The following is a 58,701-nucleotide window of genomic DNA, read 5'->3' on the forward strand; positions in this document are numbered from 1 at the left end:
AAAGTTGTGGTGTCATGAAAATTTGCTACTTTTAAAACATATGTACAAGTGCTTAACATATATATACAGGTACCAGTGCAGATAAAAACATTTATCTATATTAGTTACATGTATGTTATCTATAGTAGTAAATGTATAAATAAGTACTTGGTTACAATGGTAGGAATAAAATGTTTTAGACAATATATTCCAACCATGGAAAATATTCCAACCAGCTCAGCCATGGAAAATTGAACCCCCTTGTAAATTGAAAATTGTTTACCAACTGGTTCCTGAATTTCATAGAAAACTGATCCCCCACTATAGACTAGATTTTCTAATAATAGTTCAACTGACCTGTTACAATTTGTAATTTTTTTTACAGATTGGTAAATAATCAAAGAAAATGATCATGGAAGAGTACCCACATCAGACTGCTTGACATGGCAAAATGTACAAGGTAAGTTTTTTACTCCACATGTAAGCTTGAAGGTAAAGCTCACTAACACCTGTAGCCATGATATTCACATGCATTTTGACGTAAATAAAACTCGTTTAAATCATTTCCACAAACAGAAAACTCTTTGCTGATATTTATGTCTTTTACGTTATAGGTTGCACTTTTTAAGTAAACCCAGCCTCTTTTTGGGAGAAATTTTATATTCATACATATTTTGTTTTGTTTTGTTTATGAACTGGTTCCGAAATATACATCTTTATGCTTCATTTCATAGAGACTCAACCTGAGAATGTTTCTAGTATAAATACACATAGTTAGAGGCTAAATTGATTTCTGAGGACGACCCTTAGTCAGGCCTTTAGAGAATGGAGGAGTAGTAAAGATTTTAAACTCTGAGAAGGTTAAGGCATATACATGTTGAAAATATGCTGCACAGCCCTATGTTTTGACCTTTGAAAAAAATGGTTTTGCATATAAACTTTCATTCTATGATACATTTTTTACAAACTTCATAATAAAAGTGTAACGTTTTCAGCTGTAACAGGAGTTCTGAAGGGAAATTGAGTTGTCTATAAAAGACTCATTATTAACAGAAATACAACCTTTATGGGCAAACTGAATCTTTGCACCCTTGATTAAACAATTTTTGAAGTATCTCTGTACATGATAATGTAAATTGTGGACAAGTTGTCTCCCTTCAGACATATATTTAAAAAACTATGGTATATTAATTCATTGTGATTTGTGAGTTTTGTGAATTTCATTGGTAAAGATAATTCACAAATAAAACTGTTGAAAAAATACAAATCTTTAATAATTTTATATGCCTACGTATGTAAAATATATGTAAAAAAATTAAAATGTTTTTGAAAATACCAAAAAATGCACTGTCATGACTGTACTTAAAAAAAGTTGATAGTATTTCAATATACAAGTAATTTTTTGATGGTTTAGGACATTAATCTGGCTGTTCACCTTTGAATTGAATTGCATCTTTTCATGTCGATGCATTTTATATATATCTTATACAGTATTAGTTTTGCTAATTGTTGAAGGCCATACTGTTACCTATAGTTATTTAAATCTACTTCATTTGGTCTTTGGTAGATAGATGTCTCACTTGCGATCATACTATACATGACTGTATCTTGAATTCTAATTTTTATACAAATTCAATATGAAAAATCCATATACTAAGGATATTAACAAGGTGAAGAATTACTCATTGAGTACTTGTTACCTTTACCCAGTGATATTGAGTACTGTCTCAAAATATATCTACAAAATGGAACACAAAATCTTACCCATTTTATGTATTGTGGGTCGTCATCTTATGGATGTAAAACACTCAACGTTATTGTCTAGATAAAGTCACAGGCATTTTATACCATAATTAGAACCTCAACTTCTATTTAAACAATGATTTAAATTTTAATCTATAACTTTTTTGTTTTTTTGGGGTAGTCACTTTCTCTACTTTGTTACATAGCTTATAGTCCTACAGACAAAAATATTTGTTTTGACAGTATAGATGTGTTTGAATGGCTAAGACACATTTAGCCAAAAGTGTAAGCCTAAGAAAGCAGCACTAGTGCATAGCCCATCTCTTTTTTATAGAAGGTTTTAATAACAATATAAAGCACAAACATTTGAAACATATTTAAAATTGGATTAATCAAAGATTTCTACTTAATTACCCGAAAGATGTTCTCAATAATAACCAATTTCATTTATACTGATGTTTGTTTCTTTCACTAATGAAGGTTTTTTTCTGGAGATTATTTTAATCCTCTCAGAACAATCAGAACTAAGTCATACCATTATAAGGCTGCACAAATTTTATATATATATAAACCTCCCTGAAGACAGTGACAACCACTGATTTGGAAGATGGCTTCCAATCAGTGGTTGTCACTGAAAAAAGAACAGCTGAAGGCCGACAAACATGTATTTTGGTTTTTAACTTGATTTCTAAAAGGAAAAAATACGTTATTGAGTTTGGGATGTACGGCCGACTGGCATCCCGTCCGGTGGTTAACAGCTGCCAAATAGTGTCTGTGCATTAACTCATGAACCTTTCAACCAAAGCTTTTCAAATTTAAATATGTTGTTACTGATGAAAACATGGAGGACGAGTTCATATTCAATATTGATGATTTTCACTTGCACTGTTCAGGAGTTATGGTTCTTGAAAGATTGAAAAACGATCTTTCCAGTTGTGTCTGTTCTTTAACTCATAAACACTATACCAAAGCTTATCGTCTTTTAATTTATTGTTACTGATGACAAAATGGAGGTCAAGTTCAATATTGACAATTGTCACTTTTGCTGTTCATGAGTTATAGTTCTTTTGATATTTAAAATGCCAGGACACAAATAGATGTTAAAAAATCTGGTTTCAATGCTATGGCTCTGACAGCCTCTTGTTGAATTTGTGCCTGGTTTTCAAGCAGGGTTGGCGAAAACCTGGGTTTTATGAGTATTGCCCAGCCCATTGGGAAATACTGGGAAAACCCGGGTTTTAGTGGGTAATACTGGGCAATACTGGGTAATATTAAATACTTGTCTGAATTTTATAGAGTATTCAGTGATCAAACACAAATGTTATATATTCAAGATATATATAACCTTTTTTGTTTGTCGGGATTGATAAAACTGTAAATATAAAGCAAAAATAGTTTTTTTTTAAATAATGGGAATACTAATATTTTAAGTCAGAAAAATGAACATATTCACTCACAAACGGACGGAACATTGCCTAAAATTTTTATATCAGCTTTATACCAGACTGAGTCATGGATTTAAAAATGGGAACTATTTTCCCCTTGTATTTATTGTGTTGACTGGAAAGTCTGAGGAAATTACAATCCTGCTGGACCTAACCCCAGAAAAGAGGAGGGAAGTCATAACATCCAAATATTGCAAAAGCGCAAATGTCATATGTAAAAAGAGCTAATGTCCTTTAAAAAAAGCGCAAATGTCCTATGTTTTGAAGCACAAGTGTCCAAATAAAAAAGCGCAAATATCCTACACCAAGACTTTACTATTTTGTGTTAAAATAAGCTTAAAAAAATCATATTGCCCAGTAATGCCAAGTATTCCCCATTTCTGAGAGTATTGCCCAGCCCGGGAATTCCTGGGCGGGTAATACTTTGCCAACCCTGTTTTCAAGTTGGTTCAAAATTAGATATAGAAGGTTCTCTGATAAAAAATGTGTTTTAATGTACTTATATTTTGGATTATAGGTCCCATTATTAAATTGGTCCACACTTTGGTCAAAAGGATTCGTTAAAAATTAAACTTTGTTTGATTTCATCTAACATTAAATACTTGGGGTTCTTTGATATACTCAATCTTACCATATATTTTGATTTTGGATATTGGACCATGATCATGATGATAGGTAAATGTTATCTTACTTTGTCCATTGCATGTCTTTGTACGTACTTATAATTGTATACTGACCTACTAGACTCATGGAAGGCATGCTTGAATCTGAGTAAAGATTCCATGTGTGATCATTCAGTCTAAGGTTAACTGTATCATATATCAGGGAGTACCTGTAGTATCCACATGTTGTTTGTTTAGATATTAAGTCTAAGGTTAACTGTATCATATAACAGGGAGTACCTGTAGTATCCACATGTTGTTTGTTTAGATATTAAGAGTGCATTTGTTTCTAACCCGAAATTTTGTCATCGATGACTATCGTTTAGTAAACGTTAAGCTGCTAGAAACAAATACATCGTTTAATAAACTTTATCGACCCCACGTAGTCAGACAGAAATAGATTACACTCACGCACTGTAAACAAACAGGTAAAAGTGCGGGAAATAAATAACCAGGACTTTGTGAAAACAACACGTGCTCGTAATTATCTAAACGACAGATGCAGAAACAAATTTATCGTTTACACGTCTCAACGATAAACGATCAACGACAACGCGACTATTTTGCGCATACATCGTTTATGTGAACGATGTCAACGTTGACCAAAAAATGTAAGAAACAAATGGATTAAACGACTACGTGCGTAATCGTTTACATCGTTTAGGTTAGAAACAAATGCGCTCTAAGTCTAAGGTTAACTGTATCATATATCAGGGAGTACCTGTAGTATCCACATGTTGTTTGTTTAGATATTAAGTCTAAGGTTAACTGTATCATATAACAGGGAGTACCTGTAGTATCCACATGTTGTTTGTTTAGATATTAAGTAATTGTAATCACCTTAGGGTAGTTACTAGATGTGAAATGATATGTTATATCTTGAAGTATTTAGACTGTTAAAAAATGATGCTTTAATCACATGGTTATCCTGATAAGATACAAAATATCTCATTACATTTAATTAGATAAGAAGATAATTGTGTAATCTGTATGTAATTACTTTGCTGTTTGTCTGTTTCTGTGGCATGGTTATTTTTTAGAAAGTGTTAATTTTGGGTTAAAAATATTATGATAGAAAATATGAGAATGATTCACTACAGTAGAAGCTGTGTATGATCTATGATTTATTTGACTTTTTCAGCTGATATGATGCTATGAGACCAAACCATGCATTTGTATATAAGTTATTATTACAAGTGGTCAGTTTTATTGTCTCGTCTTGACGGAGTCAAAAAGCGAGACATAGGTATGCTGTTTCCGGTGTTGGCGACGGCGGCGATGGCGTCAACAATGTATTAGTTTGTGATTAGGTCTAGTTTATGGTGATCCACAAGTGGTAGGTCAATCATATTTGGTATGCAGTTGTAAAAGCATTGACACATCTCATTTCCATGGAGATTATTTGGCCCTGCCCCCTCAGTCATGGTCTATTGACTTCGAAACTTTTGCCTTTTTTACATGTATAAGTTTGTAATAAGGTCAGTTTATGGTGAACCCCCCCCCCCCCCCTCAGTCACATGCAGTCATAGACTTTGAAAATTATCTTAGTTTACATGAATTAGTTTGTGATTAGATCAGTTTAAGATGAACTGCTAATGTTAAATCAATGGTATTTGGTACGCAAATTTATTTACATTTTCAATTATTGTTTCCATGGAGATTATATGACCCTACCCCCTCTTCATGCTTCATTGACTTTGAAACTTTTTCATAGTTTACAAGTTAATTTTTGTATTTAGGTTTGGGAACGACTTATAATAAGTCAATGGTAGTTTAAATGCAGTTGTATTAGCATTTGCACATCTCATTTACATGGAGATTGTAACTCAGTCATGGTTCATTGACTTTGAATATTTGCATAACTTGGGTAAGATATTTAAGTATTGCTATTTTGATTTCAACATTTGCATAATGAAAATTACAAAAAGGCGAGATATATCTCTGTGATAACAGTTTATGTTAATTTTATTAGGAACTGTTTTTCAAAAACTCTGGGTTCAATACCAGAATTGATTAAGTGTATATTTGGTAAATGTTAGAAAAAAAATAATTTGAGACTGACTGATACCCTAACTAATTAGTTTGAAGGCAATTGTTTGAAACGTATTAATTTGCTTATATAATAGTCTTTGGCAAAGTTTCCATTAGTAGGTAACCTTGCAATTGACTGGTTGTCTTTTGCTTTTCATTAAACAGAACAAATGTAATGTCACACAGGTTCATTCCCATTGTATCCTTTGTGCAATCACATATATGCTCCTTTTCTCCATTTAGGATCTAAACCAAATTTTCCAGATATGATTGGCTGAATGTCTTGAAGGTTATCAAAAATATAATGTCATTCCATCATGGATATTCCAGAGAAATACTTCAATTCTTGATTTTAAAATGCCAACTCCTCTGAAACTCCAATTCAAAGCCATTTCAGAAGTGATTAATATTGGTGTAGACCCGTTATAAATTCTCCTGATTTTGTCTTGATCAGATGCCAGATGGCAGTGATATTACTTGGGTTTCCATTAAACATGTTAAACCCTTTGGAAACTTTTTTTGTTTGCAACTATCTTTAATGCAATGTAGTCTCAGAGTCGTAATATATGGATGGTCATTTATAAAAGTGTATTAGATTTGCACGGTGAGTGATATTGTTAATATGAGTAACTAGCAACACCCACTACTATAAATATGAACAGTTTGTTGTATTGTTTTTTTTAGCATGTGAAGTAATTTAGATTTATTTTGGTGAAAGTAAAAATGTGTTTTCGAGAAATTTTTATTAATTCATGATGTTTCTTTAACCATCCTGATTTCTCAAACACTATTACCTGATTTACCAATTATAAGTTGAAGATAAACGGAAGTAATTTGGTTAGTTTGTTGATATGATGCACCCTTCAATAAATACAGATTATTGGAACATTTCCCAGTTACTGTTACAGATGTATCAATATATGTGAATCATTGATGTGTGTGCATAAACAAATGGTTCTAGGTTAGCATTTTGTACTCTTTACTCAAAAACAAGTTAGAGGATAACTTTTTACTCTAAACAGGAGGAAATTAAGGAGTAACACATTCTGTTCATGTAAGATTTGTTTAATTATTTTGAATCATGTGACTATCTTGTTTGGATGATTTTGATCAATGTTAGATTACTGTGAGACACTGTATCTGAGTACAGAAGGTGTAAGTGGTTATATCACAGATAGATTTATAATATTACATTATCTCATTTTATTGGCTGCCACTTGTCAGTAATCACGGCAAGTAATATACATAAGAAAAGGACTGGGTTGTGTGTATTGATCAAAAATGTTCTAAAGGGGTAGATGGAGGGGACTTATCAAAATTAAAATGGGCTGTATAGAATCAGGAAAAAGGTACTTATAAACACATTTTTTTGTCGAAAATAAAAGAGGTGGTCCCCCTTTTTGGCAGAACTGTTAAGTTTAAGATTATTTTGTTTAATTCATAATAAACTGTATTGTTATTGGACAAAAATCACACACATTGCAAGAAGGGAAAGGAAGTGCTAATTGTTACAGTCAGTGTGGGATCCAGATATTTTAAGAAGTGGGGCCCACTGATTGCCTAGGAGGGGGCCTAGTCAGTCATTCTTCAGTAATTCACTATATAATCAACCAAATTTTCCCCAAGTCTGCCTGTGACAGTGATGTTTATCTAGACTGCTACAAAAGTTTTAAAATTAAGATATGTCTGCTTATCTGATCTTGACAGCATTAAGTTTTCATAAAACATAGTATTCCAAAAGGTGGAAAAACTTAAGACAATTCACAATTGCTTATTAAAAGTTATGCTGTTATCCTTTTCTTCATTTTCATGGTTCAAGATCTACTGAAGTCAACCTTAAGATTTTATGATAAGGTCAGTTTCATCATATTAAGGATATCCTATAACCGACTATCTGAACACCAGATGAAACTTGTAGCACACATGAAGATCTGTTGTATCTATTGTATTGCAATACCAATCTGAATAACAGACAAAATCTGCGTAACATGATAGCAGAAACTGTTGTCAATGGTTTGATTGACAATAAAGAACAAAAATCATATTTCATCTTTTGGTAAAGGGTGTGAATTTTGAAAGAGTGCATACAGTTATAACTTTGTCCATGAGTTCATCAATCTGTTTGCCGGTAAGCAAACAGTACCGGGTAAGTCATGCCCTATTTTATCTTTCATGGATAGATATATATATCCAGGAAATGATCAAAAATTAATAATCCAAAAAAGTGTCTTAATCAGCAGTATTTATTGAGCTCTTTCTTTTATTCTATAAATATTAGCGCAAAGGCAGATAGAAAGTTCAACAGCCCCTTCTATATAATTTTGCTATTTTATTTTTGGAATAGGTATAATAAAATTAATGGTGAACAGAACTTCAGTAGCATTCATTTATATAAAGTCTTTAACCATATGTTTAAACATAAATATATAACACTTGGATTCCTACTAAACAATTAACAGAAAATATTTTTTTTTTTATTACTACAATTTATATTTTTGTATGTTTGGCACCGACCTATAATGGTTTGGCAGAGACTTTATTTAATGAACTATAAGGGAAGCAGTCTGATCTTGATGTTATCTTGTAAACACAGATCAGCTGATCTAATACACACTGGCAGGAAGTTCAAGTTGTGTACACAAATTATACAATTATTTGGAATAGTCTGAAACTTTAAACAAAGGTAAAATTTGATACTCTTGATGTTAGAATGTATGTTGTTTGTTAATAGAATGTTGTAATTTAGATGTTACATATTTCAAATAGAATATAAATGATGTAAGTAATAATTTTAACAATCCAAGGAATTTGATCTGCTAGTATTCACTTTTGACACTTGAACATTATTTTTAGTAATTGCATATTTTACCTCAAAGTTTTAAAGATCTTATTAACTGAATAAGTACCTCAGTCAAGGAAATTATGTTCATGTCCTGGGTCTTAAGGATTTTGTTGGCTATTCCTTTATGAGTACATTTAATTCTACAATGAATACACATGTATATTAGATTTGATCATTTCCACTTCAGACTAAGAAAGAAAGTTGTATATATATCAATAGTCATGAAACAGAATTTTAGAAGATGTTATTTTACTAGATATATAAAGTAACAAAATAACTAGATATATAAAGTAACCAAATAACTAGATATATAAAGTAACCAAATAACTAGATATATAAAGTAACAAGATAACTAGATATAGAAAGTAACAAGATAACTAGATATAGAAAGTAACAAGATAACTAGATATAGAAAGTAAACTATGAAAGGGACAAATCTAGAATGAATGTTAATGTGTATGTCCCAGCTTTAGTTAGTTAATTCTGAAATAAAATAGGTGTCTTTATGTCCTACCTAGAGCCATTATGGTTTTCGATCGGTGTGTCTGTTAGTTCGTTCGTTTGTTTGTTTGTCCATCTGTCTGTCCCACTTCAGTTTTGGTCAAGGTAGCTTTTGATAAAGTTGAAGTCCAATCAACTTGAAACTGAGAGCACACATTCTATATGATATGATCTTTCTAATTTAATTCCAAATTAGAGTTCTGACCCCAATTTCACAGTCCACTAAACTAGAAAATGTAGTGTGAGTCGGGCATTCTTGTACTATGGACACTTTCTTGTTTATCATATCTTCATGGACACTTTCTTGTTTATCATATCTTCACATGCTTTTTGTATATTTGACTTTCATATTAATGACAGATCTTTGATAGTCTTTATTATTTTAATTCACAACTTTTCTAGACTCAGACTCTTGTATGGTGATATAGAGTGCTATTTCCTATGGCAGAGAAAAACTGCAGTCATAGTCATTTAAGTTTAGAATCAAACGCACCTGCAAGTTGTGGGGTTTAAAATAACTACCATATTGGCTTGTCATACTGTAGATGAACCAAACTGCCACTGACCAAACAGCACACTTGTACATTGACCCAGGACTTCCAATAAAGAGAGAAAAAGAATGGTCAAAAAGGAAAAAGGGAACCCAGTTTCCAGAAATAAAATAACTGAACAAAAATGCACAAATTTTATGTCACAAGAAGGGGAGATAACCACGCATACCATGGGATCTGCTATTGCATTTTTGAAACTTTGTGTAAAAGTTCCTTCAGCAACCATTGAAATTATCAGTACTATTTGACTCATTTATCTGAAGGCAGTAAAGATTTTCTAGTAATCAACAAGTTTTCTGTTACTTGATAAGTTTTTATCAGTAAATAAACTTCTTCTCTGACAATACAGTAGCCATGTTTGATATCACTGGAAAAAAGTACTTAATCTTGTACCATGAGGAAACTTCAAACCAGGAAATTCTAATGTTAAATTCAGAAAAATCCATTTAAGAAATATTAAATGGAAAAAAATAGACTGTTCTATTAAGATAATAAGAGTGACAAATCGATTTAAATAACCAGTTGCTAATGTTAGCAAGACCACGAGTATGAACCTCTAATTTTAACAACACTCATTCTTTTTATCAGCAATCTTCGTTTGCTAGAGAGGGGAAGGGTGGTGAAAAAGTTAAAATTTTATGCTTAGGGCAGTTTAAATGGAATAATCTTGAAGGAATCTTTTAATAGTTATTTATACTTCAATTATTGTAAATTCAGAAATTATTGCTAAAAATTCGACAGGATTGTAATCCAAATAAATTCTTTATATGAATTACAGTGACTTGACTGTTAGTGTTGCTATCCACCAATTGCAACTCATTCAAAATTTTGACCAAATTGCAATTTGTTTTATAAAATCAAATTGTTCAACTGGTCAGAATATTGAACAAATTGTTCAGTCAAAATGTGAAAGTGCAAGGTGATAAAATAAAATATACTTACAATCCTATAAGACTTTAACTCCACTTTATTGATGGTATTACTAAATCAGTCTATCAATCTGTATAGTTATATTATAGCCATTACCATACTAAAGGTGAACTGTTTTATTTTTAATTGCTATAAAAATGTCCAAACTAAGCTTTTATATAGTTTTTCTTTCGAAAAGTATTCTATATTCATAAGAATCACACATTATGTGAATAAAAACATTTCATATTCAGTAAAATATTTGTGAAATTGCAATATGTTTGTAGGAAGGGGAGATAATCTTTTTTGGTTTCAAAAAATCTTTATTCAAAAGAATAGTATTTTAGGTTATCTCCACAAGGAAACTTATCAATAGCATATTGTTATTTCACACATATTTTACTGAATATATGATGTATTATTTTAAATGATATATGATTCTTATAAATATAAAATCCTTTTTATTTTTAATTGCTATAAAAATGTCCAAACTAAGCTTTTATATAGTTTTTCTTTTGAAAAGGATTTTATATTTATAAGAATCATATATCATTTAAAATAATACATCATATATTCAGTAAAATATGTGTGAAATAACAATATGCTATTGATAAGTTTCCTTGTGGAGATAACCTAAAATACTATTCTTTTGAATAAAGATTTTTTGAAACCAAAAAAGATTATCTCCCCTTCCTACAAACATATTGCAATTTCACAAATATTTTACTGAATATGAAATGTTTTTATTCACATAATGTGTGATTCTTATGAATATAGAATACTTTTCGAAAGAAAAACTATATAAAAGCTTAGTTTGGACATTTTTATAGCAATTAAAAATAAAACAGTTCACCTTTAGTATGGTAATGGCTATAATATAACTATACAGATTGATAGACTGATTTAAAAATACCATCAATAAAGTGGAGTTAAAGTCTTATAGGATTGTAAGTATGTTTTATTTTATCACCTTGCACTTTCAGTCTTGACTGTGGTTTTCTACAGCAGTTGGTTCAAATTTCTGACCAGTTGAACAATTTGGTTTAATAAAACAAATTGCAATTTGGTCAAAATTTTGAATGAATTGCAATTGGTGGATAGCAACACTTACAGTCAAGTCACTGTAATTAGGATTTTTCTCAATATCGCAAAAATAAAATTAGCCAAAATGACAAGATCACAATAATAAATGCAAGTAATAATTTCTGAATTTACAGTAAGTTAAAATTTGGGACAAAGATATTTCTTCGTGGATTATAGAACTTGAAATAGACAAGACAGTGTTATATGTGGGGGTATAAGTGATCTTCATTAACGAAGGCAAAATGATTTGCCAGTGTAAATATTAGAAATATTTGATGGATGGTAGATTAACTGAGAGTTGTAATGATAGAAACCTTTTTGTTGGTTATAGATCATTTCATACTTTACTGACTTGGAAATGATTAGTTTTTCATTCCATGTAGCCCAAACTTAATCAAAAGTATACCCAGTTAATTGTTGCAATCTTTCTATTATAAATCATATATGTCATATAAACCAATTTAATGGAAAAATGTTTAATAAGTTTGCATTTTTAGTTTAAGTGCAAATTGTGGTAAAATTTCAGCCTAAATCAGCTGTTTTTATTGAGAAACCAATACATGCTAAAGAAGACATTGTTCAAAGATAGATAATGTAATTTTATCTTTTCAATGTTGGTAAAGTATAGTGTTTCAGTCAAGGTTATATCAATACCACAACAGCAGGGAAGAATTACAAAAAAAGTTTTATATTTCAATGTTACATTTATTTTGATATACATCTTCATTCTCAGGACAACTGTTTTTCCAGGGCATATTTAATCAATTATGTTCAAATGTTGATTGACTTATTTAAAGAGTTGAACTATGTGATGATCGCTTTCGATATATTTATGAATTTCAGGCATTTTCTCCCAAAAAATATCATGACATTTTACTAGTAGAGAACTCTGATTTGATGGGATATCATAGTAATGATTCCAGAAGTTATGATAAAAGAGTTCTATTTGTTAAGAGGAGGGAGGAACTCTTGATTGAATTTGAATGGAGAGGTTAACTTCAGTGCAGATATAACATTTATAACTGATGTTAAAATTAAGAGTAAGACACCCAATATGTTATAGTTGCCAAATTAAAAAGTGTTGGGTATTTGTAGATACACCATAGGAGGGACTAAATTTCATGAGAAAGCTCGTCTTTTTAATTGAATGAAAAACATATTAATGTTAGAGCTATCACCAACATTGCAAAGATACAGTTACATTGTCTGTCTTTGAAAAATGTTTATCAAGGAAAGTACTTAATTTAAATGTAAAAATCACTATATTAAAGAATTTAGATCACAGCATCAGAGAATAAACTTGAATTTGATCATATAGTCTTGGTTTCAAGAAACCTCATTAAGAGTTGAAGACCTTGCAAGGTCAAGGTCATAGTTGCTAGCTTGACCTCATTTTCATTGTTCATTCTACCACATCTTCTTATTTTAATATTGACCTCATTTTAATGGTTCAATGATCAATGTTTGGTTTTGGTAACTAGGTCTGATTATCTGACGCTTTTATCCGATCTTATGGAATGACTGTAAGGTGAACATGTCATCTGACCTTGACCTCATTTACGAGGATCATTGATAATGAAAAGTTTATGGAATTCCTTGTAGTAAAACCTCTATACTCCTGACTTTAAACATTATACAGTAATGTAGGCAAGACATTTCAGGGTGACCATTCTTTTTGTTATACTTTCCTGCTTTTTCATTTCCCTTTCTTTTTAATCATTTCCACCAGAAATTTAATTGTCAGCCATCATCAGCATCAACTAATCATTTGTATATATTATCCATTACTTTCTCCTTCTTTTGAATGTTGTTTAGGTTCTCTGGTCCTTTTTTAATAATTTGTTATATTTTGCAATATTATGTCATGTAATGACTTAAATTATAGGTTATTATATATTGATATTTTATATTATTCCATCTTTAGCAAACATCAGCTGATTCTGTCTAGATAATATGCCTCCTACATATTATTTTAATTCCAAATGAAAACAGCTGATTATAAGCGCCAAAGCGTTGGTATTGAGTTGATATTGATTCTGTCACTTATAATTATTAAACCTGTCTGAAATATTGTGTCTTTAAGTAAATTGTGGCATTTCTTTAGCTGTTATACCTTATACATGCAGTAGTGAATTATAATTTTGCATTATTTGCATAAAGCATTTTTGCCCATGGGTATTTTTAACATAAACTTTTTTTTATTAATGGGGGCATTTACCCCTATATTAACCATCCTTTATTTATTAGCACATATAATCAATAACAATTAAGTTATAACCAATAATATTATATTATAATTAAATTATATGGTGTTTGTAATTGAATTTTCCTACTGTATTTGACATGGCTAACTTTCCATAATTGATAAGGGATTCCCAGAATGGATTCTCAAATAGCACCATAATGTCCAGACAAGGGTGGGCTAATTGTACACTTTATTAATTGATATTTCTTGTACTTTTACCAGGGGACATTTACAGCAGAACACTGTCATTCTATATTTACTATAATTTTTGGATTAACAAAAAATAACAAGGCTTAGGTAACATATAGTTCTAAAGTGGTATTGATTCCATCACAAATAATTATGAAATATTATGTCTCTGGGTAGAATAGATAGATATGCAGAAGTCTTTCATGTAGGATTAATTTCTCTCGGTCTTTTACTTTGTCATCCTGAAATAGCTTTTAAACTTTCATTTCTTCTGCCTGCAACGGAGGATTTATTGTATGCAAAATATGCAGGATGCTTTCATGTTTCTTATAAATGACTATACACTAGGTCTGAATTCGATTAATCACTTAGTAGGCCTTTAATATATCAGGGAGTCCTTAGCTATTGATATTAAAGAGAACTTAAACTAATTTATATATGGAGTTTTCCTTAAATGAAGTAGACGAGAGAACTTACTTACTTGAACTGACTTATTGAGGGAGTTTTCCTTAAATGAGTAGATGGGATGAAACAAACACAATGACAAGTTTGATTCAGAAACTTTATTATAAGGAAATTTGTTTAATCATACAATCAGAATTATTTAAACAATAATTAGCCATACGTTACTTAAACCAGTTTATAACAACATAACCATTTCTGAACATGCTACCATTTCTGATTGAACTTTCATGCCTCATTAGTTGAACTTTTACAAATGTAATTACGTCTGTGATCATTCCAGGAACTCTTGACCTCCAATCAGAGGACAATTTTATAGAACTGTAATTACAGCTTCTAGTCAGACTGAAGATCAGCATCCTCCATCAGAAACCATTTATTATGAGTTAATGAGACAATGTGAGACTTAGGAGTCACATCTAACTTAATAACAGGCTTGAGAACACCACAAATCAGAAGCCAATTATTAGAGAATATCAGACCTATGTGACTTCTGATCTCTAATTAACATGGAGGACATTTAATTAACCGGTTTATGTTACATATGATAGAACACCTGATAATCAGACATTGATTTGTTCCTGGATCTGTGTTTATATTGAGTCATCAGGTTATTGTCCACATTCTCCATGGAAACATAATTTTACCTGCTGTAAGATAAAAATGCAAGATTATTAAGAATGGAATATGATTTATATAATTTTGCAACAAAAGATCTTACAAAAAAAAATATTTGAATTTCATAAACTTTTAAAAACACGAAAAAAAACTAATTACTAATAAACATTTACAGTTTACAAAAATATTATGCTTTTTATTTACATTTGTATTAACAAAAAATTACCATTACATATTTGTATAAACAAAAAATTACCATATACACAATTATTTTTTTTTTAAATAAGAATATAGGAAATAATCATACCCATGATGATAATTCCAAAGAAAAGTTTTGACATCTGAGTGGGAGAATGGTGATGGAATATCCCCTGCAGACTGATTTAATCTTACATCAATTATAAGGCTTAAGGTATCCTTTTACGTAATTATTGATTAGAAATCCTTAAAAAAGTGCAGTGTTTTCCTTCATCAATTGTGACTCAGTCTGAGGTCATTCTTCCTGTCAACTGGTAAAACATGAGCCACTTAACATTTCTTAACAATTCTTTTCACAGCTATATTGATTATTTCAAAGGGGAACAGACACTGTATTAGGATAGGCATATGGACATTTTGATCTCTAACGCTAAAATGCAACCTAGATTTTTGGGAAACCCTGAAATCATGTTTGTTCATTATGCCATTTATTAATATTTTATTGAAACCTATGAAATCAATATAATGTTTATTTACTGAGGATAATTACTATTTGATCCTCCACAGAATTGTTATCTCAGATCTGCAGTGTTTTCTTCCCTGAACAGTTGGTCTGACCAGTATTAAGCATGTACACATGCAAGCACCTGCTTTGTGTACCTGTATCAGCTGATTGACTCATCCATGGTCAATAATTGATGATAATGAAGCCATGTCAGTATTTTGTATTTTGTGTTGTTTTATGGAGGATATTGGTCATTACTCACCAGTGGGAGAAACGATCCATTTAAAGTTGATTCAGATGTAAATCAATATCAACATCCAAGAAATTCCATATAGTCTTTGATTTTACTTTGGAAAGGATGCTTCTACAATATGGAATCTAATGTTGCTTTCAAGAATTATTTTGAAGGAAATTGAAAATGCTTATGGACAAAAGATATAATTTATTGACTGAATAACACTTTTTATCATGTTTATTCTTTTGAAAGTACAAAATAGTGTGTTTTGTGATGGAAAAGTGTATTAGAATTCCTGAAATATTAAAGATCATGTTAACAAATATTGATATCAATGGATGAAAACATGAGGATATGAGCAGATTGTGAAATGAGAATTTGAAAACAATTGGGGAACCAGTTAATTGTTTTATGGCCTATGTGGAGATGTTAGAACAACTTTGGGTTATACTTTTGTGTAAGACTGACAGATCACCAACAATTAGTAAATCTACCAGGTATAACAGGTAAGATTCAAGTAACCTCATGGTTCGGGAAGATTGTATAATTTATCAGTTAGTCCATTTCAAAACCATTGTATGAAAATCAAATTAGTTCTCTTATAATCTTGACTGTAATTACTTCATTTGTGAACCTTTTATTTTATGAAATTCATACAAATTCCCCATCTTAATCTTGACTATGTGTTGACTGCAACGACAAGTTTTTTAAAACTTCCTTGACTACCCATGATGGTCTTACATGGTTGGCATATTGACTGGTGTTTTGTTTTGAATGTTACATGTATTTAACCCCTGCATTATCGTGATACACACCTTGTGTTATATTGTATTGAGTCTGTCTACAGATCAATTATCAGTGTGTATGTTATAACAAAAAGGTTGATAACCTACAAGGCATTGTTTTTGTGGTGGTGCCAGCATCACTTGTGAAGGGAAACAGGTCTAAGATTTGTGTGTAACCAGACATGTAAACCATGAAGATTGTGAAAACAAATAAATTGGCTAAACATTGGCCATACATGTGACCCTTCCCTCCTGTCCAGTATCACCAGTATGGTGAAGATACATTGAGAATTGAGATCAATGCTAAGTCTTTACCTGACTTATAAATTGACAACAAGTACCTGTTACAGTCTTGGATGAATTAACTACAGTGTTCAGTTCAAAGAAAAGGTGATACAAGCAAATATTGAGTAGGTTTCTAATCCAGTATAAATGAAAAGATGTGTAGGGTTTTGGTCAATTATATTGAAGAAGCACTGTATCTCTGGTCATACCAGATTATATCCCTGAAAAGTGAGACTTTCTGGTAAGATGGGAAGGAGGTGTATTCACTAAAGGAAAGCTTAATACATGTACTAAAATTTATGATAACAGAGATGATTTTTCATTTCCTATCGTTAATTATCCATTTTTTGCTCACCTGGCCCAAAGGGCCAAGTGAGCTTTTCCAATCACTTTGCGTCCGGCGTCTGTCATCCGTCGGCGTTAACTTTTACAAAAATCTTCTCCTCTGAAACTACTGGGCCAAATTAAACCAAACTTGGCCACAATCATCATTGGGGTATCTAGTTTAAAAAATGTGTTCGGTGAACCGGCATACCAACCAAGATGGCCATCATGGCTAAAAATAGAACATAAGGGTAAAATGCAGTTTTTGGCTTATAACTCAAAAACCAAAGCATTTAGAGCAAATCTGACTGGGGTAAATTTGTTTATCAGGTCAAGATTTATCTGTCTTGAAATTTTCAAATGAATCCGACAACCTGTTGTTGGGTTGCTGCCCCTGAATTGGTAATTTTAAGGAAATTTTGCTTCGTTTGGTTATTATCTTGAATATTATTATAGATAAAGATAAACTGTAAACAGCAATAATGTTCAGCAAAGTAAGATTTACAAATAAGTCAACATGACTGAAATGGTCAATTGACCCCCTAAGGAGTTATTGTCCTTTATAGTCAATATTTAACAATTTTCATAAAATTTGTAAATTTTTACTAACATTTTCCACTGAAACTACTGGGCCAAGTTCATTATAGATAGAGATAATTGTAAGCAGCAAGAATGTTCAGTAAAGTAAGATGTACAAACACATCACCATGACCAAAACACAATTTTGTCATGAATCCATCTGCTTCCTTTGTTTAATATTCACATAGACCAAGGTGAGCGACACAGGCTCTTTAGAGCCTCTAGTTAGATGTTGACGTTCCCTTGTCACTGTCAGTACTCACCTCAGAAACTAACAAAACCTTTTTTAAATAGACTTATTAAGAAGGGATATAGTTACAATACTGTTGTCAGGTCATTAAAGATTGCATATTTTGGCGTTAATATTGATTCACTTATAGGGTCTTTGCATCGGAACTAAACACTTTTATTAAAAAAGCAGTTGTTGGTATGACACGCGTTATGTTCTTCTCATATATGTTATGATGGTATGATACTAAACCTTAACGGGAAGGATTGTGCCTGATATTCATATGATGAAATCATAATCTTTCAATCAGTTTAATTGAAGTCTGGAGTTGGCATGTCAGTTAACTGCTAGTAGTCTGTTGTTATTTATGTATTATTGTCATTTTGTTTATTTTCTTTGGTTACATCTTCTGACATCAGACTCTGACTTCTCTTGAACTGAATTTTAATGTGCGTATTGTTATGCGTTTACTTTTCTACATTGGCTAGAGGTATAGGGGGAGGGTTGAGATCTCATAAACATGTTTAACCCCGCTGCATTTTTGCGCCTGTCCCAAGTCAGGAGCCTCTGGCCTTTATTAGTCTTGTATTATTTTAATTTTAGTTTCTTGTGTACAATTTGGAGTTTAGTATGGCGTTCATTATCACTGAACTAGTATATATTTGTTTAGGCGCCAGCTGAAGGACGCCTCCGGGTGCGGGAATTTCTTGCTACATTGAAGACCTGTTGGTGACCTTCTGCTGTTGTTTTTTCTATGGTCGGGTTGTTGTCTCTTTGACACATTCCCCATTTCCATTCTCAAGTTTACCCTTGAGCAGGATAAGGGAAAAATGGGATAACAAGAGTGACCCAAGAATTTTCAAAGGGGGAACAACATTCCCAATAACTGAATATCATATATGCTGAACAGAAGCAAGGTGTTAATATTTTTAGACAATATTACCCTATGCTATTCATGACTTTTTGGCGATCAAAGGGTGCCTTCCACACTACATCCCCCTGAATCTGCCACTGGATAGTTTTACTTTACTTACTTTTAAGTCTCAACTCACTGAAATAATTATGCCTTCCTTACAATATTATGAAGCTCATACATTTTTTAACATGCCTAAATCACCGTGCATTTAGTTTGACTTTGTAAATAAATGGCATCTTTGTAACCATTGTGGTCACAACAGAAGTAGAGAAGAAATGGTGTGTCTGTAAAACAGCTAATTACTCAAAATACTTCTCTTAGATAATTATATATTGATTTTGAAGCAAATGTTAAAATGATTTCCTGGCAATGTATTAATATGATTACCCCAGTTTGTGATTAACAACACATGTGCTACCATGCCCTATTGCTAATATATACATTCATTTGCTGGAATGCTCACAGAAATTATTTCTTGATTTTTTGAGAAAATTCACAAGGTTTTTTACAACTCTTCTGATTAAATAATTTCTCACTATCTATATAATGGTATAACAATTATTTTGTTATATTTGGAATCTTAATTACAATTTACAACAGAATCAGATTGGTTTTCTTAGATGAAAGTGGAAGATGTATTTATGTTTTTGGATTACATTATATAATGAGATTTAGTTTTATTGGTACAAGTAATCACAAGGTGAATAATTGTTGGATGACCAATTCTCTTCCTTCTTTGACTAATATCATTAAAGATTAATTATCAATGGATTATAGAAATAATTTCGATGATTTAGATGGATTTATATAAATATAAAAATGATGAATGGATTATACTTTGTACTTTGTGATTGATCAAAAACTTTTGGGGTACAGAATTTGAAATCCTTATGGAGTTTGATAACTGATCTGAATTATAATGCTACAAAACATGTTAAAATCTGAAGAGCATTACGGATGTAAAACAATTACAGTACAAAGGAAAACACTTAACCTAGTAAAACTTGATCAAAGTATGAATGAAGGGTTGATGAGGTAAAATGTTCGTATTTTGCAGCCATTTTTAAATGGTTTCTATACACAACATTTTAAACATGTTACAGTTAATGTTTTAGTAGCTTTGTGAATGTTTTTTCTCTCTCAAAAAGTTTATTTGAGATGAAACTTTAAAAATGGATGTGTTACATGTGTTAGATATTCACTTCAACATGTGTTAAATTGGATATTTAGTGTGATGTTAATAATGACAGAAGAAGGGTATGTATTCACATAGTTTTTATTCACCTTATTTTGAATTTGCTACATTTATACTCAATTTTTGATCCAGGGTTCAAGGAAAGGGAGTGTAATTGGTTGTTATAGTACAAATAGGGTGGAATTATTGAAAGCAATGCCTGAAATTGTTTTTTATGCCCAACCTACGATAGTCGAAGGGCATTATGTTTTCTGGTCTGTGCATATGTAAGTTCGTCCTTCAGTCCGTCCATTCATTTGTCCATCTGTCTGTCTCGCTTCAGGTTGAAAATTTTGGTCAAGGTAGTTTTTGATGAAGTTGAAGTCCAGTCAACTAGAAACTTAGAACACATGTTCATTAAACATTGTAGAAATGATAGCATGAGTGGGGCATCCGTGTACTATTGACACATTCTTGTTTCAATTAAAAGAGGGTAGGGGATGGAGCTTCACAATCAACATGATCTCTGCCACAACCTGAATCCACCGCTGATCCTGTCTTAAATCCTTGATTACTTATATGGATTTTTTTTGGAAGATAGAGTATTTGTAAACAGATTGATGTAAAGAAAATTTAACTTCAGCACAGAATACATTAATATATATATGTAACACTTCGAAACCTGTCCTCCCCCCCCCCCCCCTCCCCAAACGTGTCCACATCGACATCACTGAACTGCAAAACATGTCTGGTTGTAAAACAGCGCCAAAGCTTGTCATTTGTATAAACGCTGAAAAGTGTCCATTTAAAAAAAAAAAAAACCAAACGTGTCCAATCCCCGTCTATTTTTTTTTTTACTTGAATTAACATTTGTGTCAGTATTTTAAATATTAAATATTATATCAGACACCTTGTGTAGGGAGAATGTCCCATTCTTTACACGTTTCTTACTGAAGTCATAAAAAACTCGGGGTTTTACTAAAAAGAAAAATTAAAATCCCAACTAGTGTTAATCCCGAATCACCGTTTGAATTAAGGTCCAATCTTAAATTCCTGGTATAATAAAAGAACTTATCTACAGTAGAATTAAAAAAATGTGGTATGATTGCAAATGACACAGAAATTAAAAGCTACTAGTATAGGTCATACTGCATTCAACAATGAGAAAAGTTCTTACGGCATAGTCAGCTATAAAAAGCCCCCAAATGACAAATGTGTTTATTGCTAACATGATATCTTTCAAATAATGCATTAAATATTTGGCACTGGACATTATGTCTCTTGTTCGTGTGTCTTTAGTAATGTTCGAAACCTTAAATTTATTGAAAAACCTGATAACCAGTTTATGATTTTAAGAGCTTTTAAAATATCAGAACTGTTGAAAGAAAGGAAGTCAATTCTACTGAAAAAAAGTACAATATTTGGATTAATATAAAAGACATCAATGGAGTTTACTAGTACAAAAAAATTAATTACATATTAAACAATTAATTCATCAGTACAAGAACTATATGTATGTTCGCTCTAAATGAGCATGAAACACTTGCAACTGGACAATAATCAATTTCAGCTAAAAGTCAATTTATATGTTACAGATTAAATTTGCAATATTTTTTTATGCTAATTAGTAACAATTGGCATTGAACAAACTAATGCTAATAAATGACCACTTCGCCAACTGTGTCCCCCATTACAGAATTGCTGTACATGTTATTAATTTGGGACATGCATGTATAAGCGCTAAAAGATGTGAGACGTTCTGGCGTGTAATATGGGCACATTTTGGTGAATAACAATTATTGGACACGTTTGGGGGTTTACGGTTATGAAATTGGACACGAATATTGAATATTATGGAGGGATTCCGACACGTTTGGGGGAATCTGACACATTTGGGGGAAAGGACACAGTTGGGAGTGTTACATATATAAACTGGTATGGAATGATATAGATGAAAAGACTTCATTTTGAACCCTCTGTAGACAAAATAGTTATTGAATACATGAATAGTGAGTTTCAAAAGCATGTCATGCTACATGTATAATGACTGACTCATGACAATAATTGCCAGAACTAATTAACATGATTAAGCAGTACTTAGGCCCATTTATGTTATTAGGAGTATGTAATGGTTTTAGTTATGTAAACTTGTTTGATTTCTTGTTAATATTTTACTAACACTATTATGTTCTATGCTATATATTTACTACATGTTCATTCATTAGTGTTAGACCAAACTACTGCTTATTTTTTTTGTGGGTACCAACTTTCTTGCATTCAGGAATAATTGTAATTTTAAGGATTCTTGATTTTATGCTTTTTACAAATTTTGCATTCAACCAAAAAAGACATTTGCAATTCATTGAAAATTTAAATTCATGGTTCACTTGTACCTCTAAATTGACCAAAAAATAATGTATCCAACGAATAATAGTAAATCGTATAGTACATGTATGTAACTTGGGAGTCTTTTGAGTTCATATCATGTAAAATATGTCATCCTTTTGAGTAGAAAAACTCATTTATTGTAAAATATAAAAAGCTATCAATGGACAAAAGCTACCATTTAAAATGAACTATATATTGTATTTTGAATTTTTGGAAATAAGATGGAATCTAGATGAAATATTAACTGGGCAATATACTTACACAAGCATCCTTTAAAGGTTAGATGTATACAATAGGAAGATAATTAGATCTTACTTGAAAATGATGAATACCGAGCTAAATAGTGTAGAAATGCAATGCTCTTGAAGCTGAAGTACATGGGAACATGTTGACCTCCCATCAAACATGATTTTTTATGTATTCAGAACCATTACTTTTCTTACAGAGCATAACTGAACGATGTGGGGTATTAAGTTGCTTCAAACTATTTAATAAATAGTCCAAATACTCAAAAACCATAAATTTCTGTTTCTTTAATATATTGTGGAGTAATTTAGAAGAAAGATGATATTGTTTATGTGAATCGGCAGTAATTGTTGTAAACTTGTTAGCCGATAGGAAGATTGCCAAGCAATCAACAGCTGTGTTTCATGTTATTGTCTTACTAAACTCTTGAGATTCTCAGACATCTGGCAGGTCCATATTGTCAGGTCATAGGCGTGGACAATCGTGAGACATTGTTCAATATAGGATTTCTGGAACAAATTGTATGTCAAGACATAATTTTTGTTGAAACATTTCTCTAATCTAAGGGAGGGGTTGATGCTCTGTTTCATTGTTATCACAGAAAATTGGTGGAAAAATTTATCAAGAAATCATCATCTTGAAAAATCTCCATATATTTGGAATTAGGAATAAGAAGAATAATATTAATTTGTAATAATATATTATATAGTATTATGTATCTTTCTCACTCCTGTTCTATATGTTTTGTAACCTTGTTTTTGTATACCCCCTGATCACTCTTTTACCAGGCTTCCTCAGTGGATGATCCAGACATTTTTATAAGGGGGCCCACTGAGTCACTGACTGCCTAAGATGGGACCTGCTCTGGTCATGCTCCAGAGATTCCCTACATAATCAACCATATTTTCCCCAAAATGTACCCTAAACAATACCTTTGGTTCAATTTCACTTGTTGCTGAATCTGTTACGAAAATAATACGCATGAGATTCCCCGATCTGTTTATTGTAATTTAAATAGTAAACCTTTGTGTCAACCTGGATCATTATTTACTAAATTTATTCTATGTCACACTGTTGAAATGTACCTGTTTAACTCTGTTTAAAGCAATTGACATTTTGTTTAATTAAACATAAGTGGCAACAACCTGTCCAGATTAGTCATATATTATCTGTACAATCTATACTGGGATCAATTTAGGGTTAGCAAAGTGAAAAAATGGATAATTCCAATAATTAGTTACACTTCAAAACTTAATGAATGATAGTGATAATGTATAATGGAATTCTTATGTTATGTGTTTCTAATGAATATCAACATACAAGGTCCAGATATTATTAAGTAATCAATTTTAAAATTTACAAACTTTCATGTTTTTTTTTCTAATGGTGGTCATACTGTATAGCAACTGATTTTCACAGATACTTTATATCGCATTAAGTTCCTTCTAGGACATTTTGTGGCCATTTAATTTAGCTATTTTAAAATTTACTTCATGTAGTTAAAAAAGGAAATATCCTAGTTTTGAATGTTTGGGCCGATTTATATTTGCATTATTTTCTACTTGCGATAGTAGCAAAAATAAATCGCTCGCAAAAATTATTTGGTTTACAATAACCGTCTGTTCACAACATAATTAAAATGAGAATTTCATTTTAGTCAAATTTCTCATTGATTCACTATTTAGTTCAAAGTATTTATATATAAATGGGAATTTCATATATGTCCAATTTCTCATTGTATCATTGTTTCAATGGGAATTACATTCATGTACATGTCCCAATTTCTCATTGTATAATTATTTCGTTCACAGCATGAATGGGAATTGCATTTCATGTCTTAATTTCTCATGGCATCAGTGGTTCGTTTCCAGTATGAATGAGAAGTTCATTTCATTTCCTAATTTCTCATTAACAGATCATAATGAAACAAAGCAGTGGCAATCTATTAAAGCATCATTTTGAAAGCTCAATGTGTGACTGTCTATGCCTGTGATCATCGTAGAAACTATCTTTCATTACTTCAATAAATGTCCAAAAACATAATGTTATAATAATCAACACTGTTGTGACAATCTCTTGTATTAACCTGAATATTATATGTATATATATGTTTTTATTAGCTTTATACATTGATGACAAATTCAGTTGACCAAGTTCACATACTCCAACTCGAGTTTAATTGAACATATGATATGAATCAAGCAACTGAAAAACAATCAATGAAATGAGGTAATTGATAAATAAAAATTAAATATGAATATTCTAATTCTAATTCTTGCCAGTTTTATCTGGTTTAAAAATTTCTGTCACTTAAAGCATGTTTCCTCATTTGGTTGTACATTGTACTTGTTTGCATAATTTGTATAAGAATAAGAATAAGAATATTTATTATTCCAATCAAGGGCCCTTGATGGGCAGCATAACATGTACACATAAAACAATACATCATGATTTGTAACAGAAAAACATTTTTATAAACTAATATTCTATATTCTTATGTTAGTAAAAAGTTTTGCCAGTAGGTGATTCCATGTCAGACACTCTTTGGGATTTTCAAGTATTTTTTCCTGTGGATGAGGCTCGGAAAAGTACCGTAAATTGAGTCTAATCTATGATTTAAAATCAAAAAGGCATATAAAATACTTCATTATCATCAGCTTCACTTTCTTCAAAACTGCTGTTTGAGTTTTGTTTTATTTTGGATGCATTTTCATGCATTTTTTTTATGCCCTTACTATAACATGCCATAAAATGCCATAGTGAATTTCAACAAAATTTTGAATGAATTGTTTGGCCCTTACTTATTCCATGGTGTAAATATAATTAATGTTGTTGTTACCCTGGCCTTAGTTTAGAAAGCCAATGCTATAGTGGTATTGCTATCTTTTTCTGATATAAATTTAACATTTACTTATTGAATAAAGACGTTTTGGGTTTATTAAGATATTACATACGATATTCACTTATTGAATAAAGACGTTTTGGGTTTATTAAGATATTACATACGATATTCACTTATTGAATAAAGACGTTTTGGGTTTATTAAGATATTACATACGATATTCACTTATTGAATAAAGATGTTTTGGATTTATTTAGATATTACATATGATATTCACTTATTGAATAAAGACGTCTTGGATTTATTTAGATATTACTGTCTATATTTGGTTTGAGGGTATATGTCGTTGATATTATTATACACCTTCTAAACAATACACACCTGACACAGGGTCAGGTATTATCTAATGTAGTTTAAATTAATTCACAAAAACCAGGCTTTGGTTGAGCGACTTGTCACATACAGAGTTACTTATTTAATAATTGGATTAAATTAAGCTGCTTTTTCATAGTTAAAAGTTAATAGGACTTGACTTAAATTATTAAAATTATTAACCTTAATAATTTGTATAGAGTTTTTACAACAGGTTATATTTAATGTTTTGGTACAGTTTGGCCTTAGGTACAGTGATGATACATAAATTAGACAATCGATCAGACACAAATATTTGTGGAACTTTTTTTGGGATATATTAATGATTTGATAATATTAATTATCATTGGAGCATATAACAAACTTATCTGAAGTGATAACATTTTGTGAATTATCCTTTTGGCATTACAAACCAGACCAAGTTAGTGGTATAATGATTAGCAAAGTGTGATAATATTCATATTGTTCACACTTGCTTAGTTTTGAAGAAAATATTTTTAGTCAGCACAATCTGTGTGTTTTCTAGACTGATCAATAATTATGTGAAAAGCTGATTATTTAATAAAGTAATGATTGGATGAGTGTTTTACAAGGGACGTTTAGGCCCCCAGGGGACGTAATACCGTGACAGGTCAGAATGCATGTTTACCTGTACATCTAATGGTATCTGTGGTGTTGTATTTATTGTTTTTAATACCTCGATTTGCATTGTGTTGATGGTTTAATGTATTATTAATAATTTTATGGAGTACCGGAAGATTATGTTATTGTCCTGACCGGGATCATAGTGCACCAGCTTACACACATATGAATCATGTTGAGGGTGAACGAGGATACTATAGGAAATAAATACACAAAATGTGTTACATGTTATGATACAGATAATTCAGTATTTATATTTATTTTGAATGACTTGATGTATTGATTCAGTGTAAGAGAGCAGTGTTGGATGTATATACACAATGATTATTAATGGGTATGTTAATGATATAACTAATTACAATGTTAACATATTTCAAATTGCTGACATAAATTGCTTTAGTATGCCAACGACTTTTCAGTATATAATTGCACATCAGAATGATGTATGATTTCATCACTAACTACTGGAAGAGAATGTATCATTTTGTTTAAGTTGGGCCTATTTCCTTTTTCAAATGTAAGCAACAAATAGTGCTTAAATTAAACAAATTAGAGTATAATGTTTATATTATTATGTTTTTTTGTGGAAATATGTTTTATTAATATAAACCAAGTCGTTAGAAAGATGAGGAAAGTAAGAAGTCTAGTAATAGCTCTCAGTTCACTATCGTTTGGTATTCCTTTCTTCGAAACAGCAGACTTTTTATGTTATTTTTTTTTTAATTTGCTACATGTTTATGTTAAATTGTTGAAAAATGCTTTGCCATGTGACAGTTTTTTTTTCCATTCAGTTGATGTGTTTGAGCTTTTCATTAGGTTGCTATATGATAAAGGACTTTCCAATTTGAATTTTCCTTGGAGTTGAGTATTTTTGTTATTTGACTTTTTGCCTACAGTCCTTGGTAATATATTTTGACACACGAGATCTATGAAGTAAGGTATCAAAGTGTTGTCTGCCTAATTAATTCCTATATCAATCATGACACAAGAACAAGAAATATGTCATGAAACAACACTACATCACATGACCATCTACTCCTTCCTTATGTTAGATGATCTTAGATGACAGATTTGTAAAAATCATTTATACAATATTTTTGTCACTACAACAACATCATGTCCAGTACAGGTAGTACTTGTGATTTGTTCTAAGGACATTGATACTAAACATGTTCACTCTTGTTTTTAGTTAACATTCAATGTAAATTAATTTAAAAGCTGTAATAAACAGCAACCTTATGACACAAGTTTTATAAAATGAACATCTATAGGTCACCACAGGGTGTTTTTACTATTAACAGACAAGAGAATAGACCAGGAGACAATCTCTGACATTCCTGACATTCAAGAGCATCTTTGTTAACCCCCTGTTTCTGGGTGTTTGTATTACTCAACCAGTCAATCATAGGTATATGTGTAGAATTTTGTTATGCCCCAACCTCTAGACTAAGGGAGTATCAAGGTTTTCCCTTTTACATCCCAAAATTGGTTTCCATTCTCTAAACTTCAGTTTGCCTCAACCAAATGTTATGAATCTTGTACACAATGCTTATTTCCACCAAACACACATCAAATTTGTGTAGCTTCACTTTCACCAGTCAAGGTATGGTCCTTTATAAATGGAAAAACCTCTTGTCTTTGCAGTATATTTACAAGCGGGGGCATCTGTATCCCATCGACTTATTCTTCTTTTATTGACTGTTGCAAGACAATGGAATTTGCATGCTGAAATCCTGTAAATAACGGTCTGAAAAAAGTTATGAGTCTTTTACCATCAGATATCAAAGTTTAAATATTTCTGATGTTTTCAGATTACCCCATATGTTTGCATCTTGTCTTTGATAAACTGGCTGATAGCATGTTTACTTTGTTACAGTGTTATAGGTTTTAACATTTACCACGTAATTTGACATTTTATCAGCATAGTATTAAACATTATGTGATTTGTTATCTTTGGTAAGACTGTAGGAAGTGGAGTTTTACAGGAAGACATTTGGACAGATCTACACATTGTATAATGATTAATGGGAATAATGTGTGTGGTCATAATGGAGGTCATTGGACTGTAGAGAAAACTGTTATAAACAGTATATAGTTCTCTCCTCTCAACATCTTTGAGACCTTCCCTTGTTTTGGGTTAACATACTGTATCCTAGGCCTAGGACTGTTTGTGCTTAAAACTCAGCCGTCTTGACCTACCTGCCTTCAATACTTTTGACTCTTAAGCATAAGGTCCTTCACATTTTGATGCTTAAAATCATCATCTTTGGCCTACCTGCTCTTTAAAGAAATGAAATTAAATTTTTGAACAATAAAGTCTTTTTTTCATTAGTAAAAGTTATTGAACTAAAAATCAAATGTATTTTGCCTAAAATAATAATTTTTGTGACATTACTAAAACCTTGTAAGGATTGAGGTTTGATTGTATTAACATACTTCAATAAAGTACCACATTAAGTTATATGGCTTCCCCATTAATAAGTTTTTCACAGTTTAGTATGCTTCTGCTTTACGCTGTGTTTTTATTTGACTATACAGCTTGAAATAACAATTTAACGTTTATTAAGTTTTATAACACCTAACAGTATTTTAATATCTTGATTTGAATTTTATTTTGGTTTAACATGCTTATTAATTCTTTTATGCCAGCAGATATGATAATAACACAAGAGGATGTATGTAGTCAGCCATGTTAACTATGTTTGATGTCCAGAATATATACAGCACCCCTCAGATGCCCCGTAAGCATCCATGCTTACAGCCTCGCAGAATGACCTTGATTGACCTCAGGTAGTACTCTGGTGTGAGGCATCCAGTTGTACTAACAGCATGAAATTGAATTAAATCGGATATTAATTTTAGAATGGCTATGTCAATTATGCCTTAGATCATATTTTTAGCATGCTTATGGGTATTATTTTATGCTATGTGGTGTTAAACAGAAGCCAATCTATCATTATTAATTTTGTGATACAGATTCATCATGTACTTATAGCATGGACTTATACTTGTTGAATCTAGGTGTGAAAATGTTGATTAACTAGTGTGATTCTTCTTTAAATTTTAATCATCTTTGAAGGCAATCTTTTTTTATTTTTTCCCAATTTGACTTATTTGGAATTATAGAACTTAAATTCTGAAGTTCCTTTGATTTGAGTGAATAACCTAGTGTGTATGACTTTTTGTATATATTTGTTTTGAATGGTAAAATCCTTGTTATTTGGAAAATGGCATTGAATAATCCAGGAGACGAAGACCATGTAAAAGCATGTTGAAATATCTACAATTAAGACCCAATTGTATACCATACATATGTGACCATGCAAAAGATACTGTGGCCGTTAATATAAAACACTTGTATCTAAAACTGACATGGTAAAAGTTACCCATATTGCCTGCAAAGACTAGGTCAAAAGAATTTCAATGACATCACTCCCATTTCATATACTGCTCACTTCTTTGTTTATTTGTAAGATTTACATTATGACATCACTTGTAACTTTTTTTTTTCTCAAAAAGTACCACTTGATTCTTTGAAATTAAATTGTTATAAGTGTCACCTATACTCTCTAAACAATTGAAGTAAAGGGTTAATCTCCAATTAAATATGACATGTGATATTATATCAATACAAAACTCATCAGAAATAAGTATAAAATCTAGTTAAATCTGAAATGTGAAAATGCAGCAGACAAATGGTCACGACCTTTAAATTTCATACACATGAAGTTTCACATCCGATTTTATCATAATTACTTGTACAAAATACCAGTGCATGGTTATTTCAGTGTATGTCAGGGTTAATTTACCATTTTATCTGTGTACAGCTACACAGATATATATTAAAGCTATGTATGGCTAAATTCAAGCTGTGCTCTGAGGATAAAACGTAATTCAGTATAAAGTACATTTATTTGAGAGTAAATCTGCCCTTTTTTTACTGATTTATTGTTTTTTGTGTAATACATGATAAACAACAGGTAAACATGTTGTTTACCGTAAATAGACCAGTAATGAAATATTGTGATTATCTGGAGTTTAAATGTTTTACAGTCATTACAGTATATAAGGTCTGTTCTTATTGCTTAGTTGTTCTAATACCACGATTCCTGTCTTAAACTATAAGAATGTATAACCAGAGTTCTCAAAAACTTTTTATCCTTTAGTGGTCATTTTGGCCAACACAACTACAAATCTGGCTGTGCCAGTTAACATATGATGGTCCTGTTTTTTCAGTTTAATTTTTGCTATTGATTATCTTCATAAGTATTAACCAAATTTAGCCAATAACATTTTGTTGTATATAAACCATAGATATAAATTCTGATTAGAGGTATAATAAATACCAGAAAGCATAAAAAAGAATAAAACCACCACAAACTTTCAATTGGACATCAGGACCACCATTACACTCCAAATTTACAGACCTGCCTGATATTTGTTGGTCAGGACCAATAGGACTGCCACTTTTCCAAAACAACGTATTATAAATCTGGTCAGAACATAAGCTGTAAAAAAAAGTTATGAAATTGGAAAGGGTGGGTGAAAGATTGATAAAAAGTTTTGACAGTCGCTGCAGAAAGGCTTCATGCAGGGATAATTTTTATGTAGCAAGAAAGATTGATGTTATTTTCTGTTAGTTTTATTGTGTCTATAAATTTACATCTAAACACTTAAAACACTTAAATAAATGTGATTGTTTGCAATTGGAAGATTTCTTTTCCCATATTAGCAATTTTCCTGGTTTTTCTTGAGTTTGTTGTCTGATCTTTGCCTTGTCCTTTACATGAATTGCTATTCTTACACCTATAGCAAAGTAATTTATTGGACAGATTTTTTCCTTTTACAAAGCATTAAATCTGCATCCTGACTGTTTGTATGTAGACCTTCAAATGTGTCCTAAAGTTGTGATGTGTGAATTATTATACACCACTCTCTTTGTTATAAAGCTTCATTTAAAGTTGTATGTTAAATCTAGTGTAAAATATGCATGTCAATAAACGTTTGTTGTGCAGAAGTAAAGGCAGGTGATAAACTTTGAAGGCTGTTTAAAGTTAAAAGTACATTTTATGTTCTTACAAATTGGCTTTTGAAGCAAGTAATGTAAAATGTCAGATTTGAAAGCACATTGAATGTTTTTTAAGATAGTGGGAGTGAATTTATTTGCATTTTCTAATTTCTTAGGGGGATTTCCCATCTAATGCGTATTGTATAAAGCATGTAGATGATACTCCTTGACTGTCCAAGGATTTCTTAACAAATAGTTTTTATACGACCGCAAATTTTGAAAAAATTTTCGTCGTATATTGCTATCACGTTGGCGTCTGCGTCGTCGTCGTCGTCGTCGTCGTCGTCGTCGTCGTCGTCGTCGTCGTCGTCGTCCGTCGTCCGAATACTTTTAGTTTTCGCACTCTAACTTTAGTAAAAGTGAATAGAAATCTATGAAATTTTAACACAAGGTTTATGACCATAAAAGGAAGGTTGGTATTGATTTTGGGAGTTTTGGTCCCAACATTTTAGGAATAAGGGGCCAAAAAGGGCCCAAATAAGCATTTTCTTGGTTTTCGCACCATAACTTTAGTTTAAGTTAATAGAAATCTATGAAATTTTGACACAAGGTTTATGACCACAAAAGAAAGATTGGGATTGATTTTGGGAGTTTTGTTTTCAATAGTTTAGGAATAAGGGGCCAATAAAGGGCCCAAATAAGCATTTTTCTTGGTTTTTGCACAATAACCTTAGGTTAAGTAAATGGAAATCTATGAAATTTAAACACAATGTTTATGACCACAAAAGGAAGGTTGGTATTGATTTTGGGAGTTTAGGACCCAACGGATTAGGAATTAGGGGCCAAAAAGGGACCCAAATAAGCATTTTTCTTGGTTTTCGCACTATTATGTTAGTATAAGTAAATACAAATCTATGAAATTTAAACACAAGGCTTATGACCATAAAAGGAAGGTTGGTATTGATTTTGGGAGTTTTGGTCCCAACAGTTTAGGAAAAAGGGGCCCAAAGGGTCCAAAATTAAACTTTGTTTGATTTCATCAAAATTGAATAATTGGGGTTCTTTGATATGCCGAATCTAACTGTATATGTAGATTCTCAACTTTTGGTCCCGTTTTCAAATTGGTCTACATTAAGGTCCAAAGGGTCCAAAATTAAACTTAGTTTGATTTTGACAAAAAATGAATCAGATGGGTTCTTTGATATGTTGAATCTAAAAATGTACTTAGATTCTTGATTATTGAAGTTTTTTTGGTCCAGTTTTCAAATTGGTCTACATTAAGGTCCAAAGGGTCCAAAATTAAACTTTGTTTGATTTCATCAAAAATTGAATCCTTGGGGTTCTTTGATATGCCAAATCTAACTGTGTATGTAGATTCTTCATTTTTGGTCCTGTTTTCAAATTTCAAATTCTACATTAAAGTCCAAAGGGTCCAAAATTAAACTAAGTTTGATTTTAACAAAAATTGAATTCTTGGGCCTCTTTGATATGCTGAATCTAAACATGTACTTAGATTTTTGATTATGGGCCCAGTTTTCAAGTTGGTCCGAATCAGGATCTAAAATTATTATATTAAGTATTGTGCAATAGCAAGTCTTTTCAATTGCACAGTATTGTGCAATGGCAAGAAATATCTAATTGCACAATATTGTGATATAGCAAATTTTTTTTTAATTAGAGTTATCTTTCTTTGTCCAGAATAGTAAGCAAGAAATATCCTATTTGTGCAATAGCAAGAATTTGTTTTAATTGGAGTTATCTTTCTTTGTCCAGAATCAACTTAAATCTTTGTTATATACAATATACAATGTATATACACTTTTTACTACCAACTGATAAATTTAAATAATCTTTACCATTCAGTGATAACAAGCAGTTTTTTTACATCTTAATATTTTATGATGTATTTAAATGAGTAGTTATTGTTGCAAACTCCATTAGAAATTTGAATTGATATCAGTTTTGAAAAAGGGAAACGGGGATGTGAAAAAAAAAGGGGGGGGTGTTAAATTTTTCTCATTTCAGATTTCATAAATAAAAAGAAAATTTCTTCAAACATTTTTTTGAGAGGATTAATATTCAACAGCATAGTGATTTGCTCAAAGGCAAAAAAAACCTTTTAAGTTCATTAGACCACATTCATTCTGTGTCAGAAACCTATGCTGTGTCAACTATTTAATTTTAGATTTAAAAAGTTTGAAGAAGAAATCTTTAATTGATTTGTAAAATCTTGGCATTTGTTTTGTGTAAAAAAAAACCATGTAATGTCAAAAATTTGATCACAATCCAAATTCAGAGCTGTATCATGCTTGAATGTTTTGTCCATACTTGCCCCAACTGTTCAGGGTTCGACCTCTGCGGTCGTATAAAGCTGCGCCCTGCGGAGCACCTGGTTAAGATAGCGCCAGATGGACGACTAGGCAGTTTGCAGCTAAAAATTTTTAGTTTCCAGCTTGGAGTTTGTAAAATTTTATGAGGATTCTATAGAAAATAAGTTTACATCATCAGAGTAAATCGCTTTGAAACTTGTAAAAAAAACCCAAGCATATGAAAGCCTAATTGAGGTTTATAGGAAAGCTCTGACAATGTAAACTGCTCTTTGGTAGGTTTATTGCCTTTTTGACATATTCTCCATTTTCATTCTCAATTTTATTATATTCTATAGAATCCTAGAAAATGAGTAAGCAAAGTTCAGGTTTGCCTTATGGCCAGCAGAGATAGAACACTGACAAACATTTCCTCTGACTGTTTATATAGTGTAACATTTTATTTACAGAAATGTAAGAGTTGATGAAGATGATGAACCATACAGGAAAAGTAGTACAGCCACCATTAGATCTGAAGGAACGGGAACAGTTTACTACAACAAGGTACCAGTAGAAATATTTTATTGTTGCCTTTGTTTTGTATTTTTATGACTTGTCACATAAAATAATGGTAAATGAAGCATACATATATGTATAACTTTAGAAAAAAAAATTATGTAAGTTGTATTTACTTTTATATTACAATGTTAAACTCAGCAATTCCATGAATTTTGAAGAATGGTATAAATGACTTAATTTGTAATTTTTACTTTGTAAATTATACCAACATTGTTATTAAAGATCAAAAAGTGATAAACTGACTATCTATGATGTTTCATCTTGAAAGAGTATCTCAGCTACATTTCATTTCAGGGCTACTGTACCACCCTTTAATAAGATTGTAGCCAAGAAACTCCCTCTAGGTTTCAAAACCATAGATAATCTATAAAATTCTGTGCCAAAATTTTGATATTCTTAATATACTAGTAAGTAAAAGGTGTTACTTGTATATGTTTGTAAAAAAAAACATTGGATATTACAGACAGGAAGGTGAATGAAACATGATGGAAAATAAATCAGAAATTTAAAAAATTGATAGAATTTTGTTTGCATTATATCCAGTGGCAAATGTTTCATGTGTCTTCAGTACATAAACAATTAATACTCATCAAATAAGTAGATAATGCAAACTCGATGAATACAGAAATTATATAAATAGTTAATATTTTTACAGCATGGTGGTATCTTACAGTTGTACGACAGTTCAGACAACAGTAGTCTGGATTCACACAGGTCATCAATGATGAAAGTCAGGAGACTCTCTAGGTAAGAACAATAATAGGACTACTCCCCCACTCCCCCACCCCTCCAACACCCCACCCTAGTCAACATGGTGGTATCTTACAGTTGTATGACAGTTCAGACAACAGTAGTCTGGATTCACACAGGTCATCAATGATGAAAGTCCGGAGGCTTTCTAGGTAAGTACAATAATAGGACTACTCCCCCACCCCTCCAACACCCCACCCTAGTCAGCATGGTGGTATCTTACAGTTGTACGACAGTTCAGACAACAGTAGTCTGGATTCACACAGGTCATCAATGATGAAAGTCAGGAGACTCTCTAGGTAAGAACAATAATAGGACTACTCCCCACCCCTCTAACACCCCACCAACACCCCACCCCTGTCAACATGGTGGTATCTTACAGTTGTATGACAGTTCAGACAACAGTAGTCTCGTTTCACACAGGTCATCAATGATGAAAGTCAGGAGACTTTCTAGGTAAGGATCACTCCCCCCATCCACCATCCCCACCCCAGGTCATCTTTAAAAACAAATAGAAAGCTCAGAATCAACTGTAGTTAAACAAATCTGAGTTAATCTTACAAATGTTAGCATCACTTAGTGACAAATACAACCTGTCATGAGATATCTGAATTAGGACATGAAATTAATTTGTTGAAAAAAGAGGTTACTAGTTGAATTACTACTAGTACTTAAATTTCCCTGATTAATAGAAACCAATATAAAAATCTACAAGAAAAAGATATTAATTAGGTTGACTGGTTTATAGCATGGTTGTAGAGGATTTCCAATATTTCTACCACCTTATGTGAGTTTAAAGTCCCTAAACTACAATAAATTGTTTTTGGACCTGGTATTGCTAGGATCTTAAAGAGACTACATAATCTAGATTCAGATTAGTCCCTGAAAAGCAGGAAAACGTTGTTTTAGCATAGGTTTTCAAAATTTACATGGGTCTGATTGGAGGCAAAAAATCTAACATAGCTGCCATACATCCTAAGCGAATACCATTTGCTTTTTATATGGATACTACCATAAAAAGTTTGATTAGAACACTAACCTCTGTAAATGGCTGACAATATCTTATCATTGATCTTAATATTTATGGTGTTAGGAAGATTTCCCCGGAGTTAGCGTGCATGCTCTATATACTGACCTCAGAACAATCAATGTCTGGGATTGGTACTATGTAATAAATGGTATTTCTTGTCAGTGTTATATAGAACTCTTATCTTAAATGAGCTTTTTACAGTAAAAAGTTTTTCAACCATTCTAAGGATTGAATACACTAAGTAAAAAATAGACCAAAAAGGAAATAAAGATCCATTTGTTACATGAGTTGGTCCTTTATGTCAGGGTACTTTTAGGGAAGCATAGGATTTCATTTGAAGTTGACATTTATTCTTACAAATATTTGAAATGAAGTTATGGTTTTTTTTTGTCAAGTACAATATTTTGTAAAAGTAAACTTGTATGCTAATTAAGTGAAAGATCTAGTTGATCTATATTAGTAAAGTTATTTGAACCATGACTTCCAGTTTATAATATTGATTATTATCATTTTAATGTTATGTAACTATATAACTACTTTAAAACATGAATTTTAATGTGATTTTAGTATATAAATATATATCAATGTAGTCATTATCTAATATACCTTTTATGATAACAATGAAACATTTGTGTTTCAGCACATTTGATGTGACTTCCAGATTTCCTAAGCTACAAGAATGTGCACATTTCCATTATGATTATGTTGAACTCGGCAAAATAAAGGTAAGATATTTCAAAAAATAGTTTTGAGCTGGAAATTGATTATTCATTAATTATATGCCCCGCATAGGATAGTAGTGGGGCATAATGTTAACCAGTCTGTGCTTCCTTTAGTCTGTTCGTCTGTCCTGTATCAGGTTAAAGTTTTTGTTAAAAGTTATTTTATTATGAAGTTGGGGTCATATCTTCTTGAAACTGTGTACACAAGTTTCTTGTGATAAACTCTTTTAGATATATGCTACATTAGGGTTTTGACCAAGATTTGGGGGTTCACTAAACATTGTAAATGTTCTACATGTACACCATGTTGGAATCACATCAACTCGAAACTTATTTCACTTGTTTACTACAATGATGTGTTAAATTTTTAAATAAATACCAAATAATGTTGGTTTTTTTTACCCAAATATCTGTGTATAGAGAACTCGGCATTTCTAAGTGTTTTGGGAACCTTGGGAACAACTCACATGCAGATAGTTCAATGCAAAAGGAGAAAAATTCTTTCCCTTTCCACGCACACTCTTTTTCTGTTCAAAATTACTGCTCTTTATCCCACCCAAATTTGCAGAACCTTTTTCTTTATGCATTGTTCAATATGTTTTCTCTCAAGTAGCATAATGTTAAAAATTATAACAAAAAAGATCAAAGATTTTTTTCAGAAAATAGCAATAATCAATTACAGTATTTAATTGAGACAATTAAGCATAAGCTGAATGAAGCTTGTTTCCAAATCCTAACTGACATTCTATTATCAATGTAATTTTTATGAATATTCTTTGATGTATGTTATCCAAAGATTCTGAGTAAGGTAATAATTGGGTTAGGGAATTATCTGTTATTTGTATAATTTAATTGTCTAAATGTTCTGATAAATATTTTGCAATCCGTATATTGTTTGATTAGAAAAATAAATTACTTCATGTTTTAAGATCAATACTATATCTAAATGTCATTGCCTTAATCCATATTTAATTATTCTGATATGAAAGCCCCCATATTTCTGAGTGATTAAGCTTCAGAGAAAAGTTAGAATTGATCCCTATTAGTGCATCACATTTAAAACAATTTTAAAATAAAAACCCAAGGTAATAATTTATTTCCTAATAATTGCATTTGATATATCAGTAATGATGTTAATTGGGTTAATTTAATAAACAAATTATTTATTTATTATTTATTGGATATATGTATTGAGTTCAAAAATCTAAGTTACATTTATTCAAAATCAATATTATTTTTTTTTATAAATCAAAATAATTGTACAGTTATATTCTTAATTACTTTTAGTTTTAAAATTGGAAGCTTGGTAATTTTACACAGTTTGGTCAACCCCACAAAACTACATAGCCATCAATCCTAAAATATTACACATGAAAAATATCATTATTCACTAGAAACTTGGTATAATGCCTTTTGTTTTTTGTTGTACACACCTTAGCTACCAGCTATTGTTAATTCAGAAATTATTGCTATTTTTATTTTAATGTGAAAAATGTGACAGTATCAGGTTCTCAATGTTAGTTCATAGACTTAATTTCATGATTTTTCATTGTAACATTTTTTTGTTGCAAAATCACGAATCAGATGCCACATTTTTAACGATAATCTATGGTTCACAAAATTGATGTATACTTCGGTCATTATATTTATAAAATTATGAATAATAAATATGCATGAAATATTTTACAGTGGGCAATAAGCAGACAAAAAAAATATATCAATTCTGAATCAGCTTTAGATCTGAACACTTTATTTTTTAACAGGTCTGTTTATGTGATGAAGAACAAGAGAACTATCGACACAATGGAGAAGATTATATGGAGAGAACATTTCTTATCAAAGTATTCTCTAACCAAACGTCGTGGAATGTCCGTCGTACCTATAAAAACTTTCGTCTGCTGGACAGACAGTTACATAAATGTATATTTGATAGGAAGTTTAGTCAGCTTGTGGACCTCAGTCAGCAGGAGGAAGGGTCTAGAACATACGAGGTAAGATTTTAACATTGTATATATAAAAAAGATGATGTGGTATGATTGCCAATGAGACAGCTCTTCACAAGAGACCAAATGATACAGAAATTAACAACTGTAGGTCACTGAACGGCCCTTAACATTGAGCAAAGCCTGTAGTTCTCTATAGATCATTGAGAGAGGATATGAGATTGAACCCTGGTCAATTGAAAACAAAGACTTGAAAATAAGAATTTACCCTTTCTCTACTTCTCTGGCATTTATGAGTCAGGTCAAGAATAGTAGGCTTGAAATCAGAATAATGAGTCATGAAAGAATGACATGTCTTCTTGCAGACTTTTGTCTTGTGAACTAGCACATTACAAACATGTCGAGTACAAAATAGGGATTCTAATATGACGTTCTTCTTAAGCTTAAGGTACAAAGCCATGTTCTAATTCAAATAGAACATGGGCTGCACGTGATTGACGTCACAATTGAAATTGCAACGTCAGATGAATTTTGAACAACGCCAGAGATCAAAATAGACATTTTTGTTCATGTTGCTCGCTAGGAAATTAAATAAAAACATTCTAAAAGTAAGTTTAAATGTTTCTGTTCTTTTTTTATTGATAAACTGCTGATTTTCTATAATGTTTTTGGTCCATGAAATCAAAATGGCGACATTCCGAGCGTCTACTATAGGTCCGCTTCGAAGTGAAAAAGTTCAACTATTCCTATTAGAATCGAAATAATTCTATCCTGCCATTCTCTATGCTCATTTTAACATGGGTAGGCATTATATTTGTAAACATTTAATACCTCGCTAACGCTCGGTATTAAGATATTAACAAATATAATGCCTACCCATGTTAAAATGAGCATAGAGCATGGCAGGATAGAATTATTTCTTAATCTTCTTCATATCAATTTCTTCATTACAATTTCTATTCCCAATATGCATGCAACATTTGTATTCCTTATTAAACCCCCCACCTTAATACATTTTTTTTATTTAACAAAAACTTAAAATTTAAAATGCAGGATTTTGTTATCACATGAACACTCTTTTGAGTATGATAAACTATGATAAATTATGAATTTAAAGAAAAGAAAAGGTTTCTTAAGCTTCCTATATATAGAAAATAGGTAGTATGCAACACTTGGAACTTTTTATCATTAACATCACTATATTTCTTTTTCAGGAGATGGAGACAGAACTCAGTAGTTACTTACAGAGATTTTCTAACATTGCCAATAGTATGTTAAATTGTGGTACCATTCTTAACTGGTTTGAGGTGAGTTCAACATGGGGTTTGCTTTCTAAAAAAAATAATTAGAATAGATATACTTGAAGAAACAACTAAATTTTATGCAGTTAGAATATAATACTGTTTTCTAGAGATCTTTCACTGTTGTTGCTATCATCAAAATTGATTGAAAATTGATGATATAGAAAAACAAACACAATTAAAATTATAACAAGATTGGGTTAAAACATTTAAAAAAAATTGTGTATTATTACAAATGGATTGTAGAAACTGTAAATTCAGAAATCATACTATCAAACTTTAAATGCAACTTTTTATTTTCGCTTAACTTGTCTTCAATCAAAAACAGTATTATGACCATTTTATTATAGATATTTATTTACATGCTGTTTTAAAACCGAAAAAAAAACAATGAAACAGTGAAAATCATGTGTAACATCACTGAATTTGAATTGTATGTAATATTCTGTTGATAGTTGGATAACCGTGGTAACAGACTACTTGCCATAGATGACTCTGGAATAAATACTCCAGCAATAGCTGCAGCACATTCTGTGAAGAGATATACTGCTCAGGCTGTGGATGAAATCTCTCTAGAGGTAAATTTGTTGTTTGTGCACTGCATAAAAGTTATTCTACAATTGGCAAAATGATCACTAAAAAGACCAGCAACTCTCTTGACCAATCTTATTACAGGGTAGTAAATTGTCACTTGTAAACATTTCAAATAACTTTCGATTTTTATAGATAAGGTTGTAAGATTTATAGAAGGGACCTGAACCCCTGAGTGGACTATTTTAAATTAGTTCATCTACAATGCCAATACATAAATAGGAATGTTGAAATGTTAAAGTGAGGCTTGTAATAATACTATTTGCCAGATAGGAAAAAATATAGTTTTCTTCTTGTGTGGGAAAGAACTATTACAAAGATGTGAAACTATTAACCCTTTCAACACTAGTTATCTAAAAATTAAAAAAAGTACTAATTCAAGATGTAGACTGGATATAATGTATATTTTGCTAATCAAACTTATGAATACCATTAAATGTTTCTCCTATGTTTAGGTTGGAGATATAGTATCTGTGATAGATATGCCTGCTACTGAGGATACAATATGGTGGAGAGGAAAACGTGGATTTGAGGTAATACTTTGATACTTTATCTTTGTTGTCACTGGAATTTATATTGTTTTATAGATACATTACACATATTGTTAGTAGTTTTAAATGAAAAAATATTGAATATGAATAAGTAAAATATGTGGGATAAGAATGAGACAGAAACCTATCAATCAAAGGATAAAAAAAATCTATTTAAAGGTCACAGTATGATCAGATGCCCATACATGTTGGCCAAAAGAGGTCATTACTAAAACTCAAGCAATACCATATCAGATAGTCTAATTCTAAAAAATATGAAACTCATTACAGTTACAAAGAACATTTATAATTATGTAAATGTTTAAAGAATTAGTTTATTACACATTTATACTATTTTCTAGGTTGGATTTTTCCCAAGTGAATGTGTTGAGTTGATAGGAGACAAAGTTCCATCATCAGTAGAAAACAGAATTCCACTCAATAGTAGGCGACCCTGTATGCATGGTTTGATAACTAACATATTAATTGCCTTCTTGTGTGTTGATTGCAGTATGAACTAAACTGTGTGTTTCTAAAATATGGAAAAAATATATATACAATACTCTTGTTTCTGTGATTTTTGTGTGAGTAGGTTGAGCTGTCTTCAAGTGAAATACAAAGGAGTTGTGTTATACTTTAAAGGGGGATGAAGGGGAGGGAGTTTTCTACATATCAGTTATTCTTTGTCTATCAGTTATTCTTTGTCTCTCTGTTCGTTATATTGCGATCTAGAGGATATATTTAACTTATTATTTTCAAAAATGATTAGTTTTATTTCAAGAACAAGTATAAAAAGTAGTCAATTGCATAATTTTTACTTTTCTTTTATTGAATTCTGTGAACAGTTACAATTTGTTATGTAAAAAATAAATTAAAAAAAGAAGATATTGGGTATATGTCAGTGAAGGTCAATTAAGTGCAATGTCCAAATTTCATAAAAATAAAATTGATATTCTTGAAGATGACATTTTTAAATAATCTTAATTGGAAATATTGGCATCTGTATAAATGACTATATTGTCAAGCTGTTGTATTTAACTAATATGCAGGGTATTAGTTTTATGATTGGTTTTGGTGCAGTTTATGATTGATTGTTTATTAAATCTGTATGACTCTATTGATTATGTGTGAATCATGATATTTTGATGTATCAGTATGACTAACTGCATCCAATAAACTTATAATACAACATCTTTTTTATATGTTCAAACTAGTCTAATGTCATGTTTAATATAAAAGGTTGATTAGCTTTTGCATGAAATATTTAGTAAATATTCCCTAGGACTTTAAAAAAAGAAGAAAATATAGATATTAGTAATAGCTTGAATGACAGTTTAACATGACTGCAAGAAGCATGGGTCCCATTAAATTATTTTAATAATAGTAAGTTAGAATAATTAGACAGTAGTCAACTATGTTAAGACCATACCTGTTTGCTGTGTGAAACATAACTAAAGGGGGTTATGTACTGGGAAGTAATATAACATAGATTTTATTCTACACTGAAGCATATTATGTCAAATGATTTTAATAGATATTGAGTATTTGAATAAGTACAGAGTTGAAAATCATGCTTTTGCATTATGTATTTATCATAAACCTCGTAAATTCTGTAAAAAAATATTATCAAATAACTAATTTGTATATTAGATTTAATGATTAGAAGAATTTCTTACTGAATATTTCTATCCTTATATTGCAGTGGTCAGAAAGCATGGAAAGTTCTTGTCCTTCCTTCGAATGTTCTTCACTACAAGACCAGCCAGGAACCAGTTGAAACAGACAGGGATTGTGAAGGAACGGGTGTTTGGTTGTGATCTTGGAGAACATTTACTGAACTCTGGACATGATGGTAAATTAATAATATATATTTTGAAAATAAGATGTTTGGTAAATTTGTATTAATTTTATCATCATATATTGACTACCTCATTTAAAAAAAAGAAGTTTTTTTTCACATAGAAAGAATATAGTGTTTTAATTCATGACACAAAGAACAATGCTCTTTTGTCTGTTTTTTTTTTTTTATTTCAAAATCACAATGAGACATATAACTTGCATTAAAATATCACACAACTCAGTGAAGGTTCAAGACAACTCCTATCATTCTGGATGTCAAACACACAACTCAGTGAAGGTTCAAGACAGCTCCTAGCATTCTGGATGTCAATCACACAACTCAGTGAAGGTTCAAGACAACTCCTATCATTCTGGATGTCAAACACACAACTCAGTGAAGGTTCAAGACAACTCCTATCATTCTGGATGTCAAACACACAACTCAGTGAAGGTTCAAGACAGCTCCTAGCATTCTGGATGTCAAACACACAACTCAGTGAAGGTTCAAGACAGCTCCTAGCATTCTGGATGTCAATCACACAACTCAGTGAAGGTTCAAGACAGCTCCTAGCATTCTGGATGTCAAACACACAACTCAGTGAAGGTTCAAGACAGCTCCTAGCATTCTGGATGTCAAACACACAACTCAGTGAAGGTTCAAGACAGCTCCTAGCATTCTGGATGTCAAACACACAACTCAGTGAAGGTTCAAGACAGCTCCTAGCATTCTGGATGTCAATCACACAACTCAGTGAAGGTTCAAGACAGCTCCTAGCATTCTGGATGTCAAACACACAACTCAGTGAAGGTTCAAGACAGCTCCTAGCATTCTGGATGTCAATCACACAACTCAGTGAAGGTTCAAGACAGCTCCTAGCATTCTGGATGTCAATCACACTGCATATGTGCAGGGTAGAATCAACAAATCCTAAATAAACTAAATTGGACCAAAAAAAATAACAAATGGTTTTCGGCCCACAATTTCATCTTAAATACAGAAACAATTTCACCCTAAAATACAAACACAATAAAATCTTTAGGATAACCATAAGGCACTTCTAGATTTAGTAGAAATAGTATATGAAAAGGGCAGATAATTTGTGTGGACTGTATTACAATTTTGATAAACAAAACTTGTCGAAGGAAAACAACTAATTCAGAAATAGTTGATAGAAATTAGCTCAGAAATAAGTAAAGTGTGGTTATCTTCAATTAAAAAAATCTCTAAATACCATGTAACCAAATAAATCTGACTTCTCTTAATATCAATATAATTGTTGATATATATCTGTGAAATCCATGTGTCAGTATCTAGGCTAATTCTAGCTTGAAATTGACAAGAATGTTATTTTACATAAATCTTGTTTACTGATTTTGTTTTTTTTTATTATATTTATTGAATTTAAGAATATTCATAAATCATTATTCTTTATTTAGTGCCTTTAGTTTTAAAGAGTTGTTCAGAAGTTATAGAAGAGCACGGAATTGTAGATGGTATATACAGACTCTCTGGAATTACATCTAATATACAGAAACTTAGGTAATATTCCTGATTATGAAAATAAGATGTGGTGTAATTGCCAATGAGACGCAAGACACAAGAGACAAATAGCCACAGTCGTTAAGAAATAAGGTCACCAAACAGCCTTGAACAATGACAAAAACCCAAACTGTCAGCAATTAAAGGCCCAAAAATCATTACCAGTTAGTTAACTTCTTAAAAGCCTTAGAGGACTCTATTATCAGACATTTAGAATGAAAATTTAAAACAAAATTATTTACTTTTTTTAAATGAATTTGTGGAAAAAAAGAAAAATTGATTTTTTTGTAAAAGAAAGTATTGCTACCTCTGTTAACTTTTGATATTTTATTGTGATAATTTTGCCCCTCAAGTGACATGACTCAGAATGCTTTACACAGTGGAGTAGATTGAGAACATGGTAATGTTGCTGAGGAAAATAGTGATAAACAGGTTATCTGTCGTCTTTCAATCCTCCGATGAGATTGTAGCCAATAAATACCATCATAGATAACCTATAGATATTTCCATATTTGCCAAAAAAAAAAATCCTAATCATAACATTAAGCCATCCTGAATTACTGATCCTATTTTTCAGACTAGCATTTGATGAAGATAGAGTTCCAGATTTGAGGGCAGATATTTACTTACAAGATATCCACAGTATTAGTTCGTTACTTAAGATGTATTTTCGAGAATTACCAAATCCTTTGTTAACCTATCAGCTTTATGATAAATTTGCAGTAAGTATCTCCATACAATTTATGTTTCAATAATACTTTGATGCAGTAGCATACAGAAAAGAATTTAAAGTATTACAATATACTAAACAAAACATGAAATTATTGAATATCACTTCATGTAATGAGGCAGATCTTGTCAAGCTCTAATGATGTCTTCAAAGTTGATTTTTGGGAGAGAGTGATATTTTCACTGTTGTGTGCTTAAAGTTCCTAATGTGTGACAAGAACAAGTTTAAATTTTATTTGCTCACATATGGAAAAACAAGGCAACTTATACATACCAAACTAATAAACAAAAACAAAACATAAGCTGATTCACTTATTTTTACTTTAAACATACTGCTCTTTCACTAAGTTCTTATGTAATGATATTTTAATTCCAGGAAGCAGTTCGAGATGAAGATAATAAGTTATGGAAGATCCATGATGTTGTACAACAGTTACCTCCCCCTCATTACAGGTAGGAATTTGATATAAGAAGATGTTATGAGTGCGAATGAGATAACTCTCCATCAACCCAGGTCACAATTTGTAAAAGTAAATCATTATAGGTCAAGGTACGGTCTTCAACACAGAGGTTTGACTGGTTTCTGTATATATGTTATAGAAATGATAGAAATAATTACAAGATGATCTCAATATTATTTGATTGTTTAGGGGAAAAAAGTATTAACTGATGACTGGCAGAAACTTTTGAATAGTTTTTAACAGGATTTCCAAAAGAAAATATTAGTAATTAATTTGGTGATGTATAGCGGTTGCCCCGTGGCTGCCAAACAGTGTCCTTGCAATAATTTGAAAATGCGAAGACAAAATCTTTTTCAATTTAAATAAGTTGTTTTCTGTGACTAAATGAAGGTCAGTTTCAATTTTTACTATTTTACTTTCTCTTGTTGAGGAGTTGTAGACCTTTAAGTAGTGAAAATTAATAATTTAGTCTTGTCTGTGCAATAATTTGAAAAAACTTTTGAAGAAATCTATTCAAATTTAGATTAGTTGTTTCCTCTGACTAAATGAAGATCATGTTTGATTTTCACAATTTTAGCTATTATCGTTGTTGAAATGTTGACCTGCAAGAAGCTAAGTCCATGCAATAACTTGAAAACACTTTAATGAAATCTTACAACATTCAGAGATTTTGTTTCCTGTAACTTGTTTTATGACATCTGTCTTACTTATAGTGTATATTTAGTTCTAGTCATATATTATTTCCTTCTCATTTTATGTTTATACAATCAATTATTTATTTATTTTTCAGAACTTTGGAATATTTAATGAGACATTTAGCAAAAGTTTCCACAAATGGTAGTGATACTGGCATGCATTCCAAAAATTTAGCCATAGTATGGGCACCTAATCTTCTCAGGTAATTGTTTGTTTAATTTGATCAATTAGTTGCTACTTGCCTACTGTCCAGTAGAAATTATATATTCAGTCATATTAATTTCTACCAACAGATATAGATTACAAACAATAAGTTTTAAAGGTATAGGAAGATGTGGTATGAGTGCCAATGAGACAACTCTCCATCCAAGTAACAATTTATAAAAGTAAACCAACATAGGTCAAGGTATGGCCCTCAACACGGAGCCTTGGCTGACACCAAACAGCACGATATATAGGTCCCAAAAATTACTAGTATAACACCATTCAAATGGGAAAACCAACGTTTATTTAATGGATGGCTATTATTTATTTTGAATTTATTGAACCATAAAATTAATTTTTGACTCTTCACATTGAATAATCCGCAAAGCGGATTATGTAAAATGTGAAGAGTCAAAAATTCATTTTATGGTTCAATAAATTAAAAATAAATTATTGCCATTCATTATAAATAAATTTCTATCAAAAATAAAGCTCAAGGAACTTTTTATATTATTTATATTACCAATAACAACGCACATACATGTTGGCGTATGAATACACAACGTCAGAGTGGGAGTGTCGCCATAAAATTTGACAACATTGAAAATATAACTGATAATTTTAACCAATCAGAAGACAGTTAATACACCAAATTTATTTATATTGTAATAACTAAAATAGCAGAAAGTCATGAAATACTGTCTGATTGGAACTGATTTATATGTACATAGAATGAAACCACAAATTAAAAAAAAACATGAACGTTTGAATCCTTGAATTCAAGCATTTTTATGGTAAATCTTGAAAAAATAAAAAGTAAAATAACATTTTGTTTTATGCCAAGGTTGATTTTGTGTCATTTAATTAAACAGGTCTAAAGAACTGGAATCCGGTGGAGGGGCAGCAGCTTTACAAGGTGTGGGGATCCAGGCTGTGGTTACAGAATGTCTCATTGTTTATGCTGATCTCATATTTAGTGACAAATTACCATCTTATAGTTCTCCAGAGTTTACACGTAAATATCTCTTAATTTAATGAGTTACGATAAATTTCAACATAATGATACACATAAGGTCTGTATCCAATAGAACACAAACTGTAGTGTTATATGCTAAAAGTCTACTATCTTTTTATATATCATGTTTAAGTTTTAAACTTCAAATTTTCATGCTTTTTTATTTTTGAGAATGATGACCTTTACTATGAAATTTAAAAAAAAAATTGATGAATTGATTTTGAAAATTCTATAAATATAGGGGAAGAAAAAATGTATACACATTATAAGATGTTTGAATTAATCAAACTTGCAAAAGAAAGAAATTAGAATATTTATTTGACAAAAAAACAACCCAAGAAAACAGAAAACACATCGATTAACAATTAAAATAGTATTAGATAGGTAGATATACATATTCAGTCAAAAATATGTTTTTCTTTCAGAGTCTCGAAAAAAACCTAGACCAAAGTCATTAGCCATTTCTACACCAACAAAACTTATTACGTTAGAGGAAGCAAGGGAGAGAGCACTGTCTGCAAGTCTTCGTCCTGCACCACACAAGTATATAAATGTAGGCGGTGGTCCAGACAAACTTCCTTCCAAATATCACACAGTTATAGACCTTCCTGGATACAAGTAAGACTAACTTTTGATTGTTGTTTATTTACTTAATGTCCAATGGCAATAATTTCATTGCATGTTAAGTAGATATAACAGATTATTGTGCAGGCAAACCCTTATGTTTAGATGTTAATACACCTAAGAGATCAGACTTGTAGAACAAAAAACATTTCTAAGGAACAAGATGTAATAATGACCTTTTCTCACATTTTGAATGCTATTAAATATGAGCTAATATTGATTTATAGTGAACATAAATAAAGGTAGACCTGAAATATACAGTACGACAACAAAATCTGTAATATACAGTACGACAACAAAATCTGAAATATACAGTACAACAACAAAATCTGAAATTTACAGTATGACAACAAAATCTGAAATTTACAGTACGAAAACAAAATCTGAAATTTACATTACAACAAAAAAATCTGAAATATACATTATGACAACAATCAAACCAAAATATAATTGTGTCTTTCTATGTTGTGATGTTACATTATTATTCAGATAAGGTTTGGTACCATTAAAAAATTTAAACCCACTGCAATTGTTTGCATCTGTCCTAAGTCATGATTCTGATGTTTAGTAGTTGTTGTTTGTTGATGTGGTTCATTAGTGTTTCTCGCTTTTTATATATGTCGTGTACATGTTTTTATTTTGTACATGTTATTACTTGTACAAACATTTTGTACAAGTAATTACTTGTATGATGCCATCATACAAGTTACATCATTACACTAGTAATTTTTGGGGCCCTTTATAGCTTGCTGTTCTGTGTCAGCCAAGTCTCCGTGTTGAAGACCGTACTTTGACCTATAATGGTTTACTTTTATAAATTGTGACTTGGATGGAGAGTTGTCTCATTGGCTCTCATACCACATCTTCCTATATCTATAAATCTTTAAAATGCGATTTAGAGAAGATGTTTGTAGGGTCACTAATGGGACTGCATACATCAAAGCCATAACTTCTTTTGGTATGAAATGTAATAATGGCATCACAGGGAATGTGTTCTATGCAATAATGTCACTGATTTAAACTGAAAAGATTTTGCAAAAAAAAAAGAAATTAATTAATTTGACATATATTTGAGTGTCATTTATGTTTCAGGAAAAGAATGCCTCTGAGAGACAATACTACTTCAAACTTGAAGGGTAAAAAGTCCCCAGGGAGTTGGCGGTCCATTTTTACACGATCATCAGGGAGAGGAAGCATCAAACTAAAAGGAGGTAAAGGTAATACCGCTGCCTGCTTGACAATACATAGACTTTACAGAAGTGGAATCAGATCGTTTACAATTCTTTGGTACATGACAAGGAATTGTAAAATGGAATCGTTTTCTTAAAATTTGATATCAGATAAAAAATACAAATGAACAACCTATTTTCTAATTCCTAAAAATGAAAAATATGATTTATATAATTTATAATTCATTTGCTTATCACTTTGAAAGTTGAATTAGGGTCCAAGGTCAACATAAAATACTGCCTACTTGTTAAGCAAAAATTGAAACTTCATTTGGTTTATTGTTTGTATAAAAATATTTTAAATATTACACTTCAAACATGGATAAAGATGCCGGGGCCAGTAGAGGTTGTCATCATTTACAATATTATCATATAAAACAGAGAAATGTTGTCAGAGTTTATATTTGATGTGTAATTAAAATAAATATTTGAAAAAAATTATTTATAAAAATAATTATTCAATAATTCAAGTATAGAAAAATATTCAACGAGTGAATGAATAGCACATTTATTTAAGAATGTACATAGCCCAGGAGTTAATTATCAGTGTAGTTCTGTCAATAGTTGAGTATGTACATAGCCCAAGAGTTAATTATCAGTGTAGTTCTGTCAAGAGTTGAGTATGTACATAGCCCAGGAGTTAATTGTCAGTGTAGTTCTGTCAAGAGTTGAGTATGTACATAGCCCAGGAGTTAATTATCAGTGTAGTTCTGTCAAGAGTTGAATATTTTTTGATATTTTAACCTTTGGATTAGTTATTCTTTTTTATATTAGATGATAAAAAGTAGAAAATGACAGGAAATAACTATGTCTTTTCTATGCATCCTCAATTGTTTTGATGAAACATCACTGATGATTTGATAACACCTATTGTTGTATGACCTCTGAGGAGTGAAATTATCAGATTTATTGCACACATGAAATTATTGGCTATTCTAGCAACCAATGTAATAATGGATTAATAACATGGCTGAATTTACAAAAAAAATTAAACCATTTAAGTTACATTTTACTGTATAAGTTTTCACATATTTTGTTTAGCATTGATATTTTCGTTCACTGAAATAATAGATAAAATACCTGCCAATATAAATAATATTTAATTATTTTACATTTTTAGAAGATGTATTAATGGACTTGGAAAGGAAAGCCATCACCGAGGAAGATGTCCATAACTGGAAGCGAAGACGATTACGTGTAGCTAAAAGTGCTGAATCTCTGATTAATCTACCAAACAGAGAACATAGACTCTCACGTCACTTTGATGATTTTCCTAGAATTAATTCTTGTTCAGGTAAACTCGACTATCTGGTTAATGTACACAATATTATTTTTGTTGAAATTAGAAAATTGATAAATTGGTTGAGTTGGTTAGTTAATTGATTGATTTGGTCAAAATAGAATGTCAGTCAGTGATTTATTAGGCTAAATTAGAAAAGCAGTGAGTGATCTAACTTTAATCGCCCAAAAAATTAAATTCAGAAATGTCGATGGGATTTAAAACCCAAAATAGAACGTTCCTGAGAGATAAACGAGGTCAAAATAGAATGTCAATGTAGAATATTTTTGCCAAATATTTGACCAATAAAAAGGTTGATAATTTGACCAAAAACAGAAAGTCAGTGAGTGATTTTTAAGGCCAAAATAGAATGTTAGGTAATTTTTTGTGGTACTTAGTCTTCTGAGAGTCTGATAATAAGAAATTTAAATTAACATATGATTCTTAAATTTGCAGATGAAGAAATGTCTCCCAGAACTAAACACAAAAGATCTGCTTCCACAGAGTCACCTAGATGTTTAATGAATGATGAATATCCTAGTTTTATAGAACCTGGGTCACGAGAAGTCCCTATTGATGTAGAAATGGTTGATGGTAAGTGTTCTTGTTTATCTTGATTAATAAATGGACAATAAATTAAATCTCAAAGTATATTATTTCATTATCATGAAATATGCCTTATGATTTCTCAAATAATTTTTTAAATTTTCAATCTCTCACATCTCGTTTTAAAAGGTGTGTTTTCTAGGTTAAGTAGAGTAAAATTTCGATGGTGTCATCATCCCAATGTCACTGACAGTGTATTGTGAAAAAATTCCTTATTAATTTTACCTGAGTAAATTGAACACTTTGTGTTATTCAGACATCAATTTCTATCCGATAGCGATTTGGTTTAAACAAGTTGCAGTGTATCAAATAGTTTCCATTACCAATATATAAGTGTTCCTGTGACTATTCACAAAAAATCATTTAAAATAAGTTTTTTAGTCATGAACATTTAAGAAAAATTTACGATCAGTTTTGATCTCAAGATGTATTGTGAAAGAGCCATCGATTGTATCCAAATCTATCTTGAATACCTATTTAAATATGAATAACTCTCTACCAGTTATTCATGAATGCACACAAAATATGATTTTTCTGAGGAGAAAAAAATGCTGAAAAGGCCTTCCTGTCAAGTAAGCACAAGTTTGGCTAGAGAAAATAATTTGATGATGTTAAATGTTGAGTTTATTTCGTCCCTATTATGATGCTTCCTTTGTGGGGAGAAAACATTTGCAACAAAGTACGGTATAAGGGGAATAAAAAAAAGAAAAAAAGTGAAAAGTAAATAAAGATGCGTGATATTTTTTCCATCTGATTTATATTCCCACAAATGTGTAATACCTATATAACCAGTTACATTTGACTTAATGAACAGAAATACATTGATGAAAGTATTAACTATAAAATGTCTTTTGTATTCCAGATTCCAGTTCATCAATTGATAGTGGTATGGAGGCTAGGAAAGAAAGGAAAACAGAAAGGAAGCAATCCTTTGTACGAGGAGAGGAAAAAAGAAAACCAACTCACCGCAGAACCCCATCAGGATCATCTACACCAAGAAAAGAAAAAGATTTACCACCACCCAAGGAAAAGAAGGTGGTTACAAAACCTATCGCTCAAAGTGAAAAATTACGTAGGAAAAATGAAAGTAATTTTGAAAAGGAAAATCGTGAGAAATTAGTGCAAAAAGTGGCAAAAAGTTTAAAAAATGAAGAAACAAAAGTAATTGGTTCACGTAGTCGATTGGAATCAATAGGGGATAAGGATAAAGAAAAGTTTGTCCTTCATGTTGATGATGCAACTGTTTTTAATTCAACTAGTACAAAAAATTTAGACAATAAACAACGTTCTTCTGAGGAAAGGAAACTTCCATTATCTCCTAGTGCTGAAAAACTTAAAGAAACATCTAAAGATAAACATTCGACAAAAAGTAAACAAAATGTTCAGTCTATAGGAAATCTTCCAGAGAGTCCTGGAGCCAAACGTAAAAATTGGATGAACACTTCACCTGCTACATCGCCTGATGAAGCGCCATCAGGATTTTATTCACCACACAAATCAGATTTTTCTGAACTGCTTTCAGATGATGAGAAATCAAAACTTGCCAAAGAGTCACTGCCAAAGTTTCCCAATCTTCAGGACAATTTAAATGACACAGGACATTCAAGGTCAGATGTGTCTCCTGGTGGTTATGATAATCTAGATTCACCATTTTCTTCATCGGATTTTCAACATTTTGAGTCGAGGACGACATCAACATCCAAATCTGTAGTTTATAAAACACATTCTTATGAGGAGGAAGAGTATGATAATCTTCATCCCCAGCCAACTTCTGTTTCACCACCATTCTCATCTAAAATGTCAAAATGTCTCAGTGTTCCTTCAGACATTCAAAAATCTCTAGAAAATTTGACTTCAGGCAGTCAGACTGATTTATTGTCATCAGTGACGATAAGTGAACTCTCAACATCTGTGGAAAGCTTCAGTGTAAGTCAAAGCGATGATGCAGCTAAAGTGCAAAAGAAAGGTCGTAGAAGTGCTTCATTGGACAGTTTAAATGATACCGAATCCCCTTTGACACGAACGCTGAAGGAAATAAATGCTCAGATTGACAAAGCGTTTAAGAATGAATCTGATAAAGGAAAAGGGAAAAAAGAAAGTGTTGAACAGGGGTCAATGAATGACTCATTTGATTTCTCATCAAGTTCTGTCGATACAATTAAACGTCAGTCTAACAGTAGTGATAATCTTGAATCTCATGCCTACACAGATCGACCTGGAGCAGAAATCCAGGTTGTTGAAACACCACAGTTAGTCAGAAAGGCTGTAAGACCTACACATATTGCACAAACTAAACTGGAAACAAATATTGATGGTGACTTATTAATTGAACATACTAAGGAATCGTCAATTGGTATTCATCAAACAAATATAAGGACAGAAACTTCAGAAAAGGTCCACTTTGGCCTGTCTGATGAAGATATGATTAATTTTGAAAGTTACAAAGCTGAAACTGGACATAAAATAGACATGTCTGAAGAGGATTTTGAATTTTTCACCAAACAGGCAAGATCTAATCAATCTTCAAAACGTCACTCAACTGCCTCTAGTTTAGCTAGTCCAATGTCTGATATCAGTCCAAGTGAATATCGTAGGAAGATTGTTAGTCCATTGAGTGAAAGGACGTCACGATGGAAAAATAATGATAGGTCTGATGGTGAACATACAACACCTACAAACAGTCCACCTATAGCTCAGAGATTAATGAATGTTCGTACTCCTTCTCAAGAAAATGTTCAATACAGTCCCCACAGTCCATCAGCAATTCAAAGATTAAATAAGGATGAAGTTTCTCATGGTAGTCCATCCATTTCTCATCGACCAAGCAAAGTACGAACACCATCACAGGAAGAACTTTATCATGGAAGTCCCATTACAAACCGACCAAATAAAATACGCACACCATCTCAAGAGGACTTATCTTACGCAAGTCCAACAGCACACAGACCAAATAAAATCAGAACCCCACAAGACCCCACCAGTCCTCCATCAAGGAGATTTGTTCAAAATCCTATTTACACAGGACCTGCAAACACATCACCAAACCTGCCAAAGAGTCCTCCACCAGCTAAGCTTTTAATAAAAGATCATTTTACTGATCCCCTTACTGATCCCCAAAGACTAGAAACTGCAATTGATGAGACATTATTTCAGAATGGACATTCAGAAAGGAAAGAATCAGCTGAAAGGCATTTTGAAAAGTTATTATTTCAAACAAGTCAGATGGTCGATGGTGAAAATGCTGTTGTTCAAAGTCCAAGGTCACCTAGGCAACAACCAAGATGGGAAGATTTAGCTGGATTGAATCAAGATTTTGTGTCTGTAACGAAAAAAGATGGTCAGTCTCCGAAATCTCAAAAAGTAGCAAGAATACCTCCCCATGCAGGTCATCAGCATAGTATTGAAAGTCCTGATGAAGTGCCATTTGATAAAAAGTTACATGATTTGTCAAATTTTAATGAACAATGGAGAACTCAGTTAGCTCCCACAGGAGATGTTTGTAGGTTAGGTAGCCATGGAGAGAAATTGAATGAAATACAAAATTTAGAAACTAAAATTGAAATGGAAAGACCTTCTATTCAAAAACTGTCAGAAAGAATAAACAAAAATTATGGATTTGAAGGTGAAAGAACACTAAGAAGGTCTTCAACTATAGCAGCAATGGAACGTCTTGAGGAATTCGAACCAAGAGTTCGACAACGAACTCCTGAATGTAGTACTGATCAACAGACTTTGACATTGGAGAAGCCAATGATAAAACGTTGTCAGACTGAATCAAATATACCACAGATTAAACACTCCACTATCGTTACTCAAGACACTTCAAGTAATACATCTTCAAGTGCTAATTCTGAACCGAGTAACATTGAATATGAACCAACTGACTTTGGTAAAGTGCTACGAACTAAGTTTGACAAATCAAAAAGTGCTATAGACAACAAAAATGTTGCTCCATCTGTAACAAGGGGAGTAACTCTTCCACCTTCCTATCCTGTAATGGCAAGTAGTCAGACTTGTCATAAAGGAAGTAAAATGGATGCTCCTATGGAGACTGCAATTGATGGACCGTACTTGAATGACCAGCAGATCATGGCAGAAGTCATGCCCTTTAATTCTGTGATAGATGACATTGATTTTAATGAAAGTTGTTTTGGAATTCCAACGCATCAAAATTTGTCCAATGAGATGAGAGAAAAAATTCAGGAAAGGTTAAAAGCAGAGCGTGAACAAAATAGTGGAAACATTCCAGAAACTTTCGATAAAATGCAAGATCCTTATAGCAATACAAGAAGTCCTCCACAAAATGTCCACTTAATGGAAATAGAAACCCATTTCTCTGATGATCCATATCAGTATCCAGTGGCAACAGTACATTTTCTGTCACAAGGTCCAATCATTCATGCTTCACCTCAGGTCATTCAAAAACTGGATAATTCTGAGGAAGCCGCTCAGAATGCCATAAATGCAGATTTAGAATTAAGCATGTCTCTCAAAAAGAATCCAGACAATTTACAAAGCCAAGGTCCAGGAATACTGCAAGCAGAAGTGGTGGGTGTGTCTCATCAGTTGGTCTCACCTCAAAAGGATGCCATCCGAAATACAGGATTAGAAAACATGAGACTAGTGTCGCCATCAAGTGGACAAGTGGAAATGAAAAAAGAAAAATCTGACTTACCAGAACTTGCTCCTCCTAGTCCAGAATATATTGAGGAATACAGAGATGTGGTGGTCAAACGTAAACTGCCACTTCAAACAAAAACAAATAGTCCGCCTACAGCAATTCCTAAATCATTCTCAAAACCACCATTACACAAAGCCTATAGTGTTGATTATTATAAAACTGAGTGTGTGGTGATGGACTCGTGTGATGAAGACACAAGTGATGATGTTTTCGTAGATCACAATAAAATTAAAAGTAAATCAGATATTACGGTTACTGTGCAACATAATGTTAAACATCAAGATCCTCGTGAGTTACAGAATATGCCATTGACATTCTTATCAGAGACTCCTAGTCGATCATCGTTGGATGAATCTGCATTAGAAATGGCATCGTCACGTCATGAGGATTTTCTTCCGGAAGAGGAAGATGATCAGTTTACTCAATCTCATCAATCAACAAAACTTCACAGCTTGAAAGAAAAATTTGAAAATGACAATGCCAATAATAGTTCTGAAGTTACTAATTCAAATGTGTGTTTTAGACATGAAAATTATAACAGTGAAAGAATAAAACAGGCAAAATTTGGATTTACGAGTCAGAGGTCATACTCACAGACAGAGCAATACTCTAGTGATCTTTCTGATTCTGGTAGTAATTCGTTTTCTAGTCGAGTTTCTGGACAATTGTGGCAAACGCCAGGGAGTAGAAGAAGTATTTCCACAGATTTAGGATATGAGTTCCGTCCGAAGAAAATAGAAAAAGTAACGATAGGAATTACAAACTTTGGTAAGCCACCTAAACATCGTGGAAGCTCCCGTGGAAGGGCTTCAAGTGAATCAGCAATGTCAGAAGCTGAAATGACAATAAGATTTAGTAGTGCTAGAACTTCTCCAAAAACGGTTGTGGATGGTTCACCGAAATCATTAAGAAATTCCCCTAAAGTATTACGACCTGATGAATTTTCGAGAGGAAATAGATCTCCGCAGAGCCAAAGAAATGTTGATCTGTCTCTGAGATTTGTAAGACAAAAGTCAGAGGCAGGATCTCCTAAAAGTGTCAGACATGTTAGCTTTAGTGAAAATAGTGAAACGACACATGTTACCGTTACTTCACCAACAATCGCTCAGACTGAAACTGTTATCACTAGTGAAACACAAAATCGATTGAGCCAGTCTATAACATTACCTATTAATGGCTTGGAAAATACAAGTTTACGGGAAAATACAAGTTCAAGAAAAGTCGAAAGAAGAGGAAGTATTAAAGAATTGATGCAATTTTTTGAAGAAAAAACTGGTAAACAAGAAGAAAATATGCAAGAAGAGCTTCTTGCAACTTCTCAGTTAAGACATTGTCCCAGAGTGAGAAGTGAATCGCCAAATTATTGTCAAACCGAATCTCGTAGAAATGAAACATTTAGACATAGTTTAGAGATTCCTTCATCTAGTTCACATTTAGAAGGTCTCGTTAGACCACATCCAGTTAGACTTGGTCCAAAACCATTCTATGGTGCTAAGCAATGATGTTTATTTTTCATTAGCTCTCATTATTTTCTGTATAAGATTGTCACTTTGTTATCATTGCAACTGGCATCTAGTCAACCGACATCATTTTTATAAATTCCAGTTTTTGTTGGTTTTTTTTCTTTTTTAAGACTTTTCAATTTTCTTTTTCATTCATGTCATTATAAAACTCTTTCTACAGGAATGGCATTTATTTTACAGCTGATTATTATTCCTGCCAAAAAATATTTTGTCTTTTTTACTGTTTTTTTATACATACTATTTGATATATTAACTCCCATAAAATTGATGATACAATTGTTGTTCAGTTTTTGTGAAAAAAATAATGGTAACACAACAAATTAAAAATATGATCTTGAAAAGATATTTGATAATGACAATTTAAAATTGATTTTATATTTTTTTTTACAATTACTTTAAAATAGATTACTTGATTTTATATATTATTCCAAAGATAGACAAACCATATATGTTATAATAACCTCTGAGAATTTTTTTTGAAATCAGCAAATTGCATTAGTTCTAGATATTTTTCCATAGACAAGTTGTTATGGTG

General features: G+C 31.6%; 1 protein-coding gene across 1 annotated transcript; it reads left to right on the forward strand.

The window, feature by feature from the left end:
- Positions 1–390: 390 nt before the first annotated feature.
- Positions 391–58,299, forward strand: LOC143080850 (uncharacterized). Its single transcript, XM_076256918.1, is given in 23 exon segments — positions 391–439; positions 29,633–29,770; positions 34,765–34,858; positions 35,529–35,620; positions 37,294–37,378; positions 39,139–39,366; positions 40,533–40,625; positions 41,075–41,197; positions 41,666–41,743; positions 42,103–42,196; positions 43,443–43,592; positions 45,017–45,119; positions 45,697–45,841; positions 46,225–46,301; positions 47,100–47,207; positions 48,082–48,224; positions 48,650–48,842; positions 49,941–50,065; positions 51,198–51,371; positions 51,813–51,950; positions 52,825–56,454; positions 56,457–56,531; positions 56,623–58,299. Coding segments are annotated over 22 exon segments (7,572 nt in total). The 5' UTR covers positions 391–439; positions 29,633–29,669; the 3' UTR covers positions 58,146–58,299.
- Positions 58,300–58,701: the final 402 nt, after the last annotated feature.

The sequence above is a fragment of the Mytilus galloprovincialis genome, chromosome 6 (assembly GCF_965363235.1).
Source record: "Mytilus galloprovincialis chromosome 6, xbMytGall1.hap1.1, whole genome shotgun sequence".
Taxonomy (NCBI): Eukaryota; Metazoa; Mollusca; class Bivalvia; order Mytilida; family Mytilidae; genus Mytilus; species Mytilus galloprovincialis.